The 72,089-nt window shown below is 33.6% G+C and overlaps 2 protein-coding genes across 2 annotated transcripts; one reads left to right on the top strand and one right to left on the bottom strand.

Moving 5' to 3' along the window:
* Positions 1–13,114: 13,114 nt before the first annotated feature.
* On the bottom strand, positions 13,115–15,302 carry LOC124921362. The gene is made up of 3 exons (XM_047462016.1): positions 15,111–15,302; positions 14,636–15,027; positions 13,115–14,506 (listed from the first exon to the last, which is right to left on the bottom strand). Exons 1-3 carry the CDS (start codon positions 15,180–15,182, stop codon positions 13,300–13,302), a joined length of 1,671 nt encoding a protein of 556 aa, XP_047317972.1. The 5' UTR covers positions 15,183–15,302; the 3' UTR covers positions 13,115–13,299.
* A 30,883-nt stretch (positions 15,303–46,185) lies between these two features.
* LOC124919679 (probable protein S-acyltransferase 17) lies at positions 46,186–58,719 on the top strand. The gene is made up of 10 exons (XM_047459991.1): positions 46,186–46,520; positions 46,617–46,710; positions 51,403–51,497; positions 51,884–52,051; positions 52,140–52,212; positions 52,285–52,337; positions 56,505–56,596; positions 56,685–56,737; positions 56,917–57,042; positions 58,175–58,719. Exons 1-10 carry the CDS (start codon positions 46,372–46,374, stop codon positions 58,457–58,459), a joined length of 1,188 nt encoding a protein of 395 aa, XP_047315947.1. The 5' UTR covers positions 46,186–46,371; the 3' UTR covers positions 58,460–58,719.
* The last annotated feature ends 13,370 nt before the right edge of the window (positions 58,720–72,089 follow it).

The following is a 72,089-nucleotide window of genomic DNA, read 5'->3' as shown; positions in this document are numbered from 1 at the left end:
AACACAATCATTTTTAGATTAATTCAATAAGGACAAGAAAATTATAGATTAAAACAACAAATGCACATTAAAACAAAACCTTTGAAAGTATGAGATTAACAAGAAAATTTTTTCACAGCATATCAAATAGACCATGCATATATTCATTCTTTCTCCATAAAAATAACTTTAAAGTTGTACCTCCAGCTTCATAGACCTATGTGGATATATTTGCACCATCATAATTTTATATAGATGTGTCTACACTATTATATCTCTGTGTAAATGTTTTTATACCATCATCATAAGATTAATATAGTAAGAACAAGAAAAATATAGATTAAAGTAACTTAGATCAAAACAAAATTTGAAAGTATAAAATAAATATATATATATATTCACTACATATCATATAAATCATGCAAATATTCAATCTTTCACCATAAAACTAACTTTAATAGTTATACCTTCATTATCATGGATGTACCTACACCATCATTACTATGTATAGATGTATTTACAGCATTATAATTATGTGTAAATGTTCTTGTAATATTATTATCAAATTAATATAGTAAGACAAGAAAATGCATATTATATTCATAACATTAAATTACCTGTATTTTTTCTTGGCAAAGCATTGGCTATGCCACCACCATTTTCTTTTTTACATCCTCTCTTTTTGTGGCCTATTTGTCCACATTTAGTGCAGTGCATTAATATACCTCTTTTAGACATTTTCCATGGGATTTAGGTTCTTCAGGAGCATGTCTTCTATTCTTTTTAGGCATACCAGCTGATCTTCCCACTTTTGGCGGTAAAATTTTTAAGTTACAATCACTATGCCAAAACTCGTCTCCCCTCAAGAGATTTACATCAAATAAATATGTTTTCAAGTATGCATCGTTCTTGTACCAATGAGAAACATAATCTTCTAAAGTGCCATTATTAGCATGATTAATTGCTCGAACATCATGAGCACACGGAATGCCACTTATATTCCATAGTCGATAAAAGAATCTTTCGTTGAAAAGATCAACGGTATGTCTATGGTTACCTTAGGTTATTTCATAACCCTTACCACCACACAAGAATATGTGATATTCATGATGTTGAGATTTACTAACTTCAAGCAATTCTTTGGCCTAATATGCACTAATATGCGATTCTTAATTCTCATGTTCATGACATCCCTCCTTATCAAATCCAATATAGTGCAAATATATTTCTCTCTAGCAACAAGGATACTAGAGTTAAAACTCCCGCACATATTGTTCTCAACAATATCACATTTCATTGTCTCATGTCGAAATGCCTTCATCCATGTTTTTTCTGGTACAGAAATAACTTTAGCAGCAACACTATCCATTAAAGTATTCAATTTTAGAATATTAGCATCTAATTTTTCAGGATATGTTGATCTTGCACAATTCCAAAACTGCATTTTGAGGTCATCACCTCTAAATTTTCTAGACCAATTGGCATACCAATGTCTTGCACAAAACCTGTGCTCCAATTCTGGAAAAACAATTTTGACCGCCGCTATTAATCTCTGTAATTATAGAAAACCATAAATAATTTATGTATTAAAATAAAATGTAAAATAATATTTCTGATTTAAAAAATTAGATCAAATGGTTACCTTTTGCATGTCCGACATAATAGTTAAACCAAAACCATCAAAAAAATGGGATCCAATGTCTTTGGATAAAAGATAAAAATAAACAACACCACGAGTCTTTACTCTACGTTTCAACCACATCCCATGCAATAGGGTACATCCGATTATTCGTATCTCAACCAACTGCACATAACAATTGACCATTAAAAACAGTTTTCAAAAAATAGTCGTCCACTCCAGTTATAGGTCTACAACCAGCTAACCAACCCTTCTTCACTGCATCCAAGCATACATAAATTCTTTAAAATTGTAACTCATTTGTTTCTTCATCTCTTATTAATTTCAACTCAGCACTTGACCCAGGATTGCTAAATTTTATCTCCTCAATATAGCTAAATAACTTTTGGTACTCTCTCAAACCATTACCTTTTAACTTCTGCAAAACAAGAGTTTTGGCTCTCGCAACCTTGGCATTAAATTTTATCTTGCATAATTCCATGAGAACTTTCAATGTAATTGTAAGATCTATTTTAATCCTCTTCTCAGACTTCAATGCAATGAACTGAGCCGTTTCTAAGCCAATTTTATTATTTGTATAACAAGTATGTTCTAATTGAATAGTCTTGATCATCCAAGTCTTATAAGTCTTATCTTTGTTAATCCACATTACTCATGGGCACTTACCATTATTACATATAGCCTTAATTCTTTTATTGTTAGCATGTCTTAACTTTAAAGCAACTTTTTTCTCACAACAATATTCTGTTATTGTAATTTTCACATCTTTCTTAGACTTAAAAGTCATGCCAACCATAAACTTGGTATTTCCACTGTCATTAGGATTATAAGTACGTCTTCCACTTGGTTTTCTCATTGGTTCATAAACCAAGTTCTCTAGATTAAAATGTTCATAATTAATATCTTCTTCACCAACTTCATATATAAAGCTTCCACAATCAGAATCATCATAAGTATTTTCACTCATATCATCACTTTGTTGTTCTTCATTGGGATTTTCGGAATCATGTGCTGGTTGCGCATACATAGAATCTTCATCACTATCTTCTGAAACAAGTTCTTCACGTTCATTGCCTTCTTCATGTTCAACTTCTACTTCAGTTTCTTCTTCGACGACTACTTCAACATCTTCTTCTACTACTATTTCAACTTCTACATCAGATTCTTCTTCATTAGCTTCAACATTGATTTCTTTTGACAAATGACTTGGCCCACCATCAATATATCTCATGCAATCCTCATTATCAAAATCAAAAATTTTTAGCTCATGAACTATGTAGATTTCAATCTTTTTATAATCAACTAAATATGAAGACATTAATAATATGTCCTTGTCATCTTTGATCTCTTTAAGCCCTGTTCTTAAATTTTGATCAGGTATACAATAAAATAACTCAATATTGACCATACTTTTATAGCCAACCTTCAAAGAAACATCGATTATATCACATATGCACAATGTATCCAAATCAGTTTTAAATATAACCACTTTAAATCCATTAACATATTTGATGGCTTCGTTAGGACTAACATGAAGTGTTCCTCCATGATGTATAATTAATTTATAATAGTTCCAACTATAAAAAATACATTTAATTCAAATATCAATATATACCCAAACATAATAATTATAATGATAAAGACAATAATGTGTCCTAAAAAATAGACTATAATGTTTGAATTATTCTTTCTTAAAATAGACCAAACAATGTAACTGTTTATCCCAAAATCTTCTCTAATTCTAATTTATTGTATAAAAAAGTAGATTCTAATTTAAAAACTTCAACTCTAGATACAAATAAGAACGAATTTTCTTCTTCACTTTCTAACTCTATCTACATAAACTATTTTATCTTCATTGAGTCTACATATTAATCTTTCAGTTCGATTATGAATGTTTAAAGTCCAGATTTACTTAAAAGACAACTAGCAATGAATGTTTCCTATATTTAACATATAACATAAGGACCGATCATAATTGTTAAACATTTATAAATTAACCAACTAAACACTGTGAACTTCCAATCTTTGAATCGAATTTTGGCTTAATCTCATTTCTATTAATCTACATATTATCCTACTAATTTGTATTGAGATCTTAACTTTCCTTATTATGTGATAATATTGTATTTTGTAATCTTTGGAAATTCAGTTCATTGGGATATTATGCAGATTAATAAGAGTATGATAATAGAAATGAGATTACTTCATAGTGTTCAGTTGGTTAATTTATAAAAACTTCTAAATCTAAATACAAATAAGGACAAACATTTATAAGTTAACATAAATGAATGTTTAAAATACAAATTTGTAGACAAAACTTTTTTTTCAACTCTATCTACATACGATTCTGTAGTAGAAAAATTTTAAAAATAATCTAGACATACATTTTTTCTTCACTGTCCATATTGACGACTAGATGAGGTGAATTCTTGAATTAGGGCTACGACGGAAACAAAATTTCAACAACTAACAACTAAATCTCCTTTGAAAAGTATTATCTAATTTATAGTCTGCAAAAAAATAGATTTTAATTTAAAAAACCTTATCATCAATCATCAAAATAGAATAAAGAACAACCAAAACCTGAAAGGCAACCAGGTCAAATGACAAATATCACAGGAAGAGAAAGAATCAGTTCATATCATCATCAATCATCAAGAAACCTTAATAGCCAGGTAACGGGTAAGGCTATCAGTTACACAACAATCGCTATGCAACTTCAACAAGGGCTAACAATTAGAATTTGATTATCAAATTATATTGTAATACAACCAGCTTCAGAAAAGTAACAAAACACATTAACAATTATCCAATTTCATAACAGAATAGTAACAGTATCTACTATATTTTAGTATCAGAATCACATAATAGAGAATTACTAAATCTAAGATCAAAGCAGCGAATATGATGGATATAATTCATAATTCATAATTCTAATCACACCTCGCGATGTGAATAAAATGATAGGACCGAAATCCTACCTCATTGTAATTTGAAATGCAAGAAGGAAGTAGAAGAACCTGTTTTCAATGAATATGAACAGGTCGCAACTCTAGAAGGCGAACAACAGCCTATCGCGGTTCTAGACGAACAGAAGCCCGTCACGGCTCTTGGACAGTAGACTTGGCACACACAAATAGTCTCTAATAGGAAGCATCAACAGCTACCCGACGACTAGAAGGAATCCACGACGCCACCAGGGCGAAATGACGGATATCACAGGAAGAGAAAGAACCAGTTCATATCATCATCCATCATCAAGAAACCTGAAACAGAACCGGTTCACATCATCATCAATCATCAAAAAACCTAAAACAGATGTAAAATTTGTATAAAAATAGTGGCATCTCAGGAATAGGAAGAACCAGTTTACAAAATCATCAATTGTCAAAAACCTAAAACAGAAATGTGAAGTTTGAGTAGAAATAGTGGCGAATGTCTGAGAATAAAAAGAATTTGTTCACATTATCATCACTCATTAAGAAATCTGAAACAAGAATGTGAAGATTGAGTAGAAATGGATCGAATTGAAATGAAGATGTGGGTTCCTGTTAGATAGAGTGGAAGAGAAGACTGAGAGAATAGAAGTTGGGTCTGTTTTAAAAAATTGGATATTGACGTGGCAAATTAATTATACTATGTGTTATCCACCTGTCAATATATTAACGGAGTTTATAAATTCTGTCCGTTAGGGTGTAAATTTGACAACAATGTTAAAAGTTATGTGTTAACATGATATATTTTAAGTTAGATGGTAAATATGAAAAATATTTACAAGAAAAATTATAAATATGATATTCTTCCCAAAAATTAATAATAAAAACTTATTTTAGTCTTCTTTTATTATATAAATATATTAACTTTTTTTTATTTATTTCAATATTATATGTAATATACTAATTATTATATCCCTAATATTTAATTTTATTATATATAATATATTAACATTTTTTATCTTCAATGTTATATATAATATACTCTTATTATATATATATAATATATTAACCATTTTATCTCTTTCAATATTATATATAATAATATCATCATTATTATATCCCTAATATATTTTACTTTTATTATATATAATATATTATCATTTTTTATATCTTTCAATATTATATAAAATATATTAATTATTATATTTCTACTATTGTTTCTCCTAATACATAAACATAACATGAACAAGACTTACCAATGAGTTAATCAGCAAAATAGTTTTTTTCTTAGTTGTCGTTGGATTTCCTTAAAACAAAAATAAATGAAAGTTAATAAAAAACAAAAATAATAGCTATAATAGAAGTAAAAAAAATTATAATTATATGTAGGCCACTTGAGAATGAATGAGAGGTGAAGACTGGAGAAAAAGAATAGGTGAAGAGTGAAAAAAATTGTGAAAGAAGAAGAGATGAAGAGTGAAAGAAATGGTGAAGAAGAAGAAATGAAAAGTCACCTAGAATATAGAATATGTTGATACCTTCATATGGGCTTTGAAGAGAGAAATAGAAGAAAAAAATATTGTCTTTTATTTTATGTTTTTATATTAAATAAAAAAAATATAATATATATTATGAGGCTCAAAAAAGCTCGACAAGTCATCGAGCAAGCATTATATGAGCTCGAGTTCGGCTCGAATATTAAATGAGCCAGCTCAAACTCAGTTATAGTCAAGCTCAAGTTGAGCTTTGACCGAACGGCTCGCGAGCGACTTGGCTCATTTGCATCCCTAGACCGGATCACTAGGCTTGACTGAGGGTTCACAGACCAAGCAATGGTAGAATTGAAATTTGGGCCTCTATTTTCAATTTTTTTAGCGTATCAGATTTAAAAAAACTAACATAAGACAAAGAACTCGAACAACAAATCAAAATCACTTAGTTCTAGCTAACTCTCCAACTCAATGTCACTCCAAGAAGAAAATTTGAAAGAATACTTGAGGTGTTCTTAAATCTAGATCTCTAGAGATTCAAGGGGCTCTATCTTCTTCTCCCTTTTCTTTGTCGTTAGTGGGCTCCTTTTATAGGCTTCAGAGAGTGAGGCTTTAGATATCGTCGTTGTCCGATTCTTTAGCGAGGTGGAGTCTTCAACTCTGTCACTAACTTCGGGGTGGTTGTTTAGAATGACTTGTTGGCCAAAGATCTAGCACAAGTGGAGTAAGGGTTATTAGTGATCTATATCAGGGATAGCGTTGCTTTGCCATCAATGATATTTTTTATCAGTGACAAAAGAACCGTCGCTGATAAAAAATATCAACGACGGTTTTCGTTATAAATATAGTCGCTACAAAAGAGAGACTTATGATTTTCTCACAACATGTTTGGAAAGATTATCAACGACGATATTATGCTATCGTCGTCGTTGATAAACTATAATATCAGCGACAACATTATCGGTTACCGTCGCCGATATTCAGGTTTTCTCGGCACATTTTTTAAGGATTATCAACGACGACATTATGCTATCACCGTCGTTGATAAGTTATATTATCAGTAACGACAATGTCGTGTGTCGTCGCTGATATTCAAATGAATATCAGCGATGGCACACGACAATGTCATCGCTCATAGTCTGTTAAATAACACGCGTTTTCTTCTTTCTTTCTTCTCTCTTTTCTTTTTTCTCTCTTTTCCTTTCCCTCTGTCGCTGCTCCTCTCCCGATCGTCGCTCTTCTTCGCTCTACTGCTCTTTCCACAGGTAATGAAATCGACTTCTACTCTAATTTATTTTCTTGTTTTATCGTTTACTTCAATCCATTGTTCTTTATTTTTAGTTTTATCGGTCGGAATCACCTATTCGAGATTTACTTTTTGTTGGCATTCTCCATTTGGTAAGTCCTTCAGCCTTGGGTACGTGAGCTCTCGGTCTCAATGTTGGACCTCTCAATCCTAGGATTTGGGATTCTTAATCCTAAGGTCGGACCTCTCGTTCCTAGAGTTTGGGATTCTTGGTCCCAAGGTCGGACCTCTCGATCCTAGGGTTTGGGATTCTCGGTCCCAAGGTCAGACCTCTCGGTCCTATGTAAGAATTCTCTGTCAAATCTCTCGATTCTATCTCAAGAACATCGGTCCTAGGTCTTGGTCCTAGCTCAAGAACATTGGTCCTAGGTTCATTTTCTCGACCTTAGTCTCGGTCCGTACCGAGGATCTTCGGTCGGATCTCTCGGTCCTAGGCTAACAAGCCTTAGCCCTCAAGAACACCAAGTGTAGGTTTTTTTTAATTCATTTTTTAGCTTTGATTCTTTGATTTAAGAGCTTGGATAGCTTCACAAAGCTCCCAGGAACATGTTGATCATCATATCAAGGTATCAATTGAACTGGATAGTGATCAATTTGTTCAAAATAGTTTGTGATCTAAAATTTAGTTTTTGATTCTAAGGTTGTTTTAAAGTGTAAAGTCATATGTGTCAAATGTATCTACAAAGTCAAACATAACACAGTTGGATCCATTCCAAGGAATAAAGTAACACTCGTTGGGAAAGGTTATTCTCAACAATCAGGAATTGATTACGGGGAGACATTTGACCTAGTAGCTTTGTTAGACACAATTCGAACTATAATTGCATTCGCTTCTTGCAAAGGAATGAAAGGATAGAAGCTTTATTAGCTCGATATCAAGTCAAATTAATTGCGAACTAAACGAAGAAGTGTATGCAGATCAACTTCAAGGCTTCATTCTTAAAGGAAAAGAATATAAGGTCTACAAGCTCTAAAAGGCGTTATATGGACTAAAACAAGCTCATCGCATTTGGTATACTGAGATCGACAACTACTTCAACTGAATCATATTCAAGAGGAGTAAGAGTGAAGCAACCTTGTATGTCAAAAGACAAGGTATTGATATTCTTATAGTCACTATGCATGTTGATGAACGAATTTTCACTAAAAACAACAAGAAGATGATCGAAGAGTTCAAAGATGACATGACTCAAAAGTATGAAATGAGCGATATGAGTCTACTTCAAAATTTCTTCGGCATGGAGATCTACCAAGAAGAAGGTACCGTCTTTATTTGCCAAAAGATGTATGCAGAAAAGATTTTTAAGAAATTCAACTTGTTCAGGTGTAATCCCGTCTCGACACCACTAATTATGGGGGAGAAATTGAAGAAAGAAGATGGAAGAGTAGTATATCTCACTCATTATTGTAGCCACATCGTTAATCTGCTATATCTTACAACAACCCGACCTAATCTCATATATGCAGCAAGCCGACTCTCAAGATTTATACAGAGCCCGAGTCATTTCCACCTTAGTGTAGCAAATTGTGTCTTACACTATGTCCAAGGAACAACCAACCTCGGTTTGAGCTTTCAGAAAAATCATGCACTTAACCTTGTCGGTTTTTGTGATAGTGATCTTGATGAATCCTTAGACAATATGAAAAGCACATCAGGATATTGTTTTTTCTTTTCGTTCAACAATGTTCAAGAAACAACAAACGGTTGCACAATCATCCGCTGAAGCCGAGTATGTCTCAGCATCACTAGCCACTTCATAATCAATATGGCTTCGAAATTTTTTAGCTGAACTCGGTCATCATTTGAATGAAGGAGTCATGATGTATTGCGACAACAAGTTTGCAAATGCTATGGCTAAGAATCCAATTAACCATAGTCGAACTTGACATATAACACTCAAACATCATTTTATCCGACAAGTGATAGAAGAAAGGGAAATTCAACTTGAGTTATGTCGTTGTGAGGAACATTATCTGACATTCTCACAAAAGTACTTCCAGGAGAGAGGTTCCAACAACTCCAAGCTAAGCTTGGAATCCGACAACACATCATGGGGAATGTTAAAATTTATGTGGTGTAACCTCCACCATATTGATTAGATATTATTAGACAATCAATTACATTATTTTCTTATCTTTTATTTTAAATCAATTATTAGTGAAACATTAAAATTCTCACATTGATTAACAAGATTTTTCAAATATTTTATAATCAATATATTAAGACTTTTAATTCAAGTATATAATAATCAAAACAATAATAAAATATCATTTTCTCTTAAAATCTCTTTTTCAAAATATTTTAACAGGTTGTTTGCATATTATGAACTTCCAGTAATTGTATATTAAGAAATATCACATATTAATTGAGACAAACATTTATTTGGAAGATATATTAATTATATGAATATAATGAATTATAATTAGTGAGACAATGTGGTAGTTATTCATCCCGTATCGATTATATTGATATAGTTATATATTTGGACAAGACAGGTACTCACTCATATTCAATCTTCATTTTTTATAATTCGGATATTAAGTATCTGATCCGACGGTACCCTAAATACCCCCAATATTATGATATTTATCTTCTCAATCTTACCTTTTGTAACTTGAAATAATAAAAAAAAAGAGGACTAAACTTAAAATTAGAGAGAAAAGATGTATGAGAGTATAAAAGTTCTAAATATTGTCTAGAATAATTTTATTATATATAAGCTATTTTCATGCATGAATGAGGTAAGAGTTTCAGAACCGGTTATGAACTCCTATCCATCCTCCATCTTTGAACTTGAGATGGATATTTCATTTTTATTCCCTATTCCCGATTTGTATTCTATTGACATCTCGGAGGATGGGAGAGATTGAGTGATGTGGGCAACTAAACTTAGTTAAGATTTTGGTTAGAGTGATCAACCGATCAGTTAGATTAATCGGTTCAATTAAGTCTAATTTTATCATTTATTTTACAAACTAGTTAACTGTATTAATAACGGTTTTATTATTCCCGTAGTTAACTAGCTAGAAATTTATTTTTTAAATTAATTATTAAATATTTAAAAAAATTGTATCATAATTATATATTTTTACATTATAATTCCATATTATTGTAATATTATAAAAATAATTTTACATAGTTCAATGAAATTATTTCAGTTAATTTTTTTAAAAAATTATTTTTTTTATAGAAATTATAATTTATATTTAAAAATAACTCTATATAAATTATAATTTAAAATTTAAAAATAACTAATATATTATTAAATATTATAATATATCTAATAATTAGAAAATAACTAATATAAATTATAAAATATAAATATATAATTAAATTATTATTAATTTACCTGTTAAATCTGTAAAATAATAATTTAACCGAAAATATAATCTTTTAACCAACACCGTTACAACTAGTTATCCAATAAAATGAAAAACCAGTCAATCAACTATATGTTGGAATATTTTTTCAAAGTCCAACGTTTTAGAAATAAATGAATGGTTTGTAGGGTTAATTTGTGTTCTATACTGAAATGAGAGACTGAAGGTGAAGCATTTGAGGTATTAAATCATCATTGGCCTTGTTTGGTAGTACGTCATTTGTCAATAATAGATTACATATTAGACTTTGTTCGAGAGATGTTATCTATATATATATATAACGATGCTTCATTTTTAAAGTGTTCGGATTACCGGGTCGAGAGCTATGGTTAATTTGGATATATATATATATATATGTAAGAGTAAATTGATACTTGGGTCCGATTATGGATTAACCCGCCTATAAACTTAAAACAGTTAAAAATAAAATTAAAAATGTTATAGGTATGCTTCGAACTTGAACCTAACAAAAACAAGTATAACATTTTAACCAACTAGGCTAATAACACTTTCTATTTTAAATTCGAACACCAAATTTGATGATCGCGGAACATTTTAACAATATAAGTTCAACTTTTTAACTAACTAATATATATATATAGATGTTTAATTTTTAAAGTTTCCGGATTGCCGGGTCGAGAGCGGTGATTAATTTGAATATATATGTGAGAGTAAATGGATACTTGGGTCGGATTGTGGGTTGACCCGCCCATAAACATTTTTACCGTAATATTTTTTTACAGTTTTTTATATTATTACTCGTGCAAATGCACGGAATACATGCTAATTTAAATAATTAGAGATAAAATAATAATGATAATAATATTAATTTGTGATAATTTTAAAAATATGAGAATGTTTGTTTTTTATAAAAAAAAGTTAAAATAAATTGGTATTAATATATATAAATAAAATAAAAAAATAATAATTTTAAATAATATGTATTTTAGTATTTTGATAAATGAATTGAGTGATTTGATCCATGAAGAGAAGAGAGAAGTGAAATGATGTATAATTTGATTTTTTTTTTTTTTAAATAACTCAAAATCACAATTTACGTAATTTGAATAATAAAATAATCTTTCCTTTTGTGGCTCATTGAGTAATTTGGTGAGAGTTTTTCTACTCTTTCCTTTTGTGGGGCTCATAGTAACTCTTCTCTCTTGTGGATCATTAACCTCTTTGGATCATTGAGTAATTTAGTGATTTGGGCAACTTAGTTAACATTTTGATTAGGGTGATTAATCGGGGACAATTAACCAATTAATCAGTTTCAATTAAATCTAATTTTATTCTTTATTTTATCAACTAGTTAACTGGTCAATGTTGGTAACGGTTTTATCGGGTGGGTTGGTTAACTATGAATTTTTTAAAGAGAAATAATTGGGAGATGAAATTTGAATGGGAATGACGTGACCACATCTTATTCGCTAAAAAATAACAATTTTGTTCACCTTTATCATTTCTTATGATATGGTGACAAACATTCATTCCTACATTTTCTCTCTTAAATTCCTTCCTCTTATTACTCTTCTCTTTTTTAAACTAATTATTAAATATTTAAAGAAATTTTATCATAATTATATGTTTTTTAAATTATAATTCCACATTACTGTAATATATAAAAAATAATTGTATATATTTCAATGAAATTATTTCAGTTATTTTTAATTTTTTTTTAAAAAATTATATAAATTATAATTTATTTTTTGAAAACAACTTTATACAAATTATAATTTAAATTTAAAAATAACTAATATATTATTAAATATTATAATATATCTAATCATTATAAAATAACTAATATAAATTATAAAATATAAATATATAATTAAATTAATATTAGTTTACCAGTTAAACCAGTAAAAAAATATTTCAATAAAAAATAGAACCTTTTAACTAAAACTATTTAACTAATCAAATGAAACCTATGGAGGTTAATTTGTGTTGTGATATCAGAATTAGAGGCATTTGTAGTAGTTGTCATTGTTATTTGTAAGTGATAATTTACCATATAGGCTTTGTGAGGTTATTTAAATAATTTGTAGAGAAAAAAATAATTAATAATAATTTAAAAAATATAAAAATATTTTTTTAATAAAAAGATTTAAAAAGTGTTGATATATATAAATAAAATAATAAATATTTTAGTATTTTATATAATGAATTAAATAATTTGATAAATAAAATATACAATATGATATAATCAGGAAGGTATGTGAACAAAATAATATTTTCTTTTGTGGCTCAGTAATTTGTTGTGGTTTTTGTAGTTTTTCTGGGACTCTTTCCTTTTGTGGATCATTGAGTAATTTAGTGGGAGTTTCTTTAGGACTAGGACTGTACGACAAACTGAAAGAAAGTGATTATCAGCTAAAAATAAAAAAACCCAATTTCATGTACAAATCAATATAATAATAAATAGACAATAATCTCATATGTAATATTTATGCAGGTCGGAGTCAATTTCTCTACCATTGATAAAAATAAAAAAATCCCCCTTTCTTTTCTTGTTTGTAGACTAGAATACTGTCATAATTTAACCACAACCGTTTCACTTATTCATCAGCAACTCAAGGTTTCAAAGGGATGGCTAAATCCAGCAGCTTCAGATATCAGATTCTCAAGGTCCCTACATAATCCACCTTGCATTACTGTTTGTATTGTATGACCAGGTTTTGTTATTATTATTATTTGCTTACTTTCTCCTCCTCCTTCTTCTCGCAAAGGACTTGAATTTTCTGGTTCTGAATTTTCACTAGTTAAAGCCTGTTGCAAGCACCAACTAGTCCCGTTTTTCTCCTTCTTCTTCATAGCTGCTTCTTCTTCCCCTTCTGTTAAGGAACTGTATCCCTTTTGAATCAACCTGTAAAGCCACAAAGCCGATGTTTTTGCTCTATCCCTAACAGACTCCATATCTCCTTCTTCCCCAAGCTCCACCCTGTCTAAAAACCCAATCGCCTTCTCAGGCTTGTGCCGCAGCGATAGCAGCAACTGGGCTCTCTCTATCTCCGACCGTGAACACCCATCTCTTCTCAATCCCATCAACACATTGTAATCCACAATATTCCCACTTTCTCCCACCGACGAAACTCCTCTCTGTTTCAATTTTTGTATTTTCGTGGTTAAACAACATACCCTTCCTATGACTTCTCTGCATTGAACCGTTTGTGGCTTCCAAGCAGGTCCGGGAAGACGTCCATCACTCAGAATTGAATTGTAAAGCAGTTTCATCTGTTCAAGATCTTGTAGACTTTCAATGAAGCATCCAATCGTTTCGAATAGAGAAGCTCTTATGCTTAATGCTTCCATGGATGTAGGATCCAATGCTAGGGCTTTATTACAATCTGCAATTGCTTCTGCGATTCTACCAAGCGACTTGTAGGCAGAAGCCCTGTGAACGTAACACTCTACGAGGATTAAGAACCCTTGTGGCGCATTGCGGCGACCTTCAACTAGCTTTGTCAAGTGACGGACGGCTTCTGAGTGTAATCCGGCGTGAAGGGCAGCGACGGCGGCCGTCTTGCGGCGGATCAGGAACTTTACGTTTGAAAGAAGCTGGGAAATAGTTTCGGATTCTGTCTTCGGTGGTAATGGCGGCTTCTGTTTGCCATCATAGGTTTGTAATACGGATAGATAGAAGTTGTCTTCCGTCCAGGAAATGCTCTCTTGACGGAACGCTTCTGCGGCTAGACGTTTTCCGGTAAGGAGGAGTAACATAGCGTCTTCCATTAGTCCCAAGTGAAAACATGCCTGTCCCAAAACTAAATACCTGCAACAACATGAATCAGTTATAATACATTGAGAAAGAGATTTACATGCAATTTGAAGAGATCTTAGTTAGGTTTTGATGAAGGAGAATGCCTGATGAAGTCGGTTGAAGATATCATTATTCAGTTACCTCCATTGTCCTTCCTTGCTGCCGCCGCGCTTATTCGACAGACTGGTGAAAATCTTATTTTTCTTCAAATCCGAGATTGAGAAGCACTTGAATAACGATTGATCGGTGTGCGGAGGCGAAGATGTGGTTCCGGTTCCGGTTCCGGAGGACATTGAGGAGTCATCATCCTCGTCGAATCTGAGGCTCAGACTGGGAATGTAGTCCTGAAGCATATCAGCGATTTCCTTAAAACGGCGAAGATAAATCAGAGATCGTGCTTTGAGTTCCATCGCTAGATCGAGAGTAGGAGAGAGAAGAAGAGCCGAATCGAGAATGTTTATGGCCAACGCAATGTCGGTGTGGTTCCATGTCGCGATTAGGCATCTGGCTTCTCTCACATAATTTTCAGCGATCTGTTTGTTGATACGGAAATCAAATCAAATCAAATACAACAGTCGGAAACACATCGATCAGGAAAACAGAATGATTGACATACCTTGTGTTTGCTAAGCCACCACCAATGCTTCTTCTCTCTTCTCTCCGGACACGAAGAAGAAGAAGTAGCCATGAATTGCTGTGAAAGGTTCGTATTTTCTCACCATTCCATTTTCCCTGTGAGGGAAAACAGAAATAAGCAAGAGAGAGTATGAGAGGAACGAGAGTTAATAGAAATTTAGAGAGAGAGAAGAGAGTGAAGCCTAGTTTGATTTATTGGTTATGGGGAAGTGGAAGCTTTAGCACACACATCAGCATTTGGTGGGTCACACAACTTATTATCATTTATTTCTAACTGGATTATACAGTGTTAATTGTTTTTGGGAAAATACTACATTTATTTATGGGTTGGACCAAAAAGGTTTTGACTTTATTTTATAATTGGGATTTTAAAAATTAATCTAATTATTAAATATTTTCATGTTTGAGAGATATTAATACATTGTTTGAATTGGGTTATTTAAAAAACTAGCATGTATCTCGTGCATTTATACGAGTGATAATATAAAAAAATGTGAAAAAAATATTACGGTAAAATTTTTAGGGGCGGATCAACCCATAATCCGACCCAAGTATCCATTTACTTTCACATATATCCAAATTAACTACAGCTCTCGAACAATTCAGACACTTTAAAAATTAAGCATCATTATATATATAGATTAGTTAGTTAAAAAGTTGAACTTATATTGTTAAAATGTCACGCGTTTATCAAATTATGGGTTGAATTTAAAATATAAAGTGTTATTAGCCTAGTTGCTTAAAAGGTTGTACTTGTTTTGTTAGGTTGCAAGTTCGAATCATACCTATAGCATTTTTAATTTTATTTTTAACCGTTTTAAGTTTATAAACGGGTCAACCCACAATTCGACCAAAGTATCCATTTACTCTTACATATATCCAAATTAACCACAGCTCTCGACCCGGCAATCCGGACACTTTAAAAATTAAGCATCATTATATATAGATTACGAAAAAAATAATATTTATCGATAATTTTGAGAATATAATAATTATTTATGGTTAAAAAGAGTTACAAAGTATATAAAAAAAATAATTTATAATAAAGGGTATTTTAATATATTAGCTAATGATTTAAATTATATGATTATAAGAGAGTAGTGAAATAATGTTTAATTTTATTTGAATTATTTAAAAACCCAAACTAATAATTCAGTTTAGTTTAATTGTTTTTAATTTATTTATCAAAGAATAGACCTATAAATAAATTTAAGTTTAAAATAAAGTTTAATTCTAATTATTTGTATTGTCTTATTACACAAAATTACTCTAGCCAATTATTACGCAAACGTTATATGTTCGGGGTTATATGTTCGGGATTAAACGTTGAATCAAACGTGGCGCTCAATCATTTTCATTTTCATTTTCATTTTCAGCCACAATGAGAGGCTCATTTTCATGCATTGCACTTTGATATATACATGTGGTTCCTTGTGATCCACTATTTGGAGGTGATAAACCAGCATCACATCAGCTACCATAGCATCCAAAAAAGAAGGCTTCATTCCAAAATGACAGCTGCAATCTGAGCTTGCTTGTCTCTTCTTGAGGTCAAGCTCAAGTTGTGTCAAGTACTCATCAGTCTCTTCAATTGATTCACCACATTTCATGTTGATTCACCATATTTGCCAAGTAATTCACCATATTTAATATGAGCTTAGTGGATATAAACTATGTCAAATTCTCCTCTCTTATTATGGTTTCACAAATAGCTACATGTTGCGATTTGTTACCAGAACCCTCTAGTGCTTCTGTTCATTTTTATGAGCATAGACAAACGATAATAAGAATCAGGACAAATATATATGGCATTTTTTAAAAAGGAAAAGAAAAGAGAGAGGTTCAAGAGTAACTAAGGAATCCCCTTTTAAGTGAAAAATATAAAATAACTAGATTAATAATTTTAAATCACAATTATAAAAAAAATTAATTATCGTAAAAATTTATATTTTAAATTGTTATTAAATTAATGTGGGACGTAGAGTTGGGCCATATATTTTTGTCATATATTTTTTTGTGTGGTTTGACATATTTTATAAAATCATGGATACACAAAATTTAATTTTAGATGGTTGATAAATTTAAGAGATAATCTCAACCAACCTTATTATAAATCTAATATATAATTTTTTTAAGTTCATTGAGAACTTGTCATGATATTGGTTTTCTTGAGGTGTTTTAAGGATTTTGTTTTAAAGAAATTTTGATTTATAAAAAAAAAAATATTTTTTGAGTATTTAAATGATTTAATTATTTTTATTTAAAATTTAAATTCAATAAAAGTAAAATAACAATATTTTAATTAATTAAATACTCAAATAATATATTTTTTAACAAAATATTCTAAAAAAACATTTTTTTAATTTGATTAGCCTTATCTCTTTAGGGGTATTTTAATGATAATTCTATAGAATTGTTAATTGACCTCTTACAATTTTATTTCGGTCAACTAACATCTCAAAAAAACACGTTTGGACACGCTTAGCCTTGTCCTCCTATATATTTCTTTTAATGATAGGTTCTATAGAAACTCGACGATCCTATTTGTCAAAGGCATGGCCTCAACCACCAACTCTTTTACTGACCAACAAATCCCCATTGTTTCATCCAACCATCTCCTCCTTAATTGGCCTCCTATCATTTCATTTTGGTCAACCAACATCTCATAGAAAATCTTTTTTAATTCTCTTAGCTTTTTCCCTCTCTAAAGGTATTTTAGATAGGATCCTTAACCTACCTCTTACCATTTTATTTTGGTCAACCAACATCTAATAGAAAACCTTTTTCGATCCTCCTATCCTGATCCCCTATAAGGGTATTTTAGTGATGTATTCTGTAGGAACTCGACGATCCTATTTGGTCAAATGTCTGACCTCAACCAACTCCTCCTTACTGACCAACAAATCTTATTTTCTCCAAATTCAACTATTACCATTTCATTTGGCCAACCAACATCTCATAGAAAATCATTTTTTATATGTTTAGCCTTATCCCCTCATAAGGATATTTTAGTACTAGGCTGAACTGAACTATCATATTTGATCAAATGTCTAGTCTCAACCACCTCCACTTTTATTGATAAATAATTCCCCTTATTTCACCCAACCATCTCCTCCTTAACCTATCTTTTACCATAAATTTTAGCAAACAAACATCTCATATAAATATTTTTCTATCTATATAGTCTTATCCTCATTTAAAGGTATTTTAGTGATAGGTTCTAAAATATCTCTAACTAACCTCTTACCATTTCATTTTGGCCAACTAACATCTAATCAAAAACCCATTTCGACATTCTTAGCTTTATTCCCCTATATGGGTATTCTAGTAATATGTTCTATAGGAATTGGACGATCTTATTTGGTCAAATGTCTAGCCCCCAACCATCTCCTCCTTTACTGACCAACAAATTCTATTATTTCCCAAAATTAACTATTATTCCCTAACCATCTCATCATTATAAATATTTTCTCTTATAATCTTTTACCATTTAATTCCGACACCGACCTCTTACCATTGATTTCGGCCAAACGACATCTCATAGAAAACCATTTTCTATAGGGAACTAGACGATCCTATTTGGTCAAATGTCTAGCCTCAATCATCTCCTTCTTTACTGACCAACAAATCTCTATGTTTCCCCAAATTGAACTATTATTCCTTAATATTCTCATCATTATAGTCATTTCCTCATATCATTTCACTTTGGCCGACTAACATACTGTAAATCGAAAAACTCTTTTATAGGGAACTAGACCATCCTATTTGGTCATATGCATAACCCCAACTATTCCCTCTTTTACTAACCAACAAATCACAAGTGTTTTCCCCAAATTAACTATTATTCCTTAATCATCTCATCATTATAGATATTTCATCTTATCATTTCACTTTGACCGACCAATATACTCTGAATCGAAAAAGCCTTTTCCTCCTTTACTGACCAACAAATATCATTGTTTCCCCAATATAACTATTATTCCCTAATCATCTCATCATTATAGACATTTCCTTTTATCATTTCACTTCGTCAACTAACCTACTCTAAATCAAACTATTATTTCTAGTATTTTGCACCAAACAATCTCGTCATTAAATAAATTTTATCCACATTTCGGCCAACCAACCGTCTTTATGTACATGTTTATTCAGCATTACTCTTTCATATAAAATTTTATAATTATTATAAATTTACGCTATTCGAACTTTTGGTCTTTATTATGTATTATGAACACTTAACAATTACACCACATAAGATTGTTGACTTATTTTTATAATTTTATGTATGAATATAATTGATATGACTAATAATTAAAAATAAACACTCAATTCATATTAAAAAATCTAATCATTAAGTTTCAAGTGAAGAAAAAATATTATATTTAAAAATCAAAATTAAAAAAAATGTTTAAATAATGGTGTAACTAAAAAAATCCAAATTCTTGCAAATTAAGAATTATATATAATGTGTTAAAAAAATTTGTTTTAAAAAAATATAAATAAATATGTTGAGAAAAATTAAAATCAAAGTAAATAAAGAAAATAGTTAATTAAGTGAGAAGTAATTAACTTAAAAATAAACAAAAACTATGAAATATTAAACAACAGAATTTTGATAATGTTTAGAACGAAATTTTGATGATGTTTAGTTGTGAATAAAGCTAGATGTTTAAACAAAATAAAGCTAAGTTGTCTATTTGTCTTTGTGCAGGTGCATTAGACTATGTTAACTTAGACGTGGTCTAAGCAGACTTTATAGACGTAGTTAGACGAGGACGTCTAACTCCATTAGACTTGGTCTAATGGGAAACGTAGTTAGACGAGGATGTCTAACTCCATTAGACTTGGTCTAATGGGAAACGTAGTTAGACGAGGATGTCTAACTCCATTAGACTTGGTCTAATGGGAAACGTAGTTAGACGTGGTAGTCTAACTCCGTTAAACTTGGTCTAATGGGAAACGTAGTTAGACGTGGTAGTCTAACTCCGTTAAACTTGGTCTAATGGGAAACGTAGTTAGACGAGGACGTCTAACTCCATTAGACTTGGTTTAATGGGATGCGTAATTAGATGAGGGCGTCTAACTCCATTAGATTTGGTCTAATGGGATACGTAGTTAAGCGAGGACATCTAACTCCATTAGACTTGGTCTAATGGGATGCGTAGTTAGACGTGTTAGTCTAACTCTATTAGACGTGGTAGTCTAACTCCATTAGACTTGGTCTAATGAGATGAGACTAGGACGTCTAACTCCATTAGACTTGGTCTAATGGGATGCGTAGTTAGACGAGGATGTCTAACTCTATTAGACTTGGTCTAATGGAATGCGTAGTTAGACGTGGTAGTCTAACTCTTTTAGACTTGGTCTAAAGGGACGCGCGGTTAGACGAGGACGTCTAACTCCCTTAGACTTGGTCTAATGGAGCTCGTTTAATGCCTTGCTTTAGCAGTTGTCTGAAGAAAACATACGTCTAACCTTAATCAACTAGTTGTCTGCTACTCTTGCTCCACTCACTCATGTACAGTCTAACAAGCTAGCTAATTGTATCAAATGAACGAACTCCACGTACGCAAATGTCCTTCCAACAGTTTGTCCAGTACAAGACAATATTAGGAGGATATTCAGCGCACTACTAGTTCGGTACGACCACGATCCATTTGCTCAAAGTCTGTTGCATTATGGTAATTTGGGAGGTCTTCCAATGGGCACTTGCCACGTGTCCATGAAGAAGATTCGACTGTTGGTGTCCTTCTACTACAAATAGATGCTCAAGGACAACGGACGAATCACTAGTTACTGAATTCACAAGTTTACTCTTGCTCTTACTAATTTCTTTCATTCTTCAAGTTCAAGAGAGAAAGATTCAATTACTGTCTAGCTGTGAGAATATTGTTGAGAATATTGTAAGTTGAACAGAGGTTGTTCTGTTCAACAAGAGTTAGCTAGTTCAGTAAGTTGTATTTGATTCAAAATATTTAGTGGATATTCTTCCGGTTGTGGAAGAAAGGGTGGCGTGGGAGCTTTATCTCCGAACATCCATAAAAATCCATATGCTTTTTGTCTTTCATCTTCCATCGGTTCAAAGCTTCAAATCCGACGAACACTTCCGTACTGGAATCCGTTTCAAGACTTTGAAGGATTTGTGGAGAATAGAAACAGAAATTAATCCCTCACAGGATTACTATCGAATCGTTTATCATAAACTGTTAAAAATAGTCAAACCCTAATCTTTATTTCTAGCATCGATCCTAACAAAATATGTAACTGAAACCCCCTAAAAAAACGTCCCTTTGGAGTGGGTCCTGGTAAAAGTTCAAGGTTCGAGAAGTTTAATATCGATTTGTGAGCAGGAATTTTCTCTAAAAATAACACATTACTTTGAAAGATGTCACTGGTTATGACAATTTTTAAAAAAATTAATTGAAAGTAATTAAATTCAGGGGTTCAATTTTAAATAATCCGAGGATTTATCAAATTACAATTTGATTTACAAAATCCATTAGTTTAAATTTATTAAACATAATTAATATTAAAGATGATTTATTTTGAAACATAGTCGCCAATTAATTTTTTTTTTAAATCAATAAAAGATGACATATGTATACAAATGTATTGACCAAAGTTTTGTTAGTTCATAGTTTGGTGATACTTGGGAAAAGGCTTTTGCGATTTATGCTCTGTACCTGTTTTAAAAACTGCATCTACTTATAAAGTTGACTTTTAAAAACCGATTGTATAATGTTTGAGTTTTAACCGATTATTTTTCTAGTCCTAGTCATGCTTATAGGTTTTAACGTTATTTAAAATATTGAAACAATAATATTTAAGCTACTGGTACTTGTTGCGGATGATAAATATGGTAGAAATACCTAAAGAATATCAGTCATTTTTAAAATCTTTAAGGTTAAAAATAAATATCAAACAAGCCTTTGTCAAAATATTTTTGTGGAAATATCCCAAAAATATTTAAAATGTATTTTTTAATTTTTTCAGGATTTTTAGAAAATGATTTGGAGTCCCAAAATTACAAAATTAATTTTGAATTTTTAAAAGTGGAACCAAATAGGCCTTAGGACCGGACTTAAGGCTGGGGTTCGTTTTTGTCGATCGGGGTCTAAAGACCCTCGGTCTGGGTTCGGGATCTCTCGGTTTGAGTACCAAAGTCTCTCGGTTGAGGTGCTAAGGACTCTCGGTCCTTGGCTGATCTTATCGGTCTAGGTGTGAAAACTATCGTTCCTAGACTAGCTTGAGGCTAGGTTTCTCTATTGAGATGTATAAACCTCTCGGTTTGGGGCTAGCTTTGGGCTAAGACGTTCATCGGTTCTGGACTTGGTAGCTCTTAGTCCTGGGTCTAGAACAATCGGTCCCAGGGTTAGACCTCTCGGTCCTAGGTTTTACGAGTCCTGGTCTCGAACTCATGTCTCTTGGTCCTAGGAGTCTCAGTCTCAAGTTTGGATTTCTTGGTCGTGGGCCCTAGGAGTCTCGGTCCTAGGTCTGAACTTTATCGGTCATAAGTCATAGTCATAAGTTAAAAACATCGGTTCTAGGTCTCGATCCTAGCTTATTTTCTTAGTCCCTAGTCTCGGTTCGGAGCGTGGATCCTTAGTCCTAGGCTAACAAGCCTCGGTCCTCAAGAACACAAGGATCCAATTTTTAAAATTCATTTTTTAGCTTTGATTCTTTGATCTAAGAGCTTGGGTAGCTTCACAAATCTCTTAGGAACATGTCGATCATCATCTCAAGGTATGGATCGACCTAGATGATGATCAATTTGTTCAAAACATTTTATGATCAAAAATCGATTTTTTTATTTTAAGGCTATTTTGAAGTGTAATGAGCTATCACATAGCTTCCTTATACTACATATACTTGATTGGTACCAAAATAAGAACATTGACTATTCGTTTTTACTTAATCAAGAACTCCAAAATTTCATTTACTTTAGAAAATTTTGATTTTGATCAAACATGATCGGGATTGATCAAACATGATCCAAATAGTTTCCCAACATGTTTACAATCATGTTGGGAAGCTTTCTAGGCTATGATTCGATCGAATTAACCCAAGAACAGAAACCCATTTTTTTATTATTGAAATTCAAATTTGGATTTTTGTTATTTAGATCGATTGATCGGTTCTATTCTATCCAGATAGTTTATAAATCATATAGGGATGAATTCTCAACCATAAACAGTAAGCATACTAGCTTATGCAATTTGAAATAGAAATTTCAAATTTAAACTATAAATATGAATTAGAGGTTGATTGGAACCTTACCAAGGATTGTAGAACACTCCTTGATCTTTATGAAAACTTTCTAGATGCTCATATCCAAGCTTTAAGGCCTTAAATAGACAATTCGAAAAATCTGAAATTTTGAAGCTTTAATGGAGGATTTTGATTTTCTCCGATTTAAGGGTTGTGTGTTGGTTCATTAGCTTCAGAATGACTTTTGATTATTCTTGGCATGTAGTCGCCGGAATAAGTAATGACGAGGCCTACAATTGTAGGGAGAATGATCACCATCGTAGGGTGATCACTTTGGGCTTTGAATGAGTTTATTTAGTGGACCAACATGAGAGTTCGAAAATTTCAAAATCAACACGGGTTCTTCATGCTTATTTTGACGGCATCTCGATGAAGAAGGCAATTGGAGGTCAAAACATCGTTGTTTTGATGGCGTCCTAGCATTCCGTCTTGACGTCGTTAGCGTTTAGTGATCTGTTAGCGTTCTAGTTAACGGGTGTCTCCTAATCTGCTACCACCTGGGCGCGCGTCCCCTCGACTACAACGGCTACGCGGAACGCTCTAGCAAGTTGGATGAAGAATGGGCGTTCATCCGAGGGATGCAATTCCGGATGCAACCATTTTATCTATTTTCGTCTACACCTGATTACAAATATTTGTTTTTATTTAAAACATTAAGGGTTTATTCGAAATTAATTTTTCTTTCACCCTTTTGGCTTTAATTTTGACATTTTTAAATAAACAAAATATTAAAATAAATTTGGCAAATATTTTACCATTTTTTTTTATATATTTTTAGGTTTCAAATAAATAATTATTTTTAGATGAAATGGATAAAACAATTCATTAAAAAAATTATTTTTGTCTTTTAATTTTTCTAAAATTATTTTGAGATACTAGTGAATATATTTTTATCTCCATATGAATAGTTTTATATAATAAAAAATATTATATATTTCTATGATAAGAAAAATTATATAATATATTTAATGATTTTTCATATAAAGGAAAAAAATCAAAATGAGAATAGGCATTACTCATCATCATTTTCAGTTCACCACTCTTTCATTACAAGAGGAAGGGGAATGGAAAAGAGAAGAGGAGGGACAAGAGGAAGAGGAAGACAACCTATTGAAAGATTAAGTTGGTATAAAAATTTTGATTGAAGATAATTAGGATTTGATACAATTTGTAATCTTTGTTTATAATCTCTGTTTTTCGTATGTTTGATGTCTACTAATCAGCTTAAAGCTTTAAGGTCGCTTGATTGTCATCTTTTAATCATAGTTAGGGTTTGTCTAGCTTTGATTCTTGACCCTCCCACTTTTGTTTATATATATACATTATTATAAAGTATTAGTATTATTATATTATTTAAATAAAAAATTTATTAATTAGAGAATATATTTATATGATTAGTGAAAAATTCCTACACTACGACCGAGAATTCTTCGCACTCGATCGAGGAATCCTAGCCCATGATCGAGAGCTTCCTACACTAGACCGAGAGCTCCTAATCCAGGACCGAGAGTCCCCGTACCTCGATCGAGGACTCCCCACATCCGACTAAGAGGTCTCGGCCCATGTTCGAGGGGTTTTAGCCCTAGACCGAGAGATCGACACCCTTGACCAAGAGGACCGGTCCTAAGGCCAATTTGTTTGGGATTTTAAAATGTCTTTTTTTTTAATTTGAAGCCCTAAATCATTTTCTAAAAATCTAAAAAAATAAAAAAAAAATTCAAAACATTTGTTTAGAATATTTTCACAAAAAATATTTTGATAAGGGTCTGTTTGAGATTTATTTCTAAATGTTAATGTCTTAAAACTGATATTTTTAGGTACTTTTCTCAACCATCGTCGACATCAATCGTAGGTACTAGCATTTAAATATTATTCTAAAATTTTAAATGCAAGAAAAAGTTGCGTATGTGTAGGACTTGAAAAATAATTGATTAAATAAAATTTAATAAAACTAATTTTTTAAAAGACAAGATTTTATAAAGTATATATCGTTCTTTAACGGGTACGTAGAATATAACTCGAAAGTTCTTTCTCAAGTATCATCAAACATCGAATTCAAAATAATCTCTAGTCAAATATACATTTGTATACGTATAAGCATTTTATATTAGTTTTAAATTAAAAATCAATTGACGATTCTTTCATAAAATAAATAATATTTTAAAATAATTAATTTTAAATACAGATCTCTTTCAATCATAACTTGATCTAAAAGATTATTTAAATTTGATCACAAAAAATTAATTATTGTTATAACTAATTCAAAATGTCACATATATTTTTGTATAAATCTTTTAAAATAATGTTATATTAAAAGATTTTCGACATGCAAACTGATGCTGAAATTTCTTGAACCTCATGTTTTTTCGAGACGAGGGATTTCCAGATGTTACAACTTTTTAGCAACTTTACTATGATTAAATTATTTAACTCAAAAACAGAAAATTTGGCTATTGAAATTGTTTTTATTACATTTTCAAGTTAATAGGAACATCTAACATGCATATCACATGACAAATGCATATGCTTTTATCCTAATAAATGTCTAGACCTATAAAGGTTACATAACCCTAATTACTTTAAAAAAATACACGATAGAACTTGGTACTTCTAAAATCTATGTGAAAATATTGTTGATGTGGAACAACAACTTGTTACTAACTGAGAAATGTTGCAAAAGTTTGACCTAGAATGCTTGAGATCAACCATTCTCTTTAGCAATGAGTTGTCCAATAAAACGTAGACATTTTGGGGATGAGAGAAAATTCTTAATTGAGTTGATACTTCCCAGTTTATGGCAATGTTAACCTCCCTCCACTATCGGTGCATAATACTCTCTTATGATTCACCATAACACAAAAATCTCAAATACTCTAAATCCAAGTTGGTTGTTTGATATGTCAAACAACTAACCTCGTCAATAAAACCATTGCCTTACTACTATATATGTACTATGTGTATGTATCTATAGACAAATGAACATTTGTGAGTATGTTCCTTCTTCAAAACAAAAACATTTTTGTAAATTGTTTTATAAGTTCAATCACAGATGATGACTATGTTGGACGATGTCGCTCTAATCCCTTGAATCGTCAACTTCATGAAAATGGATGGAATCATAGGATTTATGGGTTAAACCCTATCATGAGGCTCATCAACTTTAAAATAAATAAGAACTTCATGATGCAAGTTTAAAGAAGATGGAGCCTTGTCTCAAGAACCTTCCTCATGGGAGAAAGACAGATGTGCCATACCATAGAGGAATTCAGGGCTATCTTAATGATTGACAACAAAAATATTCTACACTCAAACCTTTTGTAGAATCTATGTCATTACGAAAATTATTACAACAAGAATTCAGATATACTAAAACAACATCTTAAAGCATCATGAGGAATGATACTATTGACTTCCACAAATGGACTAAGATGGAGGTTAGGAATGGAGAAATTCCTCTAACTTAGGCTCATCAATGATGACAGTAACTATACTACTGACTCATTTCTTCCTGGCCTCGTTAGGTAATAAACCATCCTCTAAAATCCTATAGGTTACATATCATCTACATAAAGGAAACAAAGACCCCCGTGCCTCATCTTAATAGAAACATTCATGGGGGCTAAATGAATCATTTCTAACCTCCAACATGAATAAAAAGAGTATCACCTCTAGTACTCTATATATGGATTCTCGATAAACTTGAGCGCCTCCCACCAACATTCCCTAGTGACTCCATGGGTCCCGCTCTTCAACATCTAAGAATGAAAAGAGTCATACTCGAGCCTCTCATACGGAACAATGATTCTATTAGAGAATTGCTCCCATGGTATCCTATCAAGAACATATCATACATGATGGATAACGAACCAATCATTTTACTCATGGATTAGGAATGAGTCACTTCTTACTACACTCATGACTTCTTTAATTAGTTTGGTCATGATATCATGCCCCCTTATATGGGAAGTATTATTGCCATAGATAGGCCAATATACCAAAAGTCTTACATCGACTATCTCAAAAAATAGCACAACGTCTCAAAAAACGAAGAAATTACCTAACATATATCATCGAAGAATACAAGCGAGCCAAAAAGAACGAAGAAGATGAAAACTCAAGTGTAGGAACATACTATAGTATGACTTAAAACCTACCGCCTTTGTCGTTACTTTTCCTATCTAGATCTCTCTATAAATATAAACAAGAGAAATGCATGTACATAACAAACTATTGACTATTTTGTATAATAATTCGTGTGTTTTCTATATAGTAGATCATAAAAGAGATGTTCATTCTCTAAGATTCATATACATGCATATACATTACATTGTACTTAGAATACAAATACAAACCCTCACATTTTAATAAATTGCAGTATATGATTGTGAACAGACGTTACGACCCAAAGAAAAATAGATATGGTAACTAGATGCTTCATATGCCGTGAAATGGTTGAAGAAACACCAATATCTGAATAGTTTTTACGACTGAGTTCAAGTAAATCAAGGCAACTCTCTAGTATGTGACAAAAAAACTCGCAATGATCACGAATTTTTTTTGGCTAATCACCATATACCATCCACATCCCAAAACATGCCTTCGTGCTCTTGTATTTCTACCCAGCCTATTCTAGTTTGTTTATGCCTATCAATCCCAATCCTCTCGGTCCTCGAACTCAAGAAGAAGTCTCATACTACGAAGACTTGGAAGAAGATTTTGATAGAACCATGAAGGCTTAACATGGGACTAATGAAGATGAGCTTAATCCCATGGGACCTTAGGGAAAATTAATCCCAATGGCTAATCATATCCACCCTCTACCGAATACGAACGCCAAATGACCCAAGTTCGAGCTATGAAAGTTGAGATGCAAACACAACTCAATAAAATGGCCAAGGGTAAAATTGTCGACGAACATTATGACTGGAAGTATGCAATAAAAATGACCGAACAAGCAGTCATTCTAATAGGTATTAAATTACCCTCCATATCCAAATATATTGGCAAAAGTGACCCATCCATCTTTTTCTAAATGCATATGTCTGCAATGATTTTTTTACGACTTGGAGAGTCAACGGTATTCCATCTATTTCCTTAATATCTTGATCATGCTTCTTTGCGTTGGTTCAATCAAATGATGCGAGAACCCGCGGTGAACCGAAGGTTCTTGAGAAGTTTCTGATGGTGTGATCAATTGCTTGTGAATGTCTTTGCGAGGGAAATTAAATACATATCAATCCTTATTTACTGAAACTATTATACAAGATAGAAAAAAATAAAAAAAATATTGTATAAAAAGGAAGCACAAGTAAAGCTCTATTACTTTTAGACTTAGTCGGCGAGTCCTCCAGATAGTAAGGAAATTTGTGATCCGCGATGTGCGGGGAGATAAAGGGTATGAACCTGCAAAGGTCTCCAAGGACTCACCTGAGTAACCTTCAGGAGGATTTGCCCGAGTACACCTAGATTGTTGTATTTTGGATTTAAATATATATGTAGAACATATTATTAGATTAAATTCATGGGCTTAATGATTATGAAATGAATAATTGTAGATACCCGTTTAGTATTTGTTTATTTGGTGACGTGACAAAACAAGTATTAATAATATGGTGGGCCTTCTTATATATTGTGGGATTTAACAATATATGGGCTTCAACTAGGGTTAGGTCCCTGAGACAAGTATTATTTAAGAAACAGGAGAGGGAGATTCAAAGATGAACTCTCACGCCTTCTCTCTCTCAACTCTCCTCCGTTTTCTTGTCCTTTGATTTACCCCGTCAATATCAGAGGAGAATGGATAATACTTAGTCTTGGAAGAACTAGCCGTTCCTTTCAAGAACAGATCAATCTGGATCTACAATGGGATCATCTTCAGGTACGCTTCCGCTGCGTTATAATTATAGTCTATATTCATGATTAGGATAATGATAAATTTCTATCAGTTTGGGATAATCAAGAGGCAATTACCTCCCAAATGGAAGATGTCAGACCTTGTTTAGGTATCACCAACAAAAGGTAGCATATCTACAAACCATTGAGAAATTAGTTACAACATTCATAGAACGTTTTAGTATGCATCTTAATCTAGAACGAACAAAATAGAGGCTGAAAAATATCAAGATAGGGGAGAATAAAAAATTCTCGGTTTTCATATAAAGGTGGAAAGCCATAGCTGAAGAATCGATTCTTTCCCAAGTGAGAAGAAACAAATCGACATGATTTTGAAAAGTGTCAATGATTGATATTTTGTAGGATTCGCAGTCAAGACCTTCCAAAACATTAAAAATCTATTAAAAATAGGAAATAATCTCGATGACGCAATGGAGAAAAAATGAAAGGAGGGAAATGCGGTCAAGACATACTAACTTTTAAATCGATTTCCGAAAAAATAAAAGACTGAAGTACACCAGGTGGCAACCGCTTGGCAAGAACTTCCCCCTCCAAAGATGGTACCTAGTAAACCTCTACACGCCAAGAAAAATATGTCAACCATTACCAAACCTATGGATCCTAAGACACCCAAACCACCTTGAGTCTTTGATGGTCTAGGAATGCATTTGAGTCAAGTCATGGAATTTATTCAAAAGAAAGACTTAATCAAACCTCTAACCCCGAAACTGACAAAACGTTTTTTGAGAAAATATGAAGGAACTTGGTGTGATTATCACCAAATTAAGGGGCATGCTACTGATAATTGTAGCACCCTTAAGCATCTCTTTTAAGACTTGATCGACTAAAATATCATCGCCAAGCCAAAGATAATAAAGAATCCTTTACTAGACCATCGGGTCAACATGATCACAATTGATGAGATAAAACTCAATATTAATGCATTGCTGAATCTAATTCACGATGCTGAGTCAAAATTCAATATGATCAATTCTTTCCCTAAGAAGAAGCCTAAAGCCCTTGCAAGAAAGGCCTCTAAATGGTGGATTAAATATGAACCAAAAATAACTTGCCAAGTCACTATGTAGGCAAAGATTATAGTAACTCATGGTGGAATCGATTTTTAATCAAGTTTCATGAAATCCTCACTTGCTAACACACCAATAACCTCTAAACAACCCTCATGAAGAAGAAAGGAGAATGAGTCTAGAGCTCTAAATCTAGGAAATAGTCTCCTAAGTCAACTCAAAAAGATAAATGCTACTATTTCCATTATGGGAAATCCTAATGTACACTATTGAACACATGAAGGTTGTCCTAAACGAGTTTAGTAAGGCTAATGTCCCTACCAATACCACCCCACAATAACTGGTAGGAATATTTTCCGCAGGTTCACAACACAACATGATCGACTTCGAAGATAAAGATCTTCCAACATCAAAGACAAATCATGCCAAGGCCCTTTACATTATTGTCCAAATGGAAGGGAAAATAATTCTAATGGTCTTTTTTGACAACGGTTCAACCCTCAACATATGTCCTTGGAGGACTCTTGAGAAGATTGACGTTCCTAGAAACAAGGTACTGCCATCTAACTTATGTGTCAAAAGTTTCGATGGCTCACAACGTGAAATAATGGGTTGCCTAAAATGCATTATCCAAGTAGCTAACATACCTTCCAAGTTGACTTATGTGTCATAAACATGCAGTCGTCCTATAATCTTATTTTATGAAGACCGTGGCTACAACAGGCTAAGACTCTAGCATCCATACTCTATCAAAAGCTCAGATTCATAGCCAACGACCAAGTTATCATGGTCATATTATCCGTCTCGATGTTAATGTGTTGTTGTTTAGAAGACTTACTTGAAGAAGTCTTGGCCGGGGACTTTGGTGGAGACGAGGCTCTGACGACTTTTCTTGAAGGTTGTCCGACGTCAGGCTCTGATCTTTGCACTCTTTCTTCATTATTAAATTCTGACCGAGAGGAGTAGGGAGCTTCATACTCTTGATTGGCCTCTGATTCCAGCCGCGTCATTGTGTCTGTCAATTCTTGAGCCGATTTCTTTAGTGCCTCCAGCACCATCTGATCAATGTTGGTCATGTTATGGTATTGTTGTTGTATGCCAAGGATGGAGTCGGTGACTTTTCTTAACCTGGTGTGTGTCTCCACGAGCATACATCTCTTAAGAGCAACCGCAACTCTCCTTGTTTTTGCCAAGTCAAAAACTGTATTCTCGAGTTCCACCAGCGTTTCCCATTTCAGATGGGAAGGACATTTTGGAAGCATGTTGGCAAATCCGATTTCTGTTCTAATAGTAGTCCATTCATAGAATACGTTACTTCATTCGTGTGCCCTCTCATTGAGTTGCTTTGTGACTTCGGACACAACCCTATTCCCCATCGCTTTGATTAAGTCTTCTTCAGATTCGGGTCCTTCGGTGGTTTCCGGTTGATTGATTGGACCGGTTTCGTTTCCAACATTTACCGCTAGATGTCCCTCATCGCCATCCGCTTGATCGACTACTTTTTCTTTCCCTTTGTTGTTTGCCTTATTCGCATTGTCTGACCGATCTTTCTCGGTTTCGTTGTTATGGGACTTAGAAGAAGTATTAACTTGATGTGTAGAGCCGTCCTTGGAGCGGCTAGAAATGCTGGCCGTGGAGACAGTAGGAATTGGAGCATTGGCCTGAACATTCACCAATCCGAATGCATGAGGAGCGGATATTGTTCTTTCGCTTCCGGTTTCTTCTGCCACCGGAGCCTTCTTCTTCTTAGAATGGGTTTTCTTGACTTGAGTCTTCGGCTGTTTAACTGCCGAGACTTTCATCTTGTCGATTCTTGTAAAATGTACGGATTTTACTATCTTACTGCTTAGAAGGAAGATCCCTAGACCGGTCTTGACGTTAAGATGAAGCAAAATTTTGCCTAGTTGTATAGCGTATCCCTGAGATCAGTTCGAAATAGGATCCACCATCTCACATAGGTTGGAGAAGATTACCTCGGCCTAGTTAATCTTTTCTCCTTTGACTATGCCGGCCATTATCTCAATCTTTAAGTTGGTGAGGCTGTCGAAGTTTCCTCCCCTTGCCTGAATTGATTTAGATATGATGTCGAAGAGCGGCCTGTATTCAGGTTTTAGGTCGCCTTTCCTCCATGATAGATGACGAATGGACCGTTTAGAAAGTTCTCCAGACCCGAGGCTGTGATTAACCCTATTACGTGTCGAGCTTCTTCCGAACCATTGCTTCGAATATCTTCGAAGTCGACTTGCACGATTTGTCGAAGAGAGAAGAATCCTGACCCATTTAAGATTTTAGGAGGTTGATATAGAGCTTGGATGTTTGAGTGATTGCAAGAGAGAGAGAGCAGAAAGCATAAAAATGAATTTGTGAGAGATGTGATGTATTTATAGACCGCGTGGGACGCGTCTCAGAATGCGAACCGGCGCAATGAATGATGGGGACTGTCAAATCAAGGAAAGGGCGCCAAAGTTTCCCTCCAAAACTGTTGGCGGTAACTTTGAGCGGTAATATTTTGATGATAGATAATGATTGATTCGGCAAAGACTTTTAATTATAAAAAAAGAAATACATTGACATATTGAAAATAGAACCGATGTTACATCGGTTTGAAAAACATGAGTAGTTAAATAAAGAAACCAGTCTAGAAGGAACCTAGTAAAACAACCTATTAACAATCCTAGTCATCTTGTCTTCCACCGATTCCTTGGTGAGGACATTTGTCGGATTCACCGGTGATCTCGGTCCAAGGTTTGGGGAGATTGATCGAATGATTCGGCTTAGCTGAGGAGCGTAGCCGAGTTTCCTCTTTGTCTCAGCCATTGTCTTCAGGTTGTCAAAGATAACCGATGCCCAGTTGATAGGAGTTGGACTTACGATGTAAGTCATTATATCGAAAGCCTTTTTGGTGTAATTTTGATTCGGAGTTTGACATAGAATGGACCGGTTGACGATCTCATGAAGTATTTGGATGTGAGGGGCAAGATTGGCTTTGAGGCCGTTGTTTGGAACCGGCATTTCAGAGATTGAGAATAGGTCAGCATATTCGTCATGCGTCCCGTTCACTCGAGGTGGGAAATCCGAAAATCCCTCAGTCGGGAGGTTGAACATTTCAGCGATTGTTTCTTCCGAGATTTGAATGATAGTGGTATCTTTTATGATGGAGACAATGAGATCGTCAAGCATGGAAGCATTGGAAAAGAACTCCAATACCTTAGGAAGCATAATGGATTCGGATTCTTCAAGGAATCCGCGAAGACCAGTGTCGATGAGTGATTCAAACAGGATCTCCTTTGTTTCAATATTATCAGAGGAGAGCACCGATTCAAAGTTAACACATGGGTAGTTTCGAAGTGTTGGGTGAGACATTTTTCAGAATGTGCTTAAAGAGATGGAGGTTGTGTTCTTTGCAAAATGTATTGTGATCTTTGAAAGAGAGTATGACTTCTTAAATAGGATGTAGAGGAAGGAAGGATGACGTAAGGACATTAAATGTGAAATTCTTGTCATTTATGAGATGTCCTATCAAAGAATATTTATGTTTTCAAAATGAATTTCTTGGAAAGTGATAATTTTGACTAGTCATGGGAACCGATGTTTAGAATCTAGTTGGGAACCAACTGAATTTAATGTTTTTGTAGTTTCCCATGTAACTAGAATTTAATATGCCAAAAATAGACAAAATAAAAGTAGATAATATTAAAGTCGATGTGAAACAGAGTTACAAAGGATCAAGAAAATGATAAAGGATAATTAAATATACAACCGGTGCATGCAACAAAATGACCGATTGTCCGAAGAGATGGTTCCTTAGCGGCTGAAGGAGGAGTTGCCTCTCTGCTTCTTCTTCCAAGCTTTCTCGAAGCGGTCGAAGAATGAGTCGGCCGAATCTCCTGTCATGATCTGAAGTGGGCTTAATCCTACGCCCGGACAAAGAGGAACACCGAGATCGAAGAAGAGAGTGCTTATCTAGGGAATGTAGCCGGTGTGACGAGTGGAGATCATCCAGATTAGGTTGTCAAAAAGAAACCTTGACCAGTTAATCGAAACTTCATTTGTGATGGTGGTCATGATGTCAAAAGATTAAGTACAGAAGACGTTGGTAACATCCTTTCCAAGGATGGATTTACCAACGATATCGTTGAGCAGCTGATATTCAGCCCTCAACGAGGATCTTGCCCCGTGATCATCAATAGGAAGAGGAGAGCGAGAAAAATGTTGAAACATTGCGGCCTTTTGTTCCGCCGAAGGAGAAAGGTCAGTGAAACCTTCTCTTGGTAGGTCATAGCACCGAGCAAAATCTTTCTCGGTGAACTCAAATATAGTACCTCTCACCTTGGATTGGATGAGATTGTCGTAGAAGGGAGTACCGCGGAAAATTCTTGCGTATTGGAAGAATTCCATAACGGTATCAGGGAAGATGATGTGTCGGTCATCAAGGAAATTTCGTAGGCCGAAATTTTCAATCGATTTGAACATTTTGTAAATTTCGAAATGGTTTGTCCCCATAACTGAGTCAAAATCTATCTGAAGGATGTTTTGGAATGAGGTTTGAGACATTTTGATCTAGTGAGATGAGAGAGATTTCTAAGAGGTGTATAATATTTTAGATGTGTGGTTGTTTGTTGATGTTCATCTAACATATATATTTGGTAGTTGATGGTGTTATCTAGTGGATGATGCACGTTGTATCTTATTAACCGTCGGATAAAGGATCTTACCAGGATAGGGTGTGATTATAGCCTAAGATGTGAGTCATAGGCCTAGACGGTGAGAGATATCATATCTTCACATCTTTTAAGGCATGACTGCTTTGTTTTGAAAAGGAATCTTTTCAGAACAGATACGTCCAAACACAATTAGTTATTCAATTTTGTTGGAAAGTCAAATATTCCAAAGTAAAGTATATCCAAACCAGTTGGTTTTCAGCTATTAGTCCCGATGCAGTTATTTGGTTAAGTACTAAATAACTGGTCGGTTTACTGCAACTGATAGGCAAAGCGGTTTTTCAATAAATACAGTGGTAATTTAATTCTCCGACATTTGAAGAAGAACTACTGGTTTTGTCTATCCGAACCGACTTTTCTTTTTAAAGAAAATATCTCAGTAATTTTGGTTAAAGGTTTTAAGAGATAAGTTGACTCATATCGGCAAGACCAAGAATGTTTCTGAAGAAAAAGAACTTAGCTTCATGTAGAGGATTTGTGAAGATGTTAGCAACTTGTTGGTCGGTTGATACATATTCTAATCGGGTGTGCTTTTGTTGGACATGTTCCCGAATAAAATGATGCCTTATATCAATATGCTTAGTTCTTGAATGTAGAACCGGATTGTATGTGATTGCAATGGCACTTGTATTGTCACAGAATATTGGAGACTCTTCGGCGGTGACACCGAAATCTCTTAGTTGTTGTTAGATCCATAAAAGTTGAGCACAACAACTTCCGGCTGCCAGGTATTCAGCTTCTGCAGTTGACGTAGCAACCGATGTTTGCTTCTTACTATACCATGAAACGAGCCGATCTCCTAGAAATTGACATGTTCCACTGGTACTTTTTCTATCAACCTTACATCCTGCATAGTCTGCATCAGAGTAACTTGTTAAATTAAAACTGGAGTCCTTCGGATACCACAATCCGACTTCCGGGGTTCCCTTTAGATATTTCAGAATTCGTTTGGCGGTTATGTAGTGAGATTGTTTGGGATTAGTCTGGAATCTTCCACATACTCTGACCGCAAATAGTATGTATGGTCGACTTCTTATCTGGTAGAGAAGTGAACCGATGATTCCACGATAGGCTGTCAGGTCTACTCTCTGACCGTCATCATCTTTATCCAGCTTGATTGATAAACTCATTGGAGTGGAGGCAGGGGAACATGTTTCTATCCCAAATTTCTTTAGTATTTCTCTTGTGTATTTAGACTGATTGATGAATGTTCCTCCTTCGATTTGTCGAACCTGAAGACCTAGGAAGAAGTTTAATTCTCCCATCATACTCATTTCAAACTTGTTAGTCATCAGTTTTGAAAATTTATCACATAACTTAGGATCAGTTGAACCGAAAATGATGTCATCTACATATATATGAACAAGTAAGATATGTTCCTTCTTCTCGAATTTGAATAGGGTCTTATCTACTGAACCTATGGTGAATTTATGATCGATTAGAAACTTTGTTAGGGTATCAAACCAAGCTCTAGGAGCTTGTTTTAAACCGTAAAGAGCTTTGTTAAGTCTATACACATGATTAATCAAGTCAACATTTTTAAAACCGGGTGATTGTCCAACATATACTTATTCACGTAATTCACCGTTTAAGAATGCACTTTTAACATCCATTTGAAACACTTTAAAATATTTGAAAGCAGCAAATGCTAGGAAAATTCTAACGGCTTCAATTCTAGCTACAGGAGCAAATGATTCTTCAAAATCAATGCCTTCTTCCTGTTTGTATCCTTGTGCCACTAATCTAGCTTTGTTCCTCGTAACCAAACCGTTTTCATTGATCTTATTTCTGAATACCCATCTAGTTCCGATAACCGGTTGATCTTTTGGTTTAGGGATTAAGTACCAGACTTTATTACTCTCAAACTGGTTTAACTCTTCTTGCATTGCTAAAATCCAATCCAGATCCAACAATGCTTCATCCACATTTTTCGGCTCAATCTGGGATATGAAAGCAGAGTTTTCACATTCTTCCAGTATTTGTCGCCTAGTTCGAATGGGTAGTGAAGGGTTACCTAAAATAAGCTTAGGAGGATGATTTATGTTCCTTTTGAAATTCGTTTTAGAGATGTCTAATAATTTACCGGTTATTTGTTCAAGGCTAGACACATTAGTAGGCCGAACAATAATGTTAGATCGACCGATTTCCTCAGTTGAGACTGAGGTGTCAGCTTCCTACTGTTTGGCAGCTTGATCCGGCTGGGTTTCAACAATACCCGTTTGGTCATGGACAAACCTTCTGAAAACTGGAATTTCATCTTCACTATCAGAATAGATATTTTGATTTTCTAATCTGTTGTGTAGATCAAAGGATGATGCAGTGTTACTTTCAACCGATTCATCGAATACAACATGAAGAGATTCTTCCACGGTTAGAGTTCTAGTATTATATACTCTATATGCCTTACTAACTACTAAATATCCTAATATTATCCTAACATCAGATTTTGCATCAAACATATTTAAGTAATTTTTGCCATTTATGTGAATGTAGAATTTACAACCGAAAATCCTAAAGTACCGAATGTTAGGAATTCTATCAAAGTATACTTCGTATGGTGTTTTATTGCAATACTTGTTAATCATAGACCGGTTTTGTGTATAACATGCAGTACTGATAGCTTCGGTCCAAATTTTTTGAGCAATGCCCGAATCGGCTATCATAGACCTCGCGACTTCCTTGAAAGTTCGGTTTCTTCTCTCAGCCAGGCCATTCTGTTGAGGAGTTCTAGCACTTGACAACTCGTGTCTAATGCTGGATTCCTCAAGAAATGCATTTAGAGTACTATTTTTAAATTTGGTTCCTCTATAACTTCTAATGGTATTTATACGTGTTGATTTCTCATTTTGTAAACGTTTAAGCAGTGTAATTGTTAGGATCGGGGACGCCCTTGGAGGACCGGGGTGTTCCGGTTTCTGGAAGGGTGGCCGCTTACAACACGCAACACAATTTGGTGATAGTCCGGTTAAAGACTACAACCGTTCTCAGCACTACGCAAACTGTCACAGACTCTTGAACCGGGTTCAAGGGCAGAAATGTTTGTTTCCATCTGAAGCAACGCACGCGACTTGGATGAGGATTATGAAGGGTCGGTTTAATGAGTATGAATAGACCGGTTTTGATTATAGGAGTAGGATTATGTTTCGGTTAAAGTGTTTAGGTTTTAGTGTAAATAAATAAGAAATGAGTAAAGAGACACAAGACAAGATTTTTTATGGATGTTCGGAGCAAACCCTCCTACGTCACCCCTTCTTCTCAGGTTATGAGAAGTATCTCCACTAACTTTCAAAGTTACAACAATTACAATGTCGGTCGAGCCTAACTCGCTACTCGCCGGTTACACCAACTCACTATTGATGTAATACAATAATACAACACAATAGATTTTTCGGTAAATGAAACAACAATTTTTGGGTCGCGCGTGAGATTTCTTTCTCTCTCTTAATGTATTTCAGAACCGTAATAAATGATATCGCTTCGTCTTCCATTTATAGTGAAGAGCATCCCAACGGTCATTTTCTTCTCTCACCGTGGGATTGGTCAGTTCAAGGTCACGTCGGTTCAGAGAGGTTGCTTGCACGTTTCAACTTCCTGACACTTGGCAAGCATACATATACTTCTCAGGTATGGATGACGTAGCCGTCTTGCAGTTTTGGACACGTATTAGACATGCACCTTCCGGCTGTCTGAGTCGGATCTTCGGATCAGCAATTCATCATTGTCTTTATCGCATGCTTCTGATCCGGATCTTATCTTCTTTTATTTTCCCAAGACACGTCTATTTCGTTACATTACGTCATTTTTGTAGTTCTTGGTTTCCCGTTGACTCTTTCGTAGTGTGATCCGGCTGGAATGTAAACTTTTCTTTGCTAGCCGGTCTGTTAGGAATGTTGAGGCCGGTTCCTCTTGATCATGACTTGATCATCTGGAGCCAGAATACTTTGATATATTCTTCATCCGGTTTATGCAGTCTCTAGCCGGTTTATACGAGTCGATCTGTTCCTGCACATAAGAGTTAATAGTAGTTTAGTTTTCTAACCGGTTTGAAAATTAACTTACTTAATTTTTCTATCAATTTTTCCCTTTTTGATTATTTAGAATAAATATTCAAAAATCGTAATGTATGGCCGGTTTGAAAATTAACTTACTTAATTTTTCTATCAGTAATTAAATTAGATACGGTGTCTCCTTTAGAAGCCAAAAATATGACCCATGTATATCTAGAGTAATCATCAATAACAACCAAAGTGTGATGCATACCGCCTAAGCTGGTGACCCTGATTGGTCCAAATAGATCCATGTGAAGAAGTTCCAAACATCGGTTAGACTGAATATTTCCTTTGCTCTTAAAGGATGACTTAGTCTGTTTACCCATTTGACAAGCTGAACATATTTTTTCTTTATTGAATCTTATGTCAGGAAATCCTTCAACTAACTTTTTAGTGCGAATATAGTTTATAGTTTTGAAGTTTAGGTGGTTTAATCTCTTATGCCACAGCCAGGTTTGATCATTTCTAGCTACCATACAAATAGGATGTATGATTTTATTCTTCCAGTCTACCTTGTAGATATTTCCTAGCCTATTTCCGGTTAGTAATGTGCTACCCTGAGAATTTTTAACTAAGCATGCATGTTTATGAAATTCTACAGTATATCCAGCGTCACACATTTGACTAATACTTAGCAAATTGAAGTGTAAATTTTCAACAAGAAGTACATTGTTAATTGTTAAATTACCATGGACAATCATACCCTTGCCCACAGTTCTACCTCTTGAGTTGTCACCAAAAACTATCATTGAACCGGCTTCTATTTTGATGTCGGTCAGGAGATTGCTATTCCAATCATATGTTTGGAGCAACCGCTATCCAAATACCACTCAGAGTTTCTCAGTCGCTTCTTCATACCCTGTAAAATACACATATTTACAACTATTTGGTACCCACATTTACTTGGGTCCGTGGTTGATTAGTCCCTTGGGTATCCATACTTTGATGATTCGCATAATTTTCCCAGAGATGGTTTTGATGGTTCTACATGCGCTAGGTTTAGTGTGTTTATGTCTACTTATTGGTACCTTGTGATGTTGAGGTGAAGTTTGGTCAATGTAGTATGGGTACCTGTTGTTTAGTTGAGTAGGTTTTCTTTTCTCAGGGCGAAACCATTTGGCTGTTTCAGTCGGACCTACATATGTTATTTCCTTAGCCAGTTTTGAATCATGAGATGATTCGGTATTGGTTGAAGAGCTCTTGACAAAGCTTATGAATGGAAGCTTGTCTTTGGTGAGATTCAATATGTTGAGGGTTTGTGTTAGGTGAGTGTTTTACTATCATAAGTGAGACCAAATTTACACTTATAGGGTCTTCTATAGCTTGCCATTTTACTACTTGCTTCACTAGATCTCTTTCATGCTGCCATCAAGTACTCAGTTCATTTATCTTCTTCTTCGGTTAACTCCTGAGCTGACTCCTTGAGTTATTCATTCTCAGAGGATAGTTCAGGTGTTGCCTCGATTTCTATGATCTCATCTTGTTGAATACTATCGGTTTCAAGGTTGGGCCGAACTTGTGCTAAGGGGTCGGTTCCAAAATTTAGCCGGGTTGGTACTATAGTTGATAGATGTTTATACTCTGCTACCATGGCATTTAGTGCAGTAACTAGGTCATCTTTAGTAAATTCATCACAGGAAAAATCAAATACCTGTTCCTCATTTGCCATGAGACAAGAGATTTCATCATCATCGTTGTCACTGTGAGCCCATAGACTTCCTCCATCATCGGCTATCATTTCTTTCTGAATTTCCTTTCCTTTACCAGTTTGTGGGTAGTTGTTTCGTTGGTTCTGATCATCCGGTTTCCGGTCATCCCTTCTTGGTTTTCTGCATTCCCACCTATAATGTCCCAAACCATCACAATTATAACATCTAACATTAGATTTATCACAGTAGTTATAGTTGTAGTTGTTTGTCGGTTGGCTTTTCTTAATGAATCTCCCAAACTTCTTTGCAAGCATTGCCATTGCATCCTCAGAAAATTGTTCTGCGGATTTGATTTGTATAGCGGTTGCTAGTACTATGGATGTAACTAGTGCCTTAGTAGCAGTTGACGTTGATGCTTCATTTTCGATCCTGGATCTCATTTCGAACTCATATGCCTTCAGATCTTCAAATACATCGTGTAGCTTCATCTTATCTAGGCAGTTTGATTCTCTCATCACCATCGTCTTTATATCCCATGTACTAGGGAGAGATCTCAAAGCTTTGATGATTATTTCCTTGATATCATATTTCTTTCCGAGAACCGACAGCTCATTTAACACATTTGTGAAACGATCACTGAACTCCTTCATGGTTTCACCTGACTTCATTTTGATGTTTTCAAACTTCTGGGTAGCCACCATTATCTTGTTTTCCTTGGTTCTTTCATTTTCCTCATAAAACTGAATCACTGTTTCCCATGCCTCCTTTGAGGTTTTGCATTCTCTGACCTTACTGAAAGTGTTTCTGTCCAGAGACTTGAAGATGTGGCTTCTGCAGTGATTATCCAGATTGTTTCTCCTTTTATCATCGACTGTACATTCATTTCTGTCTTTCTCAATCTTTATCGGTCCATCAGATAGAATGAATGTCATCTCGTCATCCATAATGACTAGATGCAGGTGCATGCATATTTTCCAGTTAGCATAATCGTCTCCTTCTAGCATTGGAGGCTTCTCGCTGAAAGTCATGCTTGCTTGCTCCGTGTTGCTTAAGTATTGAAACTGACTGCTCTGATACCAATTGTTAGGATCTAGATCGCCGATAGTGGACCGGGGTTCGTCTAAAGGATAATCTCAGACAACACTCAACGGTTGGCGCTAATCCGGTTAAAAATTAACATTGGTTTCAATACTACACAATCTGTCACAAACCCTTGAACCGAGCTCAAGTGCGGAAGTGGTCTGTTTCAGATTGAAGCAACACACATAGGATGAATAAAGATGGGATCTGGAGAATATCGATTTGAAGATTAGTAGGGCAATTAGAATGGTATGAGTCGGTTAAGATATAGAACCGACAGGAAATAAAATATGAGACAGATTTTTATGGATGTTCGGAGATAAAACTCCTACGTCACCCCTTCTTCTCAAACAACGAGAAGGATATTCACTAATGAATACTCAATTCTCACAGGAATTGTAATACACTTCACAAATACACACTTAAGCTTTGAATCTTTTAGAGAGATAAGGGCCTTTGATCACTTAGACAATCTCAATTGTTGTTATGTTCTTGTTCTCTCTTAACACTTGTATGTTTAGCTTCTTCAGCTTCTCCTTTTATAGGTGAAATGTGCCAACGGTCACATTTCTTCAACGAATACCTTCAGGGTAATCCTTGAATTTGATTGGTTGAGCAGAAGATTAGCATAGCATTAAATGCGGTTTAGGCTTCCAAGACATGGAGCAGACCGGCTTGATTTGTCTTTGCTTGATTATAGCAACTGTCGGTTGGACAGTTGCCTATACCTGGGAGGTTGCTCCTTTGACTTATACCAAAATGGTAACTGTTTTTCAGGCAATCTTCTACAGCCTGCAGCGTATCATCAAACTTGTATGAATATGGCAATATCACAGTCTGAAGCTTTGATGTCATCTTCTGCATATACTCAAAGTATTTGTTTGCACCAATTTGTACACTGTTCTCAATTTGATATCATTGACTTCTTTCTCTAAATAGTCTTCTCGTTTGATTTGTTCTTTGGATTTGGATTGAATACTTCATTCCAACTGATTATGTTAACAGGTTGTTCAGTTCAACCGAATAACTTCAGGTTTTAGATTTGTCATTGCTTCTCCTAGCCGGCTTGATTTCTTGACCGGTTGAAGTTCTTGACCGTTCTTGCACAATAAATTTGTTTTGTTAAGTTCTTATTAACCGGTCAATTTTATCTAACAATTTATATATGATTACACTAGATGTTACTTGTCAGTAACTAATGTGATAAGTTTATCAACTTTCACGATAAACTTATATGTTGATAGTACTCCGATCATTTATATATGATCGCACTACATGTTACATGTTAGTAACTTTCTTGACAAGTTTATTAACTTTCATGATAAACCTTTTTGTTGATAGTACGCCGAACATTTATAAATGATCATACTACATTTTACTTGTTAGTAACTTTCGTGACAAATTATCAACTTTTACGATAAACCTATATATTGATTGTACCAAGATCATTTATATATGATCGCGCTACATGTTACTTGTCAGTAACTTCCGTAAAAAGGTTTAAACAAATTTCACAATAAATCATATTGTCCAATATGTACTCACGATCATTTACATATGAGCACTCAAAACATTACTTGTCAAAAACTTACGTAAGCAAGTTTGTCAACTATCACGTAAATCTGTCTATTGTTAGTACTCAATCATTTACATCCGATCATCCTAAATGTTATTTTTCAGTAACTCACATGAACAAGTTTGTCAACTTTCACAGTAAACCTATATATTGATAATACTATGATAATTTATACATGATTACTTTAAATGTTATATCTCAACGATAAGCGAACGATGGTTAGAGTTTGAATCTCCGAATGATATGCGCGAAATAGTTTTGTGGGTTATGTGGATTTGGGGATTCTAGAATCAATAAAAATACAAAGAATCATTAATGGCACGCTCCAATTTTTTTTAAAATGAATTTTTTTCCAATCCCGTTGACATGTGGGAAGTTGTTTTCCTGTTGCTCCCCTATTATTATTCTTATCATTCTCTTTACTTCTTCAACACATGCTCTTTTCAATCAATGATGAAGTTCTTGATTAAAGTTTTTGATTTTCCATCAACAGCTCATGATGAAATTAAAAGTCCTTAAGAGGGAATTTGAAGTGGAGAGCGTGAGATGATTGATATTGTTGGATTGTTTCAATCGAGAACCGAACTTAACGTTTGAGAATGTGAAGAACTAGATGCCATTTTAATGGTAGATGCCATTTTAATGGAGAAATAGTGAAAGATGATAAGTAATGAGTGATATGAAGGGAGAAAGGGTATAATGATGAATAATTTAATATTAAAATATTTATTGTATAAAAAATAATGAATAATAATTGGAGGAAATTGGGAGATATAATTATAAAAGGAAGGGAAGAGAATAAGAATCTGAATGACATGGTATTATTTCATTTACTAAAAGATATATAAAAAAAGAGAAGAGATATAATTTATTTTATTTTTTCAGTAAATCATAATGCCAAATTATTCTAAGTTTATTCAAATTTTTAAATTCTTTCTTTTTATCGTTTCTCAAAATAAATTTAAAATTGAAAAGGCATTTTAGTATTTGAAAAGATTATTTAAATGATGTGATAGACAACAAGAATTGTGATAAAAAAAAATTGGCCTTTTTTTAATTAATTAAAAAATCCTTGCCATCAAGGTAAGAATACCTAAAATCTCCTTCAATTTGGGATAAAAAAAATAAATTCATAAAATTATAGCAAAATCTATATATATAATGATCCTTAATTTTGAAAGTATCCGGATTGTAAGGTCGAAATCTGTGGTTAATTTGAATATATATGTGAGAATAAATGGATACTTGGGTCTAATTCTAGGTTGACCCGCCCATAAACTTAAAATGATTAAAAATAAAAATAAAAATGCTATACGTATGTTTCGAACTCGTAACCTAACAAAAACAAGTACAACTTTTAAATCAACTAGATTAATAACACTTTATATTTTAAATTTAACACCAAATTTGATGAACGCGGGACATTTTTAACCAACTAATATATATATATATATGTATATATATATATATAATGATGCTTAATTTTGAAAATGTCCGGATTGCCGGGGTCGAGAGTTGTGGATAATTTGAATACATATGTAAGAGTAAATGGATACTTGAGTCAGATTCTGGGTTGACCTGCCCATAAACTTAAAACAATTAAAAATACTATAAGTATGTTTCGAATTCGCAATCTAATAAAACAAGTACAACTCTTTAACCAACTAGGCTAATAACACTTTATATTTTAAATTCAACACCAAATTTGATGAATGCAGGACATTTTTAACTAACTAATCTATATATATGAATATTTGGGTTGACCCGTCATAAACTTAAAATGGTTAAAAATAAAATTAAAAATGCTATAGGTATGTTTCGAACTCGCAACCTAACAAAAACAAGTACAACTCTTTAACCAACTAAGCTAATAACACTTTATATTTTAAATTCAACACCAAATTTGATTAACGCGGGACGTTGTAACAATATATTTTTATTCGTGTGCATCGCATAGGGGTGTAAACGAGCCGAGCCGAGCTCAAACTAGCCCTAACTCGAGTTCGGCTCGACTCGTTTTTTATTAACTCGGCTCGAGCTCGATCTAACTTTTAATATTAAGCTCGAACTCGGCTCGATCATATAATCATAGGCTCGAGTTCGGCTCGAAAGGCTTGAAAGACTCGAATTTAATATATTAATTTCTTATATTAAAAAAAATATCTAAACAAGATTTATGTTTTACCGGAGCGAGATTTAAGGCTTCGAAATGAGATATAAGTTTGTTAAAGAAGTATCAATTGACATTCAATTGAGTCTTCTTGCAAAATGTTTGTGAAAGTCGTGTATTATAATTGAGATAAACTTGAAAACATATTAGACTCCATTAGGTTAAATTTAAAAAATAAAATACTTTATAATGAAATAAAAATAATTTTATATCTTATAAAATATAATATATTGAGATTGCATACATTAAATAATATTACAATATAATTATATTTTTTATTTGATTTAAAAAAAAATTATGTTTCTGTAATTAAATTAATATCAAATCTATTTATTTTCTTATAAGTATTTTTATAAAAAAAAGGCTAGAAAATTCTATTAAATATAAATAATATTATAATTAAATTTGAATTAATTAAGTGACAAATTATTTTTATTTATTATTTAATTAGTAATTAATATCAATTTCAATTTGGTCACTTTATAATTTATTATAATTATTTTTGCTAAACTAATCACTTTATAACCTAGTTCCTCAATGAAGATACCAATTGTGACACAAGAGTTTTTATCCTTCAAATTTAACTATTGAATTGAAGAAACTAAAATTGATTGAAAGCTTGACCCCTTTTTAGAAGAGAGGAGGAGGGAAGTGAGTCTTCTCGAGTGCTAATTTGGTTGGGGGTCTTGCAATCAACCTCAAAAGTCAAAACTCCATATCAAACCAGTCGAAGTCAAGTATCCAACTTCTTCATTGAAGTCTGCAGCTCAATCGGGTTAATCTCTCTCTCCAGTCTCAACCAACGTTCATGGCTATGCAGTGGCTTCTACTCTGCCACGGCCTTATTACGCTGTTGGTTGTCATATCATTTCTCTGTGGCCGGTGGCCAATCTTTGAAGGGACTTTCGTCGAGCGAATCAATTACTTCCTCACCGTTGGTGCATATGATCATTTATTGTATATCTCTCTCGCTTGTACTCTTACACTTGTATTGATTGATTGTTTGATTGATTATAAACCCTCATTGGATGTCATCACATTTTTCTTATGCAGACGTATCGTTGACACATTTTGCGGCTCAAAGGCCACTGATGCTGTTCTTTCCGTTGAGTTTTATTGCTGCGATCGGCCTAACCCTATCTTACAGGTTTTCCCACGTTCTGAATATTAGGAATTTGCAGTTTTACTCGTCTGGACCTGAATAGTCAGGATTCCTGATGTATTATTTCTTCTTCTTTTTGTTAAGTTAATTGCCACACTAAAATGACTATATTTCCTGTGCAATCTCTTATTAATTTGTGTTAAAGAAGTACTTTATTTCCTTCTATTAGCAATTATAGATATAATATCATTTATAAGAGTGGAGTAAATCCAATGTACCATATAGTAATCTAATGGGAATGAAGTTTCAGTTTGATAATTGACCATAGTGTTGGCTTCTCTGATGCAGTGGAAAAAATAGGTTTATCCATATATTTGCTAATTCAGTTTGAAGCCCCAAATAACATATTTGTGGATGTTATTCATTTTCAAAGATTTTAACATCATTATCCAATATAGGCATCCACTTGATTAAGTCTTTAAGAAAAAGGCGATTTTTCTTGTTTTGGCACAATATCCAGCTAATAAGAATGCCTTACTGCAGCAGTTTCAAGACTTTCTTCTATCATGGATCTTTCCATGGGGTTGCTTGAGCCAATTTAAGAAAGAGTTGGTAAATAATTCGAACGGGTAGAATGATATGGTTGTGTAACAGTATTAGTAAATAGTGTAAGGATAATATTGTAATTAGTAGAGATTGTATTGCGATGACTTATGAAGAAATAAAGAAGTTTTGAATCTGTGTCTCTCTAATCTCCAAAGGCTTAAACTATTCTCTTTTTATATTTATTTCTTCTACAAATCCTAGATCTCTAGGCTGGTATGTTACAGTTGTATGAGAGTGGAGATAATTACTTATAATTCTCATTAGTAGTTGTTAATTATGGTTATTTATCATATTAGTGACTAACTAATTCAAGGAATACCAATATCCCTAAAAACTGTCAACCATTAATCCTAGTTTATATGCATTTGATTCTTCTCTCTACAAGAGATGTAACTTGTATTTAGATCAACCCTAATTGGGAATACAGATAATATATATATATATATATATATATATATATATATTTTTTTTTTTTATCTCCAATCACCCATTTTCGCATGGTATCACATCCTCTTGCGATAAAAAACCATATTTTGTTTTAATGTAGTTCATTCGTTGAAACTAAGCCTAACCATGGCTATCATCAAACTTCCTCATGTGAAGTTTTATCATTCAGCCTAACCACACCATCTTCAAACCCACAACTGAATCACCTTCAAACCAATTACATTTTACAAGTTGAGTGTGACTAATTATCTTTGACTCAATTAGTCCTCATGTTCATATCTGACACAGGTAAGGATGATTACCTCACATGGGAGATAAACATTTAGCAAATGAATGTACATTCTATAAACATTGAAAATTGATAATCATATCATTATGTCCTAGTTGATAAACTTGATGACGATTGAGATATGCGACAAAATTCTCTACGGAACAATCGAAGAAATCTAAAGGGCTGTCAAGGAAACTTACCCAATGCTAATAACACTATTGAACTCTTGAAAATTAAAGTTGTCATTCATGATCTTTGACATAAAAGATATTTGTGACCAATACTCTTCTTTGAACATTGACAACTTGACCTTATCAACAAGTCATTGAGATGCACCATGTCACTACTCTGCACAGACAGTAAAGGATTTTTAAATTTTCCATTGTTTGAATAAGGATTTGGAGAGTTTAAGAGAATAATCTGATATGAGAGGTAGGGTTAGTTTACCATGTAAGGACACGAAAAATAAGTAGTTAGCCGTTACAAAGTGGTTAACAATCCATCCCTATAAATAGGTGATCAGTACCAGGAGAATGATTTTGATGAATTTGGTGATCTATTTAATATGTCGTCAATGCTTGATTTTGTAAACATATAAGGCTTAATCTTAGTTTTCCATCTCGCCATTTCATATCAGGCTGTGTGAGAAGATGAAGAACGTCGGGTGATTTTGCTTGAGTCCTTGGTACAACGTCATGTTATAATAGTGTGAAGAAGGTGGTTGTCTTATTTACAGCCTGTTGTCATCGAAGTAGATATCGAAGTCCGGTGGTTGTGCGAGAGGTCTTGGTTCATATTCATTTTCGTTCACTTCTCCTTCATTTGTCGTTCCTCCATCATAGTTGTGGCAAATCAGTTTGCTCACCGGAATCAACATTGTCACACATGAAAACATTTTTTCAACATTTTCTCCTCCTTGTACATCTTCTGATTTATCTTCTTTGGAAGAAGACAAATTCAGTTCCATTTCTGATTCTTCTTCCTTTGAAGATAGCTCCAGCTTCTTTGAAATCTCTGGAAGGTAGTTGTCAACTACAGATTCGTCGGTTGAAGAATTCAGGACTGTCTCTTTCAATACGTGCCATAGACATTCCATGGGTTTACCTAAAATCTTTCAACATATCCTTCATCATATATGGAATCTGTTTACAGAATGAACAAATGCTGCCAAATTTCTCAAGTTGTTTCTGACAAAACACTTTTCTCACTGATTCCTTTAGAACATCCCAAGTTAAAGATAATATAGACTTTTATAAAGAATTTACCATAGTCTTGCAGCTCCGGAGATATTATTGAGTACATAACCTAGTTTGTTGACCATTGGCGTCTCTTCCCTTTGGAAGAACGGTTCGGTAGCCTAGATCCATCTATTGATTTGGTTTCATCAACTCTTTGGAAGTTTAGATCCGGATAAAAGAACAAGATGTGACTCCTGATCGTTGCAGTAACATCTTCTTCACGTCTCTTGTTTCTGGATTCTTGCGGATAATGATTGCGATGTTGTTCTTCGTATGGGAAATGGTGGTCGGTGTGGTGATAGTAGATACATTTTCACCGGCAGGAGGAATGCCAATTCTGATAACACTGTTACACATCATGGAATCAAAACCCTGGTCCTAACCCTACCTCTTGTATCTGAATCATGGAATCAAAACAACTCTATAACCTTGTAGAATTATTCTGTAAGAAAGGAAAGAAAGTAGAAAAGAGTGATGCTTGGAATAGGGAGAAAACACTTGAAGAGTCAGTACTAGTAACTTAAGAAATCACACGAGGAAGTTGACATTGGTGTGACTACTGTAAGAAGACAAGACATACCAAAGCAAAATGTTGGAACCTCGATGCAAAACCAGTTGACTGGAAACCAAAGTGGAAGAGCAATCATGTTGGTAATATTGCTGCAGTTGTTGTGGAAAATGCCGGTGGTTTTAGCATTGTCCAAATGGATACTCAACAAAAATTATTTGGTGGAAATGTAGTCTCAAATCAGTCACTGGTTTTAAGATCCAACAAGGTATACATCCCTAGCTTGGATTGTGATTTTGGAGCCTCATATTGGTAATTTTAATCTATTTGGCACACTCAAGTCCATACAAATGTTTTCCAATGAGATTTCCACCTGAAGAACATATGGAGGCAACCTATTGAATCCTAAGGTATCTCAAATTGACTTGGGTAAAGGACTATTATGAACACAAATAGAGTGACACAGATTTATACAGATATTCATCTTGTTAGTAAATGTAGGAAAAAGATCCATTTATGCTTATTGTTCTCATGTATAGAAAAACCTAGTTACTTGGAGAAGTAAGAAACATGTTGTTGTGTCAAGAAGTAATGCTGAATCAAGATCTTCTAGAAGTTGGAATCTGTGAAGAGTTATGGCTGAAAAAACTCCTTAAGGAACTAGGTGAGGCTGAAGAAATAACAATTAAAGTCCTATGTGATAATCATTCTCTTATAAATATGGTATGAATTCCAGTGCACCATGACAAGACTACACATTGACATAGACATACACTTCATTTCAGGAAAGACCGAAGATGGAGAGATTCATGTTTCATATGTGTCAACTAACAATCAATATGCAAATGTTCTCACCAAAGCATTGCCATGATACAAATTCGGGGAGCTAACAAGTTGGGATTGTACAATATGTACAATCCAACTTGAGGGGGAGTGTAGATAAATCATTATTATTCTCATGATTAGTTAGTTGTTAATTATAATTATTTATCATATTAGTCACTAATTAATGCACAGATAAACATGAACAATATCCCTAAAAATCCTCAACCATAAATCCTATTTCATAGAGATTTGATTCTCTTTTACACCAACCCTAAATGGGAATAAAGATGATACCTTTTATCTTCAGCCACTGATTTCCACATAGAGCAATCCTTCCTTGCACTTGTAAACCTTGCATGTTTATATATCGGAGATGTCAGACACCACAGCTGCTGCTTCAGTTCTCTGTTCTAAAATACTGGAATTTTATATTTGCATATCTGCTAACTTGGTCCATTTTCTTTTTAATATAATGTCCACTTGCAGGAATAATATTTTTATTATCTATATTTTGAATAGTTTTTTTTGCCTTTAACTGGCTTGCTCTTCCCAAGTAGGCCTTGTTTCAAAGTGTTTTTATTTTTTTTATTTTTATTTTAGCTTTTGATTTTAAATGTGACCTTATGATGAAAAAACATTATAAAAAAAAATTATGTCATTTTACAAAGTTGATTTGACAAAATCCAAAACCCTCCATTGGAACAAGCCACAGTGTTGCCATATGTGTACCTGTTTATAATTTCTGATTGTTTCTTTTCACGTGGAGGTTATAAAAAATTAGTCATGATGACCTTACCTGTTAGTACTTTGCATGTTAATGGGATTAATGCCTTTTCATGCAGACTATATATTTGGCAATAATTGGAACTACTTATTTCATCATTATCAAGTCATCATTTAGCTACATTCCTGGCTACTATCTTAGTGATATTCACAGGTAATTTCATATGGGCATCCTTCACTTGAAAATTTTATGATCTAATGGTGGGGTGGGGTTTCTCTCATTTTTACTGTGATGCTAATTCTCAGTTTAAAATGGTTACTTAATTTGGATTTTTTTTCACCGGAATACTATTCCCCTTTTCAAAGAAGGGTAAGTCTGAAAGCTATTCAGATAAAATTAGGTTTGGATTGATGGGAAAGAAGTGATGATTATAAGAAGTGATGATTATAAGAAGTGATGATTATAATAAGAAGTGATAATAATAATTGTGTCTGATGAAATTTGTCAAGTGAAAATGTAATGTGTTAAATAAACTGAGATAGAGTGGATACATAAAAAGTTGAATGTTTCAGTTTATTGAAAAGTCATATCTCTTTCAGGTACACAAGCTTGTTGGCTGTTGGTGTGGGTATTGTGCTCTTTCTTTTGACTAGCTTTTCTGACCCAGGAACTGTAAATGCAGAGAATGTTTCTTGCTATCTCTCTGCATATCCGTATGACAATATGATATTTTCTCAGAAATTATGCTCAACATGCAAGATTGTGAAGTGAGTTCATTTGGAAATCCTCTTACTTGAAATGATTAATTGTTTTCTCATAGAACTTTTTCTTCATTCATTCTTTTTGGCCATGCAGACCTGCTAGGTCAAAGCACTGCAGCATATGTAATCGTTGTGTGGCTCGCTTTGATCATCATTGTGGATGGATGGTTAGGATCTAACATCATGTTATTGTTATGGTATTTAACTTACCATTGACCTAATATATCTCATTGTTCCAGAACAATTGTATTGGGGAGAGGAACACACGTTACTTTGTAGCATTCCTTTTATGGTGAGTTAATATGATTAGACCACCCTAAATCTTTTGCACTGAAGCAAATTACAATTTTTTCTTTTATAGTTGTATCAATTCTCATGTAGTGAAGAAATTATCTTATGTGCTTCTTAGAGTGCAACTGTTTTAGGATGCCTAAAGGTCTCAGGTTTGTTTCTCACTAAGAACGCTCTGATTTATGTGGGATTCCATGGAGGTGAGGGCCTCCAGGAAATAAATCATGATCGCAAAAAGAGAAAACCCCATTCACTATCAAGCTTCTTATCTGTTCAACAATATTTGGGAATGACCAATGAGAGGGAGGTCTTCTTATAAAACATGTCCAAGTTAAAGGGCAAATTACACAACCTGAATAAAATCTAACTAAATATTTATGCTGATAAAAAAATTGTTTCCTGCTTCCCTTGAGCTTTCTATTTTCTCCAAATTTGTTGTTATATAACTATTTTTTCTTGGTTTACCACATATGCTCTAATTAATAAACCAGTATAACTTAATGACCATTCTTTTGGCATAAAACTATTTTCAGTGTAGTAAATCCTCTTCAGTTTTGAAGAAGAAAGTATTACAGTCTCCTACTAATTTCCTTCTAGAGCAGATACACTCTATGGCTTATTTATGGAACGAAGTAAAAGAACGGGGATATATTAGAGATCTGCCATTTTGACTTTTCAACTTGCCTGTTCTTCTACCTAGTAATCTCAATTCTTGATAATGATCATGAATAATAACCGTATTTTCTTGCTTATATTTGTTTTACATCATATTTTCGTTTTATGTATACCTAAGTCATTCTAGTGTGATCATCAATAAAAGTTATAAATCGCTTGGCATTTGAGAGGGTTTTTATTCTAGAGAGCCCCCAAACATCACTATGAATCACCAAGAAAGGTTGTGTGGACATATGAGGAACTTTAGGAAATGCATTTGATGATATATTTAGCGAACTGACATTCATCACAATAGAATAAACTTGGTAGTTTATTGATAAAGTGGTCATGAAACAATTTTTCTAAAAAATAGAAATTGAGCTGTCCTAATCGGAAATGTAATGTCATAACATCCTCCCTACTCTTAGAATTGAAAACAAATAATGACTATTTTTTAGAACTTGATAGAATGTGTTGACTCATTACGCAATATAATTACTTGTATATTTGAATGTAAACTGATAATTATCTAATTAATAATTGTTTTCAAATTAATAGATAATTATTAAATATCTTTCAACTTTAGTACCTTCATTCTAAAATATAATCACTACCTATACCTTGATTATAGAATAGAATCCTTACCTAACAGATCTCATGATTTCCGGAATGGAATATATAATAATTATTGTGTATAAAGGGTACTACCTCACAATAAAGTTAAAACATTTTTCTCATAATTTTCACATGGTATCATAGCCAAAATTCTGAGAGAAACCCTAATTCTTTGCCTTTGAAGAACATGGCCGGATTGAGAAGAGTTCTCAACTTATGAAGTGTGCACCTTTCTCTTCTCAATCCATATGGATTCATTTCAAAATCCTATCACCTAACTACAAACTTAATGGGAAAAACTACTGAATGGTCCTAGTTGATGTTCGTGTCTGGAAAGGGAAATGTTGAACACCTGCTAGTGCTAGAACAGATGAAAATCCCGATAAAGAAGACTCTACCTACAAGGTTTTGAAAAATAGACAACCAAACCTGTTGTCATTGTTTGTAATAGAACCAAAGAGAAATTAGAGGATTTCCTACTATATGGAGCTGCTAAAGAAATACGGGATGTTGTCCAAGAAGCCCATGCCAAATTAACACAACAAAAGTGTTCCATATTGAAACCGTCCTCCATGAGATAAAGCAAGGAGATATGACTGTTACTCAATTTTATTACAAGCTCAATCGATTTTCGCAGCAGCTTGACATGATTAAGATCTTTGTATGGTAAAACGGAAGATAATGGCTACCAAGCCTCTTCCTAGTCATCGAGAACTAGAAGTGATGATGGAATTAAAAAAATGGAGAAAGTAAGTATAAGGATAAACTGGTACTCGATCCACTAAAGGGTTTTCCTTAATAGCCCAGTATCCAAAGTTTGAGACTCAAAGACCACCACAAGGAAAGAGTGTGATAACTACTAGAGGGCAGGGCATACCAATGAGAAATCAAAGACCACCACACGGAAAGAGTGTGATAACTATTAGAGGGATGGGAATACCAAAGAGAAATGCTAGAAAGTCCATGGGAAACCCAGCTGATTGGAAACCTAAGAAAGTGCCTACAACGAGTGTACCTCAATGTCAAATGGTAAACTTTTCAATGTTATATATGTCACTGCCCTGATAAGGTATTTATTTAATAGACTTGGTAACGGTGAGACTGAACTAACTCACATTAATCCCTCTTTTAACTACATGGTTCATTGTGAGATTGAATTCAATTGAATGACCTGAGAATCACTTCTACATAAAGTACTTAATTCTCCACATGGTTAACTTTGAGATTGAACTGAACATTAATGAACACGCTCCCTTCCTCACATTTCTTCTACAAGGAAGAAAGGATGAACACCCTCCCTCTTCCTTACATTTTTTCTACTATTATATATCCGGTCGAAAGAAACTTAAATATTTAATTTCAGCTGAATGCTTGATAGATGCTCCAATGGATAACTTATCAAATTCAAACCCTCTTATCCAACCATCACCTACATCTTTCTTCCCTTCTAGAAGACATGTAATGAAGAAGGGTGGGAGTTGATTAATGTGATTCAGTTAAATCTCAAAGTTAACCATATAGTTTATGTAAGAGTGATTTATATGATTCAATTCAATCTCACAATTAACCATACAATCAAATACAAGTGATTAATGCGAGTTAGTTTAGTCTCACAGTTACTATTAAGTGTGGAGTTTCAATACTAAGTTTCTTGGACTTATTCTATACAATCAATTATGAATATCCTTGATTTATTCACTACATCCCCTTAAGCTACACAATTGATGTTTTTCAATCCAACGACAGTGAACATTTAGATTAGATTAGGCTTAGACAAGATTTTGGTAAAAATGTCAACCGCCTGTTACTTTGATGGGATGTATGTGAGAATGTACGACTGCTCAATCGTCTCACTAATGAATTTCATGTTTTGTACGATTGTGAAGAAAAATATTTTTGGCAATTTGAAAAGAACGATAAGTTTAAGAGCTTCAACGATGATCTTGAGTTTATACAATAATCTTTGAAGCTAACTGCGCAAGGCTAATGCTCTCTAATTTTGTACTACGAGAAACCACAATTTGCTTCTTGTTGCTCTAGATCTCTAGGTTTCTCATACAAATGAACTATACCTAGATGTTGAGATACTAATATTCATTTTCTGATTCATGTTACCTTTATCCCAACAAATACTTTAGATGCCCAAAAGTCTTTGATTTTAAATATTTAGGACAAAAAAGTTGTCTTTAATCTCATCTTCATGAATCCGTAAGAGAACAATGATATCAACATAAACAATTAAGAATTTGATTCTTTCATTTTTGGAATGCTCTGTAATAAGTGTGATCTGCATGAATATACCAATCTCTCTTAATACCTTGGTGAATTTGCCAAACCAAGCTTCTAAGTGATTGATTCATTTCATTATTGATCATCTCAAAAGTAATTTTCAGCTATTATTTATCCAATTGAAAGAAGTCAAAATATTTAATTGGACCCAAATGCTTGATAGATGGGTCCAATGGATAAGTTATCAAATTCAAACCCTCTTATCTAGCCATCATCTACACCAAATGCTTGATAGATAGGTCCAATGGATAAGTTATCAAATTCAAATCTTCTTATCTAGCCATCACCTACATCTTTCTTTCCTTGCAGAATAAATGTAAGGAAGTAGGGAGGGATTTCATTAATGTGATTCAGTTCTATCTCTAAGTTACCATGTCGATTAAGTACTTTATGTAAGAGTGATTCATGTGATTCAAGTCAATCTCATAGTTAACCATGTCATTAAATACTCTGATTGGTTAATGCGAATTAGTTCATTCACACAGTTATCATGTTAATTAAAAAAATACTTTATCAGGCAGTCATTTGAAACTTTGAATAGATTTTCCATAGCATTTGTATGTGAGTTTGAGCTTATTTACCATTTGACATTGAGGTCTATTCGTTGCAGGCACTTCTTTCTTTGCATATATGGAACAGTAGCCCTTGTATTTGTTCTTGCTGGTGAATTGCAGAAATACAAAATTATAGAGATTCTAACAGGTAAAGTCAAATTTACCTTGCTCCTGTTTGGCTAGTATAATCATGAGAGGCCTACCTTTATATAGTTTGTTTTCATATACTTTTGCAGTTTATTATGGGATTGATAACAAACTTAAGGAATTGGCTCCACACATTGTACAGGCAAGGCTTGTTTTGTTTCTATTTTAGTTAGCAGTTTTTTATTCGTCTGGCATCCTAGTTTTTGATATTAGTGATTCCATGGATGTTTGACTATCAACATCATTTGGCTTCTTTCTCAAGCTTCATGAATTCTTCAATTTTGACATGTAATTCTAATGGGTTGTCCTGGATTGTAACAGTGGTTGTTATCTTCATACAACACTCAGATTCTTCTTATGGTGTTTATGGGGATTGTTTCCCTATTATTAGCTGGCTTCTTTGGATATCATGCCCATTTATGTCTGTCCAATACTACCACAAATGAGGTAAATCTTTTATTTGTCTTATACTACAGAGATGGACCTCTCTGATGATTAAATATTTTTTAGATTCAACATTTTCTTGTTATGAACCTTCAGAAATTTGCATGTGGCTGATACATGAATCAAACTTGCCTTTTCTTCCTCTCATTTTTTTGGAGTACTTTATGTGCTGTACAAGGGCCTACATTAAAGTACATTGATGGTCTCCCAATTTAGAAACACTTTTAAAATCTGTTTATGTATCTGGATCTGAATTAGAAGCATAGATAAATTTCCGAGTTGTATTTGACTAAGTTTAGATTTCTAACGATTCTATATCAAGATCCATAAACAAAAATTAATTCTAAATGAGCCACTATTAGACATTTTGTAGTAGAATATAAAATTCCCTACAATAAACACCCTGATTGGGGCAGTTATGATCTGTTTTATGATTGTATTCTTTTCATTTGTAATCTCTGTTGTTTGTTTTTGCGAAAGCTACTAATCAATTTTTTTAGAGTCTTTTGATTGTCATCTTTTAATCATAGTTAGGGTTTGTCTAGCTTCGATTCTTAACCCTCCCACTTTTGATATTTTTAATGAAATGGTATTTAACGTTTTCCAAAAAAAAAAAATTCCCTAGTTAGCAACTTCTTTTTTCACTTCATCCCCGATTTTAAACTCATGAACCTTATCTTATCCATTTGCCTCATCAATCATTATAGACAAACTTTTCTTAACTGTAATAGGCCTTCTATTTTCTTGGTTGCCAAACAGTTCTTTCTTCCAAATCCTTTCTCTTAGCTCCTACATATACATTTTACCTCTAACTTTGTGGTTTTTCAATAACGAGGATTGATGATTAGTTATAACAAGTTATTATCCATCTTTTCTGGATGTGTCTCCATTCCGTTTGATTCATCACTACTTGATGTTTTATATGCTTTATTGTTTTGAGATGAAGTATTTGGAGACTCTCTAACCTAGTGTGTAAGAAGTTGCTTTAGATACATTTGGGAACAACTTATAGTTTAGCCATTTAGGTTGATTGATAACTAGTTCACATTTCTTGTACAATTGCAACATTTTCTTTTCATCCAAATTAAAAAACAATTGAAGCTAACCAAAAAGTGGATGTGTTTTTAACCCCCAGACATTCAAGTGGGAAGCATATATAAACTTGCAGAGGAATGCTGAAGAGGTGAAAGCAAGTGCAGAAGCACTAATTGCAAGTGTAAATGATCTTAACAATAATGTGAAGATGAAGAAGCCTAGAGAAAGCAAGTGGAAAGCCTTCTTCAGGAGATCCCGTTTGGAAGAAGTGGAAATTGTTAAGAAGAATATATATGATAAGGGATTTTTCCACAACCTTCTAGAGATAATATTTCCCCTCTCCTCGAGGTCAATGTTTTTGCATACTAAAGCAAAGTCTCATTGATTCGAGATTTTAGCTTCTCCTATCTACATTTTTTTTATTGACTTGATGATGCTCTGCCTTTTAGATAGGGAGTTGAATTGATCTACGATGCAAGACGAGAGTGTTTTTTTTCTTATATTTTTTTGCTCTTCTTATCTAATACCATATTTACATGTATACTTGTAGGTTTTGTTTGCTCTTCCCCTTAGAAAAGTAATGTATACACAACTTGTATTATCATATTATTATTTATAAGAAATTGAATCTTAACAAAACCTTGGCATTAACAACACAAATGACCCTTGCACTACCTTCCTTTCCATCAACAGATATGCTCATTGTCTTTACTTTCCATTATGTTTATTCTCATGTTTGTGTTCTTTCCTTTTGTCATTTTTCTTTTATAAAAAATATCCTTTTGTTTTTAGCCATAATAGGTACAAATTGGAAATATTTTTTTTTTTTTTGTCTTTGCCACATGAGTGGATATAGCTTTAGTTATTAGGTCCCTCTCATGTAACTTTTTGTATTGATGTGCAAAGAGTGTTATCATTTATTTTATAAACTCATGTACTGCTTGCCAAAACTAAGGGCAAGGATGATAATATTTGGAAACCCTCTTAAATTTGGATATGAGTGAAAAGTCACCAAATAATTACTGAATTTGAATGTAGATATATTTGGTAGGAAATGTTTGGTCGGATGAGTTATAAATCCAAATACACTTGATATTAATTGTGCCTGGATGAGATATAGATGCAGATACAATTGAAACCTACATTTATAGTTGAATTTATGAACCCAACTCTTGTAATATAATTTTTTTTAATTTGTCCTTTTATTGTGCACGTTGTATAAATGGCCACAACAATGATGTTAATTTGTTTTTAAAAAACATTTAGTTTTTGTTTGTCCCTTCTTCTTCTTGCAACCTATTAGGGTGGATGATGGTCGGAAGAGAATAGCTCAACACATTATTGGACGGTTGATTCTTGATATAGAATACGGACTTTTGACAGAATGATTTGACTTTTTCGATCAAACAGTATGTAATATCTTACCAGGGTTGTCAGTTGTCGTGACTTTCTCGATCGAGAATTGTCTTTATTTCAAGTTAATGACTTACAAAGATCCACATAAACCTCTTATATTACAACGGATCGATGACTTATAAGGCACGACTTATGCATCAAGTTGATGTATATTATGATAAATAAAAATAAATTTATTATTAGACAAATATATTCTCTAAAATAAAGTTAAGCAATTTGAAAAAGAGAATTTAAGTAAATATCCCACGGTTATTTAAGTAGAGAAATAATAGGGAAAGAGAATTTGAAAAAAAGGAGAGATCGAGTGAATGACGTGACACAATCTGATTGCCTGAAAATATAAAAAATTCTCTCTATTTTCTTTTTCCTCACACTTTTTCTTTTTTCTAACCAATAACATGATGACACATCATTTCATTTCAAATTCATTCCCCTATCACTCCTCATTTAAGTATGTATAGAAGAATTTTAATTATTGTGATAGTAATTTAAAATCATACAAACTTAGAGTCAATGACAAATCTAATCGTACACGTTTTAGACATATGTCTAGACTATATTCTCTAAGGGTGTGTTTGATGAGGGGGAATTGGAATTGGAATTGGAATTCTAATTCCAATTTCATAAGAATTGACATTGAATTACAATTCAATTCCTATGTTTGGAAAAATTATAGAATTGTAATTCAATTCCAATTCCTATGTTTGGGAAAATGATAGAATTGTAATTCAATTCTAATTCCTATGTTTGTAAAATAAAATATCGGTTCAAAATATTAACTTTTTAAATATGTTTTCACGTTTTTGGCACGTTTAATACGTTTTTGACATGTTTAACACGTTTTTGACATTTTTAACACATTTTTACACGTTTTTGTCACGTTCAAACACAATTTTGACATGTTTAACACATTTTCATACTTAAAACATTTTCACACGTTTAACATGTTTTTCACGTTTTTGGTATGCTTAACACGTTTTTGACATTTTAATACGTTTAACATGTTTTTCACACGTTTTAACAAGTTTAACACGATTTTCACATTACTGACACATTTTAAACATGTTTAATACGTTTTTCACACGTTTAACGTGTTTTTCACGTTTTCACACGTTTAACACATTTTTGGTATGTCTAACACGTTTCACACATTTTAACACGTTGTTTTCACATCTTGGCACATTTAACACGTTTTTCACACAATAAATATATTTTTCACGTTTTTCACATGTTTTTCACGTTTTTCACACGTTTTAACACATTTTTCACGTTTTCACACGTTTTTCACATTTTCACACGTTTTAACACATTTTCACATATTTTTACAAGTTTAACACGTTTTTCACGTTTTTACACGTTTTCACATTTTCACACGTCTTAATAAATTTAACATGTTTTCACGTTTTCACACGTTTTTCACACATCTCAACAAGTTTAACACGTTTTTTACGTTTTGGCACGTTTTTAACATGTTTAATACGTTTTTCACAAGTTTAATATATTTTTCACGTTTTCCACACGTTTAACATGTTTTTTGCATGTCTAACACGTTTTACATATTTTTAACACGTTTAACACGTTTTTTCACATTTTGGCACATTTAACACGTTTTCACACGTTTAACACGTTTTTCACACGTTTAACATGTTTTTCACGTTTTTGGCACGTTAAACACATTTTTGGCATGTCTAACACGTTTTTCACATGTTTTACACATTTTTGACACGTTTAACATGTTTTTCACATTTAGGCAAGTTTAACACGTTTTTCACACGTTTTTACACGTTTTAACACGTTTTTTCACGTTTCTACGTTTTCACACGTTTTAACACATTTTCACGTTTTCACACGTTTTTCACGTTTTAGCACGTTTTCCACGTTTTTGGCACATTTAATATGTTTTTGACATTTTTAATACGTTTAACATGTTTTTCACACGTTTTGATAGGTTTAAAACATGTTAAACATGTCAAAAACGTAGAAACGTGTTAAACGTATCAAAAATGTGTTAAACGTGCCAAATAAGTGTAAAACTTGTTAAACCTGCCAAAACGTGAAAAACATGTTAAATGTGTTAAAAATGTGTCAAACGTGTAAAAAACGTAAAAAACATGTGCAACGTGTTAACAACGTGTTAAACGTGTTTAATGTGTTAAAAATGTTTTAAACATGTTAAAAACATTTTAAACGTGTTAAAAACATGAAAATGTGTCAAAAATGTGTTAAACGTTCCAAACATGTGAAAATCTTGTTAAACGTGCCAAAACGTGAAAAACATGTTAAACGTATCAAAAATGAGGTAAATATGTTAAAAATGTAAAAAAATGTGTTAAAGGTGTCAAAAACGTAAAAACGTGTTAAACATGTCAAAAATATAAAAAAACGTGTTAAATGGTCAAAAACGTGAAAACATGTTAAACGTGACAAAATGTAAAAAACATGAAAACGTGTTAAACGTTTCAAACATGTGAAAAATTTGTTAAACGTGCCAAAACGTGTTAAACGTGTCAAAAATGTGGTAAACGTGTCAAAAATGTAAACAAATGTGTTAAATGTGTCAAAAACGTGAAAACGTGTTAAACGTGTCAAAAACGTAAAAAAACGTGTTAAATATGTCAAAAACGTGAAAACGTGTTAAACGTGTCAAAAATATGTTAAATATGTGAAAAACTTGTTAAACGTGCCAAAATGTGCAAAATGTGCCAAAATGTAAAAAACGTGTTAAATGTGTTAAACGTGTTAAAAACGTGAAAATCATGTTAAACGTGTCAAAAATGTGTTAAACGTGTCAAGGACATGTTAAACATGTCAAGAACGTAAAAAATGTGTTAAATGTGTCAAAAACGTGTTAAAATGTCAAGGACGTGAAAAATATGTTAAATGTGTCAAAAACGTATTAAACGTGTTAAAAATGTGAAAATCATGTTAAACATGTCAAAAACGTGTTAAACGTGTTAATGACGTGTTAAATGTGTCAAGGACATTAAAAACGTGTTAAATATGTCAAAAACGTGTTAAACATGTCAAGGACGTGAAAAACGTGTTAAATGTGTCAAAACGTGTTAAACGTGTTTAAAATGTGTTAAACGTGTCAAAAACGTGTTAAAAACGTGAAAATCATGTTAAATATGTTAAACATGTCAAGGACGTATTAAACGTGTCAATGATGTGAAAAACGTGTTAAACGTGTCAAAGACGTGAAAAACGTGTTAAGTGTGTCAAAACGTGTTAAACGTGTCAAAAACGTGTTAAACGTGTTAAAAACGTGAAAATCATGTTAAACGTGTCAAAAACGTGTTAAACGTGTCAAGGACGTGAAAAACGTGTTAAATGTGTCAAAACGTGTTAAACGTGTCAATAACGTGAAAAACGTGTTAAACATGCCAAAAATGTGTTAAACATGTCAAAAACGTATTAAACGTGTTAAAAACGTGAAAATCATGTTAAATGTGTTAAACGTGTCAGGATGTGTTAAACGTGTCAAGGACGTGAAAAACGTGTTAAATGTGTCAAAACGTGTTAAACGTGTCAAAACGTGTCAAAAACGTGTTAAACGTGTCAAAAACGTGTTAAAAACGTGAAAATCATGTAAACGTGTCAAAACGTGTTAAACATTTCAATGACATAAAAAAACGTGTTAAATGTGTCAAAAACGTGTTAAACGTGCCAAAATATGAAAATATATTAAACGTGTGAAAAACGTGTTAAACGTGTTTAATGTGTGAAAAACGTGTTAAACATGTCAAAAACTTGAAAAATGTGTTAATTTGGAATTACAATTCCGACTTAAAAAGATTGGAATTGAGAACTATCAAATTACACTATATTGAATTCCATTGGAATTCTAATTCCAATTCCAATTTTTAATATTAAAGTGTCTAACAAACATAAGAATTGGAATTGGACCCTCCAATTCCAATTTTAATGCCAATTCCAGGATTATCAAACACACCCTAATACAATTATCAAATCTTTACCATGTTAAGTTAAATATAATATGATGGATCCACTAACTAAACTACTAAATCATGATTAATTTGAAATTCTGATAAGACATGAGTACTATAAATTTGTATGAAAGAAAACTCAACATATGCTGAACTAAGTTGATTGTGACTACCTAATTGTACTAACTTGAAAGATTATTGTTGAGATTAATCTTATAATAAAACAAAATATAATTTAACGAGGATAAGAACATCGTTTTTAATGATTATTTGTGAGTAAAAAGATCACTCATGTGAAGGAGAAATATGGTGGATTCGAATGAAGTGCATGACTCAATTTTAGACCCTCTCAAAAAATCAAATGTATGTTTCATTGTCAAAACGAACACAACTAGAAATATTTTTTTTTTGTAAAAATGTGTAGTCATTTACACAAAAGGTAGAATAGTTCAAGGACATCAACTTTACTGATCATTTATAAAGTTATATTCTTCCTAATGAAAAATTCAAAGAGTAACATCTACTTATTCTATCTACTTATTCTATGTAATATTCAACTGTTAACCTTTTACTTGATAAATATTTTAATTTCTAACGGGGACTTTTTGAAATTTTAACCCAATTCGATGAATTTCATTACTGAATGGAAACGATAATGTGAGTAAATAAAATTAAATAAAATTCATAATAAATTCAAATGTTAATTAAAATAATGAAATTTGATCCATTTATATATTTGAATTAATTGATTTAAAATATATAATTAATTTATTAATTATTTAATTAGCATTAAATACCTTTAAAAACAATTAACAAAATATTGTTAATTGTTATTTTATGTCAATCAGTTATTGCTATCAATTTATTTAAAATATTATTATTAATAAATTGAAAAACTATGTAACATATCTTTTTATAAAAAAATATAAAAAATGTAATTGTATTAAAGATGCAATCAAGGTCAATAGTTAAATTAATGAATGATTTTATTTGATAGTTCAATTTTCAGTAATATATACCTCATCTCTAATTTTTTTATTATTATATTATATCATCTCACTCTTTCTCTATTTTTAGAATTTCAAAAAATAATTTATTTCAATTATTAAAAAGTGATCATTCGAATACTTTAGTCGACTATTTCCTTTGGATTTGGTGATGGTATATCAAATACTTAATAATTTAATGTGTTAATCATTACTAAATTTGTTGTACTATAGAAAATAACTATCTACGATAATCTCCAACACAAGAAGGAGAATGTGAAACTATTTTCAAGAAATGTGTGTAACACATGGCTCAAATTAACATCTTAATTTGGTGATTTCGTTTATTTATATACTATACTATACTTTATTTGATTTATTTGTAACATCGTACTTTAATACATTTTTGGATATTTCATGACAAGATATCTAACAAATAAAACATATAATGATCGATTGAAAAAAATTATTATGAATAATTAATTAATGATTTGTTACAATAAAATATTATCTTTGTGAATTCAGGGTATTCAAACCAAATAAGATTCCATACTCTCAAATAATTATTATTCCCATCATTTTGAAGGTCATCCTCTTTCATATACAAGAAAATAGATATTCAACATGTAAAACTCGCACATATCAACAAAGATGATATTTTAAATTTGTAAAAACAATTGGTGTATTGTCTCCAATAAAGAATCATTACATGAATTTTTTCCTATGAAACAACTTTGAATATTTCAAGCATCGACAAGTTTACATAATTTTGTTCGAATAATAATATTGAAACCACGGTGTATAATAATCCTAGATATGTTAGTATGACAATAGTATAAATTGATATTTTATCATCCTTAATGTTTTACCACGTAGTGAAATGAATTATTTTCGAGATTAACTTTCTAGAAAAATGTATGAGTGTATTAAACAAGATGATTTTATGTCGGTCGATGAGAATGAAATGTAAAAAGACTGTTTAATATATGTTTTCCTTTTATAATTATTAATTTAAATTATAAATGTTATATTATTTAATGTAATATTTAACATTTTAGTTTTTATTAAATTATGAACTTATAATTTTATTTGATGGTAATTAAATTTTTGAAAATAAAATAATGGACTTATTTTAGTTTATGGAAAGGAATTAAGAGTAATTTTGTTTTGATAAGGAATTAATTAGTTGAGAGTTATATATAAGAAATTAATTTGTAAATAATATAAAAAATATAAAAAATTGATGATCTAGATATTAAATTTTAGAAATAATTTATAAAATTTAAATTTTTAATAGAAAAGATTTAACTATCATACAATTTGTTGAGAGTCACTCTAAGAACGAACTCATTTGAGTTATTAAACGATGAATGTTAAAGTATAATAAGTCAAATAAATCAATAAAACGTTGTCAGAAAAATCTATAGAAAATATTTTAAGCGACACTTAAAATTATTACTAGTCGATGGTTAATAAGCAACGACAAAAAATGTACTGCCAGATGATAATTGATTACTTGAACATCTATATATATATATGTAGAAATGATAAGAAATTCGTACTATCAACAGCGGAGCTACACAGAGGGTGGAGGTGCATTGTAGCCTAGTGTAAAAATTTTTAAATTTATATATAAAGAAAGATTTATGTAGGTAGTTTTAAAGTTGAACTATATAAGAAGGTCATGTGATTAAACTCTGGCCTAACTATATATAATTATATAAGTTGAAGTATAAAGAATTATATATAAATATTTGCTTTTAGATAGAGAATTCTTATCATTTTTTAGATTTCTTATATTTATTTTATTTTAGTAAAGGTATTCATAAAATAGTTCGATTAATATGTTCACTTATTACCCGTAATAGTGTAATACCTACAATTAGGGATGTTAATGAGGCTGTTCAGGGCGAGGAAAGAATTTACCATCCCCATCCCGTTTTTACTTTTGGGATTTTTTTTACTACCATCCCTATCCCATTCGGTTTAAGAGAATCTTCGGACACCGTTTATACCATATTTTCAAAATAAATAATTTTTTTTTATAATAAAATTATATAAACGGATTTTTAAATATAATATATATTGCAATTATTAAGATCGACTTCAACAATAGAAGAGGGGTTGAGTATTGTTGAGCTAATTTTTTACTTTCAATAAGATTTTAATCCTGTTAGAGATTAAAATTTGTTTCCATTCTTCGACAAATCGTCGCAAGCTCTTGAACGGATTCAAGTGCAGAAATGCTTGCTAGATTTGAAGCGGCATATTATAGACTGAGAGATGTAATAAGGTAATAACACAAGAGTTTTATGCATGTTCGGAGATAAAACTTCTACGTCACCCATTCTTCTGTTTCCAGAAGGTTTTCACTAAAATATTTTGGTTTGTATAGCATCTACACAAACCCAGTCAGAACTCAGGACTTAAGAACTGACTGTTCTGAACTCTTAGGTATCACTCTATTGAACAAACAACATTCCGTTCAACTTACAACACTGAGTATACTCTCAGATAATACAATGAATTAACTCTCAGCTTAGCATAAGTGAAATACATAATGCACTTATAACAGATGAGCTAGAGAGAGAGAGTAACTTGATTGAGAGTTTAAAGGCTTGTTCTTTGTATGTGTTATCGTCCGTATGTTCGAAGTTGTGTTCAACGTTGTGCTCTGCTCTTTTATATTGAAGTCGTATCAACGGTCGAATCTGATTCTTGGATACATGATTTGACCGAGAGGCCAGATATTAAGGGATCTGCCGTTCAGAAATCCAGAGATCCACCGTTCAGAAATCTAGGGATTCGACGTTGTACTTTGATGTCATTTGATGTCCTTTTATAATGAAATGTAGCAATGTTCGACTCTCATTCATAGATCGTGTCAACTTTCTAATGGTTGTATGTTAGGTGGCAGTTGTACACTTTGGCATCTTAAGCTGATAAGTTAGTTTACTGAAAGCGAGCGCTACTGATAGGCTATGCTGATAAGACGACGCTTCTTCAGACGTCTATTAGCGCTAGGCTGCTGCTGGCGATTCTTTAGACTGCTGTGAAGTAAGGTTGATGTTAGCGCTTCTTTAGACTTCTTCTGAAGCAAGACTGCTGTTAGCGCTTATTTAGACTTTTGTTGAAGCCAGTTTGCTGTTAGCGCTTCTTTAGAATGCTGTTGAAGCAATGCTGATATTAACGCTTTTTCAGACTACTGTTTGAAGCAAGTCGTGCTGAAGACAACTCAGCTGTTGGCAACAACCCTGCTGCCAACACGTCTTAAGCTTTGCTTACGTCAGCTCTGCTGCTCGCGCTACCTGCACATAAAACATTTGCATAACTTAGTTTTATTCAATTATCAGCGCATCATCAAAACTATGTCGTATTGATTTTAATTATCCTAAGTTCTTTTTAATCAATTAAATCGTTTTTTCTTAATTTAACTTAATCAATGAATTCCTATTTAATCTCAATTAAATAGTTTTCCCTTTTTCTTTATTTAACTTAATCTAATAATTTCCCCATTTTTGATGATGTTAAAACTAAGTTACAAGATGAGGAAATTAAAGGTAAATTAAATATTTATATATGAACAAAAATGTACAAAATATACAAAAAATATTCCCTAGATATTTTCTCCCAGTCTGCTCCCAGTTGACTCAAAACCACCTTCCTCATCTTCCAGGCTTCCCCCTGCCTGATCTTTCCCCTCGACTGCTTTCCCCTTTTTAACAGCATCAACATCTTTTATATGTTTGTCTGTTGCATTTTTGAGGTGATTTGTTACTTCGACAAGCTAAAAGCTAAGAGTATCAATTTTTGCGGAGAGATCAACGTGTTGGTCGTAGTTGGTTTTGAACAGGATGGACTTCAGCCGAGTCATGGAATCCTTGATGATGGATATCTCAAAGGAACTCCTCAAAACTTGGCTGAGGATTTGTTCCTGCACCACAGTTGTCGAGGCCAAAGCTTTTGAGGTAGCCCCTGACTACTCCTTTATGGATTCCAGTTCGTCGAAGATAGTTGCAACACTCTGTTGCAGAGGCGCAATGACGTCTTGCATCAGACTTTGAAGATCCACAGTTCCTCGAGATGATTCTTTAGGGAGTGAGGAACCGACTGTTCTATCTGGGAACATGCAAGAAACATATAAAGAGGTGAGATATGAGTGCTTTCCTAGATCGCAGATGGCACTAGATCTTTAGAAAAGGAAGATGCCCGAGGAGTAGGAACCTTTATCAACGCTCGGGATCCGCAATTAATCTCCTAAATTTCTGCGCATATTTCTTTGATGATTCTAGAAGGTTATTCAGAGTGGCTTGAGGCAGTTCGAGGAAGTTATTGCTCAGTCGGGAAGGTGTGATGCTCGGATGCAAAGGGAAGCTACTCGAATGCCGGACTGATTTCCGGCTCAGAATGTGAAGAAATCTCCATAGTTCCCTAAGAAAGCTCATTCTCAGGAGTAGGGGAGGAAAGTTGTTGAGGAGCAGAAGAAGGCTCCTTCTCATGAGCAGGGGAGGCAACTTGAGATAGCTCCTTCTCTAAAGTAGAAGATGAGTGTTGCACAACATCTTGAGATACCCACTCCTTAGTAGAAGAGGGGAGTTGATTCTCAACAACTTGAAAAGGAGCATACTCTTCAACCAATGACAACCGCTGCTGCTCAGCAGTTGCTGCACTGCCACCAGGGAGAGCTGCTTCTTAGCAAGAGTAGACAACAACTTTTCAACCAAGAACAATTGTTCTTCGGCATCCGGACAGTTTAACACTGCCCAAGACTTCCTCCTTTATTGCTCAACATTTTTGGAGGACTCCGTGCCATGAATGAATGACAAGACAATTCAGTTGTAGGAGTCTAGGATGTGCTGCAATCTGATGTTTACCTTGACATCCAGCCATGCTGTCCTCTCCAAAGGATCATAGTTAGTTAGTCTGTGGCTAAGGATCGGGTGCAGGTCATCCCCTCTAACGATGGCCGCAACCAACTCCCTCCTCTTAAGAGCTTCTTAAAAGTTCATGGTGCAAGCCCAAGTCAGACATGATTTCTCTAGACCAAACAACGCCTTGCACTACTGAATCAGATCGGCACCTTGGAGGAACTAATGGAATCTTTTGTGGAGCCTTATGTTTCTCCATTTGTTGAAGAGTCTGAGCCTCTCTAAAGTATTTGTCTCAACCTCCTCCAGGATGAGATTGACGATTTTCTTCACAAGGGATAGAGGCTTGGGGACATAGACCATAGGGTCTTTTCCTTTCCTACAACTTCGGTAGGCTGTTTAGTAGTAGGGACAAGTTCTCTAAAAACAACTCCTCTCACAACTTGCACGCTTCTTGTAACTGAATCTGGAGAGACGCCTAAAATGGGGACAATAACTTTCGGAGTTGCTGCTTTCGATTGATCTGCAGCAAGACTAGTAGCTGTCTGAATAGCTGGGGTTTCAGTAACCTGGCTAGTAGGCACAACAATAGGCTCTACAGCATGGGTGATAGCAATGTCGCCCACAGGCCTTTCCTCAATAATATCAGCTAACACAACAACTGGTGTTTCAACCGGTCCCTCAACAGGGACTACAACAAGCACTACGACCATAAAAGTTTTAGAGGCTGGCTTAGGAAATACCTCTTCAACAGGAGATTCCTCCCACCTTGCCTTCTTTGTCTTGGAGGCAACCTTAGTAGTATCTCAAGTAGAGTCACGTTTCTAACTGTTGAAGCTCGTAGCCGATTCCTCAATCTTCAGCTTCCTTCTCTTTGCTGGGGTTGGACATCGGGAGACAAAAGAGAGTTTGGACAGGGTAGTCGACTATTCAGTCGACTGTTGAACGGAAGATCCAAGGCTGGTGTCCTTGATCCCTTTCATTCTAGAGTAGTAGTTACAGACCATTCAGTTGGTCATAACTCTATTGATGTGGATGTTTACTCAATTTCACACATTCACCTAGAGATGTTCGAACATCTTACTGAGTTGTACGACATAACAAATGTGATACTTCTTCGGTAACATGAACATATCCACCATGATATTTAACAAGACAAACTACCAGTTGATGGTTATTCCCTTGTTTATATACACCATTATCTCAAATTGTTCCTAGGTGTAAGCATCGAAGGATCTTAATTGTTAGATAAAATTAGATCGGTTAAATAGAACTTAACAAAAACAAATATCTTGTGCAGGAACGGTCAAGTTACTCAACCGGTCAAGCAATCTGTTAGGAGTTTTAATTATGGCCGAGCCTTTCAAGTTCTTTAATTCAAGAAACGGGTTCTTGATGATGGAATTCAACACTCTAGCGCAGCGGACATAGAATTAGGGGAGAATTCGAGGTTAGGGAGAGAAGAGCCGAGGGGGAGGGGAGAAATACCACTAGTTTACACCTAGCGGTCCAAGAAGGGGGAGGAGGGCCGAGAGATAACTTAAACACCAAGTTCCAAAATATTCCATTCATAGCCCCAAAAAGTGGGGTGGGCATCAGCATTTAAAGAGGCTGGTTTGCCCAAGAGTATTCGGTTACAACAAACTTCCAACATAACAGAATTCAGTTTCAAAGAAAGATAAAAGAGAAAATTAAACAAAACAGAATTATTCCATAAAAACATAAACGGGCCCGTATAGACACTTGGGCCGAGAGACGGATGAATAAAATATTTTAGGGCCGAGGTTTTTGATGAGCCGCACGTAAAATAATCCCCCCCTTCGAGGTTCGTCGCCCTCGACGAAAAGAACATGGACTGGTCAGCCTCTAATATGCATCTTCAACTTCAAAACTATTGCTTCGGTTGGGCTTCGGTACATTCAGCAAAGGTCGCAGCATAAGACCGTATTTTCACAAAAAACTTTCGGCAGAATCGCTTCAGTAGTGGAACTGGCCGGGTCCTTGCGGTCCTTTGCGCTGCTGGGTCGCTTGCCACTCCGCCCCTGTCTAGAATTTCTGTGCACCCAAGGTCGAGTTTTTCAGTGTTTAGAGCTGGCCTTGGTTGCTGCAATGTTCCCAGCGCCTGGTGCAAAAATAATTTCTTCCAACTTCGATTAAACTCCATACTTGGCTCAAAAATCCAGGCCAAGTCTTTTTCCCGAACCAGCATAATAGCAGCATCGAATGAACCATAGCTTCTAATTAGATCATTAGGAATACCTTCCAAGGTCATTGCAGCAAGTGAAACAGTTTGGCCTTCGGGCTTACTCTTTACTTGCATTTTGGCAGCAACAATATATTCATCTAAGGTCTTTTCCAACTGGTTTCCATGCATCAAACTGGCCTGCGACCGAGGAATCCCTTTTAGGACCGTGGTTCTGTCTTGCTTATCATAGGATAGGGTCAGCTTTTCAAAGTCCCAAGAAGACGGGCCTAGAGTAATCAACCATTCAATTCCCAACACAATATCATAACTGTCCATGGAAATTACCTTCATTTCTGTTTGGTATTCATTGCCTTCCATCGACCACTTCAAGTCCTTGTAAACACTAGAACATAAAACATTAGATCCATCAACCACTCTAACCGATTGTACCTGGGTTGCTATGCTTTTGTGGTCTATTTTCTCCAAAATCCTGCTATTGATAAAATTGTGGGTGCTGCTTGTATCGATCAAGATCACCACCGGCAGGTTCCCAACTTTGCCAAGAATCTGGAGCGTTTGGAAGGCTTTAGACCCGGTCAAGGCATGTAAGGAT

The sequence above is a fragment of the Impatiens glandulifera genome, chromosome 1 (assembly GCF_907164915.1).
Source record: "Impatiens glandulifera chromosome 1, dImpGla2.1, whole genome shotgun sequence".
NCBI lineage: Eukaryota > Viridiplantae > Streptophyta > Magnoliopsida > Ericales > Balsaminaceae > Impatiens > Impatiens glandulifera.
The sequence above is the reverse complement of the archived record's forward strand: the minus strand, read 5'-3'. Positions and strand labels throughout refer to the sequence as shown.

What these genes read in the sequence shown, in the direction of transcription:
- LOC124919679 (XM_047459991.1), top strand. Translation starts at nt 46,372, where the DNA reads ATGGCTATGCAGTGGCTTCTACTCTGCCACGGCCTTATTACGCTGTTG. An exon ending in GGCCTAACCCTATCTTACAG is followed by an intron (nt 46,711 to 51,402) that starts GTTTTCCCACGT and finishes CTTTTCATGCAG; the next exon opens with ACTATATATTTGGCAATAAT. An exon ending in TCAACATGCAAGATTGTGAA is followed by an intron (nt 52,052 to 52,139) that starts GTGAGTTCATTT and finishes TTGGCCATGCAG; the next exon opens with ACCTGCTAGGTCAAAGCACT.
- LOC124921362 (XM_047462016.1), bottom strand. Translation starts at nt 15,182, where the DNA reads ATGGCTACTTCTTCTTCTTCGTGTCCGGAGAGAAGAGAGAAGAAGCAT. An exon ending in GGTGGCTTAGCAAACACAAG is followed by an intron (nt 15,028 to 15,110) that starts GTATGTCAATCA and finishes ATCAACAAACAG; the next exon opens with ATCGCTGAAAATTATGTGAG. An exon ending in AGCAAGGAAGGACAATGGAG is followed by an intron (nt 14,507 to 14,635) that starts GTAACTGAATAA and finishes ATGTTGTTGCAG; the next exon opens with GTATTTAGTTTTGGGACAGG.